We start from the raw sequence: 60172 nt of genomic DNA, 5'->3' as shown, positions 1-60172 counted from the left end.
TATTGATCAGGTATGCAGAGTACTCTGTATTCAAATTAAGTATAAAATGAAAAAAAAGGTGAGATAATGAACAGTGATCTAGCAAATAGAAACAAACATGTCCAACAATAGGTTGTATTTACAAACAAGGTCATTATAACGACCGTAGAATTTAAGAACAGCTAGAAGACACATTTTTATCTTTCATAGAAATTTTCAGAAAGTTCTTATAATCAAAGGTCATATCTCAAACAATATTTAAATGCCAACAACTGCTCTGAGTTGCGTGACATGGTGTTTAACGTGTCCGTCTTGGTGAGAAAACTAGAGCTTAGGATTTTCTTTTATCTTTTAGGCTCAATCCCCAAAGAAACCACACATGGATTATTTCTACCGTAGTGGAATTCATGCTTATAGAATTTTCAGCAGAAAAGTATTCGATTTGATTGTCATAATATCTTATCCATTAATAATGAAATCATTGACCTGAAACTAATTAGTTCAAAAACTGCATTTGATTTCTACACAAGAAGCATTTGGCATTTCCCACGCCTTATCCACCCATTTTCTTTGTCACGTAGTTACCAATTTATACTGAAACGCAAAAGAAACGCAACATCCTATTTTAGGGGGAAATATTATGTATAGGATATAATTTTCTATCTAAAAAGTAAGGACATCTTCAACTTTGTAAATATTGGTAATTTAACGGTTGAATGATTTTCATGCCATTACCGGAAGTTGGATTTGAGTCCGCTTAACAGAAATCAAAAATTGCATGTTTAACAAAATATTTGGCAATAATATGGGGTTTTAAGAATTTGTATCTGTTCATCATAAGTATAATGAAGCAATGTTACGAAAAATAAATTCTCCTTTCTTGTCCGTAAGCGATGCCAAGGCTTCCTAAAATTGACTTTGCTCTAGCTGGAAAATCTCAAAATAAAGGCGAAGGAGAGTTGTAGATGCAAATATGCAACACCTCACGCCTCAACAGGCGTTACGTATCATAAGCATGAATGACAGTCCTTGGACCGGATGTCCAAGGGTTACTACACTGCGCTTGGCTAGAGAAAATTCGACCTCATCATCTGAAAAACAGGCATTTGAAAATGGCAAAGAATATTTCTTTCGCTCAGATCTCGAGATTGATGAACCTACTGCATCGTAGAAATCAGGCTGCAACTGTTGTACATGGCAGTCTTGCACGCTGTAATTGAATGGCCGGGATGGGGGGTGTTTAAAATTCCTGTGTTACTTTCTAAAGTTAAAAGATTATAATTTAACATTTTTATCAAATCTCTGATGTTTGTAAATCGGGTTTTACCTTACTGTATTCATTTTTGAAAATCATTAGATAAAAAATTAAAATATTTGTAAATTACTGCTTGTTGCGTTTCTTGTGCGTTTCAGTATACTTTAAGGTTATTGTCTATAAATATAAAAATGTTTGACCTATTTAAGTCAGAGCAAAAAGTTGTTTTAATAAATTATATTCAGTGAACATTACCTGCATCTTAATGGCAATATGCCTTCTTTATAGATTGAATAAATAAATTAAGAAAACTGAGACACTCTTTTGTCCATTTGCCTTTTAAAGGAAGCTCTAAAGGCAATGAACACTGAAGAGTTCCGATTCCATGGTACATGTAGTTTCATGCTTTAAGAATGATCTGCCAATACATTAAACAGAAGTTTAAAATGCATGAAACAATTTGTAATAGATTTAAGTATTTTTAGCAAATATAATAGTCTAAAACCAAGATAAAGCAATATATTATTTGCATGTATTTTCCTAATGTAAGTAAGCAACAATGAATTCTGTTCACTAACATTTTTATTGTCATTGGACATTTTTTCCAGATGAAATATGTCAGGTATCTTATTTTGAAAAATGAACTTGATTTAACTCGACACATACATGTACATCTAAATTTGATATAATAAAATCAAACACACATTTGTTTTTATTATTTAGAGAATCCTTCTCTTATGAGATACAGCATAACTTAAGCTATGGTTGTTACTTCTGCAGGAGTACAAATTAGTTCCTCATTATCTAACTGAAAAAAAGCAGACTTCTATTAAAAAATATACTTTAAAAAAAAAAAATTTCAAAGCTTTTGTAGAATTTTTCTTTGAAAATAAAAATAAAAAGAAATTTCCGTACTTTAAAATGTCCTCAGAGTGCTTATTTTGTCTCTAAAATTACGAGTTTAAGTAAAAAATATAAATATTTTCATTAATTTCAACATTGGCCTGTGTTATACAGCACTGCTAAGAATGGGAAAGTAATCTGACAAGGTATGAAGTCTGACGCTTTTCAACAATTCACGTTTGGATGAACGGCTGACGTGTAGAACAAAACAAACGGTCCAGGCTTGGTTATAACCAATGTTAATACTCAACAAATTTGTTTTGTCAACTGATACGGTCCTACAGATAGTATTAATAGCAAACAACGCGTTATATCCTTAAGACTCTACACAATCATTCAATTGAAGATGAATTGTGAAACATACACAAGCTGTCAATCAAAGATCTCTCTCTCTCTCTCTCTCCGTGTGTGTGTGTGTGTAATAGATCATTCAGCATGTGTTAAAATCGAAATAACATTCATCAGGTTAAGCGTAAAAGAATGTATAGTGATGCTGAAAATGACAAATTCAGTTAACTCAAAATCAAAATAACGGGATTGTCGTGTAAAGATGATTTAGTGACAAAAGTATAATGCTTGAACATAAAAATATTTTTCAGGTTAAAAAATCTCTTTGCATACTTCACGTAATATTAATGCTGATGCTGCATCTACATTAGTAATCTTTCACTCGCTTTGCCCTCTTTTTCTCATATTATTAATCATTTTTTCCATCAAGCAAATCAGAATACATACAAGATAAATATGTGTATATGTACAAGAAATGTAAATGTTGAATACCCACAATATTAAACCACCTTTGTAAAACACAGTTTCATCAATTAGAATCATACATTTTTTTGAAAAAAAAAAAGCTAAATGTAAGAGAAAATAGAACTAACATTCATTATAATCATTTTACACAGGGTGCATTGTTCGGCAATTTGTCATGCGATTTACACCAAACTTCATTGCGAACAAACACCACATCCAAGGCAGTTCCATCTTTAGGAGAAGGCACGAGAGGTTCTAATTGGGAATGTTCGGTATATCCACCAAGGTTCTGAAAGTACTCCCGTAAAAATTTCAAATTTTTCACAGATTCTTCTATAACATTTCTACTTCCATCGTAAACTTTATATTCGATCGTCCACACATCAACAGTGAATGTTTTCTTTTTCAGACCGTCTTGTAGTGCTAGCAAGATGCTTTTTTCTGCGCCTTCAACGTCCAGGGAAAAATAGTCAATATAATTGACTTTTATATGATTAAGAATTTCTTCTAATTTAAAACATGGAATAGGTACGAATTCCTTTTTCTTAATCCATTTAACATGATGTTTATCTACTTCTTCCTGTACTGCACCAATAGCTTCTCCTTTGATAAATGTTACATTTTTAGTTGAACTTGCAAGACACGCACAGAGTCTCCAAGCTCGACGTTCAAATTTATCTATTCTTTTACAGAGATCCGGATTAGCTTCGATAAGAAGACCTGTCCAGTTGTGCTTTCGCTCTAGCCACACGGTATTGGAAAGACCCTCTCCATCATAAGCACCAATCTCCAAGTAAAATCCTCCTTCTTTATTAAGGATATCATAAACAACTTTATCCTGGCCTGCCTGGGAGTATCTTTTGTCCACATTGTCTCTTTTCTTGTAAGGAGACGGTTCCTTTATGTAATTTTTTATATCAAACGACATTGCTGTCGTCGCTTTCCCTGAACAGTCTTTTCCATTTGGCAATTTGTCATGCGATTTACACCAAACTTCATTGCGAACAAAAACCACATCTAATGCAGTCCCATCTTTAGGAGAAGGTACGAGAGGTTCTAATTGGGAATGTTCGGTATATCCACCAAGGTTCTGAAAGTACTCCCGTAAAAATTTCAAATTTTTCACAGATTCTTCTATAACATTTCTACTTCCATCGTAAACTTTATATTCAATCGTCCACACATCAACAGTGAATGTTTTCTTTTTCAGACTGTCCTGTAGTGCTAGCAAGATGCTTTTTTCTGCGCCTTCAACGTCCAGAGAAAAATAGTCAATATGATTGACTTTTATATATTTTAGAATATCTTCTAATCTAAAGCATGGAATAGGAACAAGGTCCTTTCCCTTAATCCATTTAACATGATGTTTGTCAACCTCTTCCTGTACTGCACCTATAGCTTCTCCTTTTATAAACGTAACGTTCTTGGTTGAACTTGCAAGACATGCACAGAGTCGCCAAGCTCGACGCTCAACTTTATCTATTCTTTTACAGAGTTCCGGATTAGCTTCGATAAGAAGACCTGTCCAGTTGTGCTTTCGCTCTAGCCACACGGTATTGGAAAGACCCTCTCCATCATAAGCACCAATCTCCAAGTAAAATCCTCCTTCTTTGTTAAGGATATCATAAACAACTTTATCCTGGCCTGCCTGGGAGTATCTTTTGTCCACATTGTCTCTTTTCTTGTAAGGAGACGGTTCCTTAATGTAATTTTTCATTTCAGCAGTCACTGTTTCTTTGCCTGGACAGCTTTTTCCGTCTGGCAAACTGTCATGCGACTTACACCAAACGGTATTACGAACAAACACCACATCTAAAGCAGTTCCATCTTTCGGGGAAGGAACGAGAGGTTCTAATTGAGAATGTTCGAAATATCCGCCAAGAGTCTGAAAGTACGCTCTCAAAAACTGAAGATTTTTTCTAGATTCTTCTATTACATTTCTACTTCCATCGTAAACTTTATACTCAATTGACCATACATCAACAGTAAATATTTGAGATTCAAGCCCTTTTCGTAGTGACTGCAAAACAACTTTTTCAGCTCCTTCTACATCCAGCGAAAAAAAGTCAATGTGCTTTCTTTTCACATGATTTAAAGCTTCCTCTAAACTAAAGCAAGGAACAGACACTGTATTATCTTTCTTTAAAAGTTTCACATGATGCTCATTTACGTATTCTTTCACACTACCAACTGCTTCTCCCTTAATAAAAGTTACCTGCTTAGTTGCACTGGAGAGACATGCGCACATTCTCCAAGCACGACGTTGAACTTTATCTATTCTCTGGCAGAGTTCCGGATTAGCCTCGATAAGAAGTCCTGTCCAGTTGTGCTTACGTTCCAGCCACAACGTATTGGAAAGAAACTGTCCATCAAACGCACCAATTTCCACAAAAAATCCACCATCTTTTTTCAAGATATCGTACACAACTTTATCCTGATTTGCTTGTGAATACATTTTGTCCACATTATCCACTTTTTTGTATGGATGTGGATCGCGTATGTGATCTTTGATGTTGTATGCTACTTTTGGGGTTGTAGTCTTGTATTGTTCGTACTTAACCGTCGGTATATAAAATTCATGTACAGGGTAGGTAGTGTCTTTTGTTTCTGGACTTAAATCACCCGGGTTGTAGCTCATATTCCAGATGAGTACGATGAAACCTATGGCGACAAGCCAGATAACAACACCACGGAACTGCACCTTCATCGTTCCCCTGTAAAAGAAAAACAATCTTTAATAACTCAAAGAAGATGATCGCCTGTACATTAGTTTGTTTTCGTCTAAAAAATATCAATATTTTGAGAGAAAAATAATCCTTGTTGAAGGAATTATGGATAACTTCTCATTTTCTTATTTATTCTTGAATCAGTGTGTTTTCCAATGTTTGAAAAAATCATTGAAAAGGACAAATATATAAATATGAATAAGGAAAAATATTTTATATGCCTTCGTTTAAACAAAGTGGCATGAATAATATTTTTTCCGAAAAATTCTAAATTGCCCTAACCTTGCCATTCACAAGGTAAAATCTTTAAAATAACAAGCGCTGTTCTATTATCATCAATACACTCAGGTCTTCATTTTTGCCTCCTATAAGAAGATGGGACGAGAAAATGCCTATTGGTCTACAAATAAAACGTAAAAGAAAATAAGTCTCAATTATAACACAATTTACTTAGATATTTCAGTTAACATTAAGGACAGATGAAACTAACAAACTTTTTTTTCAAAAGCCATGAAAATAACAATTTAAGTCATATTTATATAAGTAAAACGAATAAGTTTAGCCACACAGATTTTGATTTTTTTTTTCATTCAAAATTTAACAATAATGTCCTATAAAGTGATAAGAATTTGTATTGATTGCAGAAAGGTTGAACATCAAAGAAAGTTTACAATTACTTAATATTTTAGAAATTTGATATTTTATTCATTTACAATTAAAAAATAGGTAAAAAAAATATATGTATATATATATATATGCCAATCCAGTCATCATTTTTGTTAGGATCATCTGTTCTTAATGTTTACTTTAAAATTTGTATCTTACCGAGAAATATTTGAAGTCCAGTTAATCAATAGTTTATAACAAACAATATTTTTTAAACACCACTACGTTTTATAAGCTGTGTGGTGTAGTGGTTAGCGTGTCAGTCTCAAAGGAAAAACTAGTACTGATACTCAGTTATTTTTATGGTTTGGGTTCAAATCCCAAGAAATCCTATTTTCACTATAGAAATTTTTGCCGAGAATTTTTTCAAAAGACAAATTTTCATACTTTTCAATCATTTTCAATAATTAGAACTTTGGTCTAAATACTAAATATAAGTTCACAAATTGAATTTGACTTTTATACATTTGAAGTTATGGGAATTTTGCACGTCTTGTTCCTCCATCTTTATTACTTGCATGAAAGTAATCGATGAAGTCTTACAGAAAAATCAGCACCAGAGACACCTGTAGAAGCAGGTATTAGCTACCGGAGAAAACCAAGTCTGACCAAGCATGTAAAACTATTGATCATCATCGCAGAAATTTCACCCACGATGTCTTTTATCATTCTTTCAATAATTAAAAAAAAATGTGTGCGTGTATGTGTACGAGAGAGAGAGAGAGAGAGAGAGAGAGAGAGAGAGAGAGAGAGAAAACGTTGAGGTCTCTATTAAAAATCTTATGAATAAATCACAACGATCACTCTAACTCCAGATAATCAATAACTTTTTTTTTATATTTCCTCGTGTGGTTATTCTGTATTAATTACAAAAAAGCTTCGATTGTGTATTACATGTATATCTGTATTTAGAAATTTAAAATAATTGATTTTCACTTGCAGTTGTAAATACTACAAAGTGTTAGCACCATTAAACAAGAGGCCCATGAGCCACAACGCTCATTTGAGTCACCTCGGCTTTTAAAAGATATTTTTCTCTATATATACCAATGAAAAAAATTGACCCCATACTTTGTTGGGCTTACCCCGGCCTCAAGGGGGTCATGACTTGATCAAATTTGAATCCACAATACATGTCTATGGTGATTTTTAATTTAATTTTTCCTGCATATTTTGAGTGAATATTGAGTCCTTACTGTTGTCCCACCTAAACTCCAGGATAATGGATTCAATGAATTTGAATCTATGCTATATGGGAATGCTTGCAATAATAATATAAATTGTGTGATGACCCTTTTGTTCTTCATTTTGATATTTTCGCCTATACACTTCGATATTTTATTGTGGTCCCACCCTTCCTTAGGAGGGGGGGGGGGGCATGATTTGAACAAATTTGAATCTGCACTACCTGACAATGCTTGCATACTTTGATCCTTATTTTTGCCCCATCCTACCTCTGGAGGTCATGATATGAACAAGCTTGAATCTATCTTATATCATAAAGCGTTCACATTAGTTTCTGGCCCAGTGGTTCTTGAGAGGAAGATTTTTATGAATGTGCGTCCCCAACATATTTTTGCCATTTCTTGCTTATCTCCCCTAAATAGAGGGTTGGGCTCTTCATTTGAATTATTTTGAATCCGCTTTACCCTAGGACACTTTATGCCAAGTTTCGTTAATACTGGCACATTGATTAGAAAAGGTCACTTGAGTCAGGCAACCTAAAAATACACGAAAAGTATAGATATGGAATTATTCTGATATTGCTCCCTGAGTGAACTGTCCCACAGGTGGAAGAAATATATTTTCTGGGGACAATGAGAAAAAAATGAGAGCCCTACTCCGAAATGATATCACATCAAAAATTTATGTGCCTGATCTTTGAAACATCCCCCTTGAAATATACTTTCAGCACTGTAAAAAATTGTTAGTTTGGGTTGCAAAAAAGACACTTTTGAAAGACAATATTTGCTGTTAAATAAAATGTCCAATATAGATATCTAATAAAAAATGTTAATAAGAGTCAGGCAGATATAATTTTTTTTTAAAACTAAACAAAAATAAATAAATAAATTAATTAAATAAATAATAAATAAATACATGGGAAAATGAACAAAGTAGCACAAAGGTAGATAATTTGCCATAATTTGTAGAGAATGAAAAATTGCACTAATAAATCTTGTGTGAAGTGTACATTACGTGTATTAAAGATGGTGAAGGATAACCTAATATTCTGAAAACCCCCCTTTTTTTTAAAAAAAAGAAGAATATGTACTATCTTTAATCCACCATAAAGCCATTTCCCATAGTGCTGAAAGTATGTCTAACTGTTACATTTGCAGGTCTGTATATCATCATCAATTAAATATGCCACATAAACCCTTTATAACAGCAAAGGATATTTTGAGAAAATGATGCGGACTCAACCTTGAGTTCAACTGATTGATAATTTAGCCTTTCTACTGTGGTGCCTTTATTAAGCAACTATTATTTATCAACCGGGGGTATATAGTGATGCGGTGCCTGTCCGTCCGTCTTTTACGCTTAAGGGTACCCATCCCTTATCCGCATGTACCTACTCCTATATCACTGCATAAAATTTAATGAGACTTTCACGGAATCTTTATTAGAGAGTGCCATTGTGCACCTCCTATTTTACATTTTGGTGATACAAACGTCTAGCCACGGGGTTTCCTATAACAAAATATGGACGCTGCCATTCTTTCTATTAATATTGAGGGTACTAATCTCTTCCGCATCTCCTCCTAAATCATTTAATAAAATTTTATGAGACGTTCATAGAATCTTTATTACACAGTGCTATTGTGCACTTCTTATTTTACATTTAGATGAGACACGTATTTAAGATTTCTCATAGCAAAACATGAACATTACCATTCTTTCTATAATTCCTATACTACTGAATAAAACTTAAGGTCAACATCTAGTAAATGAGTGTATAGTGTCTTTTTGGTGTTAGATCAATTATGACATCATAATTGATTTAAGGACGTATGGTAGTGACGATTTTGAATCTACCGCGCAACTCCGAATGACGTAAATGAATCGTATGTCGTTCATCTCTTTAGTAGAGTTGGAAGTAAAATTTACAATGCAACTTATTTTAAAGATATACTTGATATAAAATCATATAAAATGTGACTAAAATTTCATTGGATTCAAACTAACAACAAGTCGAGGTAATTTTACGACTTATCTTACTTTTCGGTAATGTAAACAAAGCGGATGTTTCGAAAAGAATGAAATGCGGAGAAAACGAGGATTTTCGTCAACCAAATCTATTCAGCGGCACAGCAAGGCTTCGTTGACTCAAGAAAGGCGATGGTGAGCTGCGTCTGACTGAAAATTACTGTGCAAAGATTAAACCCATCATTCGAATCACAAACGCATGACAACTCTAGCCTAGCAAAAACGATCTGCCCAGGTTTGTCTCTAGTATTTGACACCATTTAACTAACATTACCTCAGAAATTCAGTAAAAGTGATTGTGGCTCAGCTAAATACCGGTATTAGATAAGATATATATATATTTATATATATATATATATATGAGTGAACTGGGTACTTTTTTCTGAATTGGGGGCATGAGTGAACTCACAACATTATACACTGCATGATAGATCATTTTTAGCAAAAATTAGGTTAAGTGCACATAATTTAGAAATTGAAAAAGGTAGATATGTTGAAATTAATAAAAATGATAGGTTGTGTAAAGTTTGTCAAAACCTTGATATTGAGGATGAAAAACATTTCATTTTGCTCTGTCCGAAATATGAAACACAGAGAAAAATATTCAAAACAAAATTATCTACTTTCCCTAATTTCAACCAAACAATCCATAATAATGACAATTTGTTAAAATCATTGATGAAAACCAGGTGTAAAAGGGTTCTTAAAATATTATCTTCATTTTTATGTCAAATATCTGATATTACAAAAAATGTTCTAGCTATAAATGAGTAACTACATTGTTATGAATCACCTAGTATCTGATGAGTACACTACATTATTTGCTACACCAATTGTTTGTATTCTAGTTGTGTTCTACTGTATTATTATACTTATTAATGTGTTCTGTATGGGCCTTTACCAATTACTGTAATTGTGTTTGTGCCAATAAAATATTTGTATTTGTATTTATAAATTAGTGACGATTCATGTTAAAGTTTTTTTCAAAAAAAAGCAGAGATTTTGTGATTAAAAATTGTTATATTCTTCCTTAGTTGTTGTTTACAATATAGATTCAAAAAAGTGATAAAGAGCACTACACTATATTATAATAAAAACAATACCACTGGTTACCAGTGCACACATGAGGGGGTAATTTACATGATTTATACACAATTCTGTTTTGCAATTTATTTTTATATTGTGTGACATGATTGCATTCCAGAATGTTGGTGAATCAATAAAAATTCAAAAATTTATAGATGTTATTCAGGTACGCTTGATTTTGGAAAAACGTTTCGAGTTTCATGTACTCTATCATGTCTACATGTATGTATTGATGCTTTTAAATTTAGCAAACATAGAAAATATATTAAAAGAAACAATAATTTATTATAAATGTTAAGTCATATGAGACACAGTTATAACTCAATGAAATTTGAAGGTAACCAGATGCAAGGTGTTGGACACTGTCTAGACAATTTTCTTCCAAAACATACTAGATAAAAAATTCACTACACTACAACACAAATAATACTTACCACTAAATTCTTTGGCCTAAAACAGGACTTTTCTTTTTATTAAGATTATTTCTTTCCTTATTAATTTCCAAGTTATGTTGATGGTAGAGTGTCTGAATTGCAATTTTGACTATAATCATTTTTTTTAATTGAATTTTCTTCTGAGTTCATGAAAGCTAAAAGCATCAATACATATTATAGAGTATGTGAAACTCAATCATAATCATGTAGACCACACAATATGAAAATAAAATAAAACACTCGTTTTGTTTATACTGCATCTACATTTACATATATGCAGTGATAGGGAAGAAATCTCAGCTATATAGATTTAGTAGTACATGTATATTATTTGAATAGGTATCCCTAATATTGTGGACATTGAACATGAAGTTGAGATGGAACAGGATCTGGAACCCTTAATATCTGCTATCTGGAAAGTTGGAAGGAGGGTTATGGAACTGGGGGTGATATGACAGATGCTCTAAAATGTCCATGCCATTTCAGCAGCTCTTTCATGCTGTGGATATCCTAACTTATGGATCATCAGCTACCATTAAGGTACATTTACATTTGTCAAAATGTTAGGCTGTGGTGTTGTTAGGCAAAATTGTTTCCACTTTCACAACCCAGTGAACCCACCCTATTTTGCAGCTGACCCCAATTTTTTTTAAAATGCTTTTTCAAGAAAAATATGAATATTCATTTTAAATTCCCCAATAATAGCATGTATAAAAAAATTTCCACCATAAATAAAACACTATTTCTTTGACTTCCAGTCTATGCAAAAGACATCGGACCGTCAGACCTGACCGATGTGTAGTGCCTCTGGTCCGATGCGTCATTTTTTACACCGGACCAGAATGTCCGATGTGTCTATGTCCAGTTTTGAGCATTATTATTTTGATGGGGAGTCATGTAAATGTTCGTTATAAGTAAAAAATTTCTCACAAATCCAAATACGTAAATGAAGGTGATTAAAACCGTATGGACCATCTACAGTACTATGCGGGAGCAATCCCTTGTAAAAGAAAAGGTGTTAGGCTTACTACTCTGCATTTTCATGTTTTTCACTTTTTTACATTAGGTTTTTTGGTCCAACAAAAATTGATTCGGTCCTGTGTGTTCATTGATTACACAGGACCCAATGTCCTGTGTGGTCCAAAAAACTTTCGCATAGACTGGACATCAGTGTTACTTGGTTGTTTTATTTAAAAAAGTCCACGCAAAAAAAAAAGAATTAAAAATATGCCTACCAGTACCTACCGGAACTCTAAATTTTTCAAGCATGAACATGATAAAAGTGGAAACAAAGCAGGTTTAACCAATCATTTTCCTTGGCTTTACTTACTAGATTATTTTCTTTGATAATTGGCTAGATTTCACAATTAGTAAGCAAGTAAATTGTATTTTATACATGTAGTGATATATTACAGTATGAAGAAAAACATAAAAATACATGTAATCAGTCAATCAGACCTATGTGTCACTTTTAGACAAATACATGTATATCATAGTTGATACCCATGACAAGTTTTAGATAAAGTTGAAAGTACCATATGTAGTGATGTAAAGATTAATCGATTAAATCAATTATCTAATCGAAATGGTCCCCGATTATAGATAATCGATTACTCAAAATATTAGTTAAATGCAAATTATTCCTTTAATTTTTGATTCATTCTTCTTTGAATTTAACTAAATCCTAAATAATAATCTAATAAATGAATCCAATGATACAAACTATTTCAAAAATGTATTTTGGAAATCACTCCAGAATTTCTAAACAATTTATTCTATATTTGAAATTGAAGAAATATAATATTTGAAATTAATCAATTTTTTTTTCGATTATAGTGCATCCCATTATTCCAATAATCAATTATGAAAAAAATCCCAATTTCCCATCACTAACCATATGCAAGAATTGTAACTGTTTGATGAATACTAACTGGTATATTAGGTTTGACATTAAATATTATGAATTATACATAAATACAAACATACTTAATTATTGTTTATTTATAGTATCATAGGGACATACAACTTGTATGTTTCATAGTTATTAACTTATTAAACATTTCATGTTTGAAATAAAGCCAACAGGTTTAGGTATGTGTAATCACTAACTGCCCATATACATGTAACAAGTTTATTGATGCAGACCTCTAGTAAAAAAAAAAGGGGGGGTGCAACTGACATCTTAATGAAAATTTACTCTATAGCCAAATACTATTCTCAGAAAAAAGTTAGGAGGACAGACCCCCCCCCCCCCCCCCCCAACACACACAACCATTCTGTAGGCCTGTATTGACTAGATCAGGTGGACAAGATCATTTGATTGTTATTAAAATGAAAATTATTTTATCACCTGCACTAATAACTAAAACAAAATTATTGTTTCTTACAGAGAGCGGGAACATCATGATCATATAAGCAATGAGACGAGAAAAGTTTTCAACTTTTTCCACAAAGAACAATCAATAAACAGGCAGACAAAATTCCAGGTCTAAAAATAAATGGAATGAAGGTGTACAATAACAAGTGAACATAGAAGTTTCTCTTGTAACAATCAGAATTAGACTAAAGTTTTGAGTAACGACAAGAAAAGTGTAGTCACTGGATACACTATCATTTCCTATGATGTCCCAGTATTAATCGAATGCAGTTTAAAACTGGCATTGCCAACAAATTCGATATGGAGTTATTGATGGAAGATGTGAATTGAAAACTGTGTGTGACTCGTTATAAAAAGTAAAGTGGATTCTATCTCAGAATGCAGACTTTTTCAGTTGAAAGACCCCAGAGTTTTATATGAAAAGAGTCATATATCTTCAGTCTGTTTGAAATGTCCATGACATCAGTTGTGGATACATTATTGGTGTTATCAGAATTTGCCATGTCTGTAGCATCATTTTTAGATACAATGTCAGTGTTTGGTACTAAATGTAATAAGTTTTCATTAATTCAAATTTGGTCAAATTACAAATTATTTTTCTTTTTTTTTAATTGTAGATAGAGCAAATAAGTTTTCAATATGTTAATATATTTTGATTCTCATGAAATTTGCAATATTAAATACATTTCATTATAAAAATTATTTCATTACCTTATCATTGTATGAACAGATGCTAAATACACTGCATGTTAAAAAAAAGAGTAGAACCTGGGAAATTCATGTTCCTTATTTTTAACAAGGTTTTCCATTGGAAAAATGATGAAAATGGCACACAAGGACTGCTAATGACCCAAATGCGTGCCATGACCTTGACTCAAGATCCTTTGATCAAGTTAAATGTCATTTTAAGAAAAACATTGAATTCCTGTATTTTGTATGGAGAACATGAGATGCTCATACTGATCGTAAATATTGCATATAACCTAAGGTTACATGTATATATTGAGTAACTGACCTTGACTCAAGGTCATTCCAGCAAGTTCAAGGCTTCTGGCAGAAAAGGTGTGTTATTTGTACCTGGTCTATCACTCTCAAATGGAGGCTAATTGGTAGTTGATACTTGACACAAAAATTGCTTATGACTCAAATCTGTGTCATAATCTGACCCAATGTCATGAATGTATAATCTCCTACAACTTTCTTGTATTAATAATCTCCCGTCCCTCATGCATATGGTTACATTGAGGAGGTAATAAGCTGCCTCACGTCATGTACTGTAAGTTTTTATCTTCATTTATAAGCTCCTGTCAGTGTGTGAGAGTTATGTCAGGTGCAGTATTACAAAGCTGCTCAAGCCCGTAGAATGCTGGGGGGACCTACTTTTTCCGAGTATAGTAGTTTGCTATAGTGATTGCCCCCCCCCCCCCCCCCCCCGTTGCTACAAGGTCAAGCACTGTCAATTTCCACAAAATGGACATTTAATAAGTTTGGTTTCTTTTTTTTTTTTTTGCCCATCAGATTATTTTGGGAAGTTGCCCCTCCCCTATTTTTGGTGAGTTTAGTTTTTTTTTTTTTTTTTTTTGCTTGACAGATTTTTTTGGGGGGAGGTGCCCCCCCCCCCACTTTTGAAACCGTTGCTACAAGCCTACTGCTTGACTTGTAAACTTATGATACTTATTATTAGAGAAACAAAGGTTATTTTAACCATAAAAAGAAAACTAGAAAAAGATATTTAAGATAAATAGTTTAAAACCCTTCAAATTATAAAACATAAGTTCATCTATTTTAGTGAAGGACTATTTTTGTACTTTGTGGTTTTAGCTCTTAAAATTTTATCTGATTTTGTTAAATATTGCTGTTACTCTACACCATATTGTACACATGCATAGCAAAGTACAGTGTAGTATATTGTGGTGGTGTCACTATTTTACCTAGCTTCAACAGCATGTATGATGGTTTAGTCAGACTTGTAGCAACAATTTCAAAAGGGGGGGGCAACTTCCCCAAAAAAATCTGATAAAGGAAAAAAAGACCAAAAAAGGGGGCAATATTTCTCAAAAATCTGACAAGCAAATATAAAAAAACACCTAATTTCACTATCCAAATCCTGGAATTTGCTAGTGCTCGACATTGGAGACTAGCATCTAAGGAAAAATTTACAACAATATACTTTACTCAGACCCCCCCCCCCCCCCGCATTCTACGGACCTCGGTTTAATAGCTGGTTAGTTAATAGTTACTGAATCATATCTAATCTTTCAATATTGCTCAAGATGGAAAATATTCATTCAAGACAAAGATTTATTATTAATTAAAATTAAACATGGAGACGTAGAACGAATTGTACAATAAGCCTCGAGCATTCTGTCTTCGTCAATTCACTTTATTTCATCCGTTCCACTAAAACGTTAGAAATTATAAGCCGGAGTTTCAAATTCTATTTTTGTTTTTGTTCAAAACAATTCATAGATAATTGTAAACAGCTCCTCCAAGTCTACTTTCAACTTTGATTCCGATTCGGCATTTTGTATACGAGTTGCAAACTGGAAGTGACATGTACACGATAATGTACAAAACCAAACCGGGAAATCGGAAGATTTTCGGATTGTTCGGCAAAAATCTGGTGAAAAGCATTGCCCGCCGTGTCACAAGAGAAAAATAATAACTATAATAAAAATTTGAGTTTAAAACGACAAAATCAGGAGAGTTAGAAACTATAAGCAAGTAAATAAATTGCAATCTCATTATTTTAACATTTTATAACAGCTTTTTGAGCAGAGGAAATTCGGGTCAGGAAATTCGGGAGCACATTACTCCAAAACTACACACTAACATTATAATTTTTTATTAGCAATTTGTAAAGCAAGCAAATCACTATAAATATAGCATAAGATATCAAACTTTTAATTATTCTTTCATTATTAAAAAATACATTGTACATATACATGAACCCATTTTCCCAATAAATTGTCATGATATAAATGAATCAAAATTAATTTGTCTTTTTGGCTTTTTTCTTGCACTATTTTGTTTTGAAATTAAAATTTCAATATTGTGGATGACATCGTTTTCAAAAAAATATTTTTATGTTGTTTTTATTGTTGTTCTCAATTTTTTAAAAATTGGTTATAAAAATATCACTTTATCATACAGAGTTACCCCCCTTATTTTAGTGCGTCATAATTTTTGATATACTCACTAGAACCTTCTCTTATAATATTTTATGAAATATATAAAGGTACTTCTTTCATTTTATGTGGATGTTTTAGAGTTTTAATTACTCTGAAATTAGGACTTGTCAGTACCATACTCCCTTAAACTTACTTTTTCCCGTATTTTACAGCTATAACAGATTTATGTAGAAAATGACACATTTTCATGGAATTCTATTTAAAATCATGTCAAAAGGAACCCCGATACCTATATTCAATTTAATATCATTTTAAAGAGGAGGTCAAGAAAATATGAAAAGTCGTTTCCTGTGAGACTGTGGGTAATATTGATACATTTCCTTTGTCTGAGATGGAGAAAAGTCCCATTTTTATACCCACTTTTCTTCGTTTTTCATTGAAAAAGGCAGTTTTAGATATGATTTTTCGTTGAGTTTATCTAAAAATCATGTCCCGATACACCTTAATTTATTTAGCTATAATTGTAATAGATTATAAAAGGGATTTGTTTCTCAAATTTGAGAAATCTGTAGGCACTCTTCATTTACAAGATCTTGACCTTAAGGAGACTTTCCCAGAATCTTTATTTCATAGTGCCATTGTGCATCTTCTATTTAACGTTTTATTGGTCACATACCGAGTATTTGGGATTGTCACCTTCTCCTATGGGGAATCACAAAATGTTGATATCAACCAAAAATTTTTTTTTCATTTACAAAAGCTGATTATAGAGATTCTAGTTGATTTACGTGATTTTTACTGCTTAGTACCAGAATTCAAATAACATACTCTCAAATGTGTTGAAGGTATGTAATAAAACAAACTTGCTTGTATATCAATGCTTTTATAAGGTTAGAACCTCGCAACTTGTAAGAACTTGTATTCGAACCTTCTCTAGGGCATTTATACATTAAATATGGTCAATGATCAATTTAATGCTATTTTTGGAATGATCAATTTACGTATAGTAGACATTATTATGGGGGGATGATTCAATCAGTATTTTCGAAAATGAAAGTTTATTTTAAAATGTGCAATTGTTTATTAAGAGTTTGGTCGTTTTTAAATTTATATATTTAGATTTATTTGTACATACTACATCAAGCCATATTTTTTGTACATGCATAGTAAATTGAAGCAGATAATCATATTGACCTTTGGTCCCAGTGTATTTCATTTTTTAAACATTAGTTTGTGTCATTCATTGTCATTAAGGAGAGGACGTCTAAGTTTTTAGAACTTATGTCAGATTCCTTTAACATCTTAACAATAAAATATATTCAAACCAAATATGTTCAAATCAAGACTTGGCAGATTTTCTTTTTCATTTCTTTAAAAATATTTTCACCATTGCTTTGAACATATTTATACAGATTAACGACTTTTGGCATAAAATTTTGGAATACTGGTAATCTTAAGGGGCAGGAAACGGCTCCTTGCTGAAATCTCCTCCTCAGGGTCAACCACAGACATCCTGTTCATAATGGCTAAATCCGGGATATTACATGTAAATCTGACAAGACAAAAGTAATACTGGAATCCTCCTTAAATAAAACGTGGCTTAAATGAAACTTGTAGAAATTATTCATTTAAACTACCTGAGAGGCTTTTAGCCAACTTTAGGCATGTGCTTAAAAATGATTTTTTTTCTCCGATAAAAAGATTTACAGTATATAAAAAGTGCTCGTTTTACTTCTGACTGAATTTTGATATTACTGTAATAAATTAATTGGCATTTCGAAATTAGATAATTGTCAAGAAGATGCCAGACACTGTACACGAAGATATGGAAATTTAAAAAAAAAAAACAGCTATTAAATTATATCTCAAGAAATCCCAGTATTCGTAGTGCTTGACCGGTCAAAATTTATCGAAGCGTGGGACCGGTGCAAAACTGGTAAATTTGTTTTTAAAAAAATCTTAAGACCCCGTGGTATCATGTTGGGTAAAAATCATTGGTCCCATGCTTTCTATCTTGCAAAAAAGTTGGTGTCCCCTGCCAGTTACACGTATAATGTATAAACTTCAACTTCTACCACACAGTTTATGCAATCCATTCTAATTGACAATTTACAACTGTCAAACTTTTAAAAGCTTCAAAGAGCATTAATGATCTCATAAAGTCTCATATATGTTCGTATATGCATTAAAAATATACATGTATGTAGATTATAGATATATACTGTATAATAAATAGATACATGTAATTACAATATTCATTATCCAACACAAATATGGTCCTATATAAAGGGGATCTTGAAAATAATCTCTAAGTAGTACATTACATAAACATGAAAGACATGGGGTCAAGCATGTAAACAAAGATAAATTGCCTAATAATAACTAGCTATAGTATATGTATTAAACAAAGACAATTTTATTCTTTATTTCGTTTTGAATTATCAAGGGAGTGCAATATACAGTCATATGCAATAGAAGATGCCAATGATAGTTTTATATACTGATAATATTAAATAGATAAATTGTGAATTTTTTTGTGTTAGTTTCTTTTCAAGATTGTAGTAGTTTTGAATATTTTTCTTTTCTTACATTCACTTTTTTTTCATTAAGAAAAGATGATGCCCCATGCTAATTTAAAATGTAAAAAATTTTTTTTTTAAAAATTAAAAAAAAAAAATGCCCATTACTTGAAGACATGAAAAAAGTCCTTACCCCCATGCATTTTGTACCGGTTCCATGCTTCTATAAATTTTGACTAGTCCCTAAATACTGTCGTTTACTGATTTTTATTTGAAAATTAAAATAAGTACACGACTATATATAGTCGTGTACTTATTTTAATTTTCAAATAAAAATCAGTAAACGACAATACTGCCCAATCCAAAACAGATTTTGTAGAATAAATGTTGTTCAAATTATTGTGAGGACAAATAAAGCATTTTTTAATCGCAAGCCATAAACCCACAGTAAGAATTGTTTCGTCAAAAATAATTACATTGGCAACAAAAGAAGGATTTAAACATATTTTCTAAAAATAAATGGCTAGATTTTTAAAAGTCCGAAAAGATCAAACGATGTTATTTTAGTGCCTTAGTCTATACTTCTGGAAAGGTCAGACGAAATGTTTTTTACTGCTGTAGTCTACATGTCATCAAATTTTACTATTTGACTAATTTTGACAAATTTTATTATCAAAGACTCAAATAGTAAAAGATGACCCGTATGTGTAGAAAACTATACAAGCTCAATGAGATCTCGTTGTGCACAACATCAGATAAAAATAAAATATCCATATTTTGTTTGATTTGAACTAAAAAAATGATCAGATTTCACATACAGCAGCAAATAACATACATATTTACCACCTATATTTCCTACAACTGTAAATTAATCCAGGTTAAAGCTGGCGTGTGACCTTTGTTAGGTATCACATAAGTTTTGCTAATATTATCATATCGATTCAGCTTTCTTGTTTTTCTTTGAACAAGATATTTCTATAGTTCTTGATCATAAACAAATCACTGACTAGCTAGGCTTTTAGGATTTTATGGTTTATGGTTAACAGTTAATGGAAGAATTGTTTTTTTTTCTACACACAGGTACATAACTCTTTAGAACATGTACTTAGGTTATGGTACTTAGTGTACTCTAGCAAACGAAATAGATTTTTCCATAACTGCATGATTAACCTTCATCATGAATCTCTAACTTCATTTCATAAAAAGACGCCTTGCAGTCACACAAGGTGCCCAACGATATAGTCACAAAAAATAAACAATTTTCGCTGTTACGCTTGAATCTATTTACATTATCCCGTCTACTGAAAATGATCAGGCTACACACAAGGAAATTTTAAACTTCAGTTATAAAAATAAAAATATATTTATATAAATATACATAAAAATTAAAACCAGTGAAATGTTCTATCGAAAACATAATCAGCTATCAAATACCTATCAGACAGCGTTACCTGTTTTGAAAAAAAGTGAATTTAGAATAAGTGTGATGTGTTGCTGATAATATTGATTGGGAAAATAACATTGTATTCAAATTATGTGGGAAATAAAGACTGGTATATGACGTACGTGTATACACAAAAAAAATGTCATATCTACTGTTAATGAAATAGCTAGAGTTAACATGACACCAGTTCTCCCTGGTAAATACCAAATGCATTCCATGTCCTTCATCATAATAAATAAGCATCACGATGCGATGTAAGAGAAATTATCGTCTTAGCATTATTGTAAAATATGTTCAGCAATGAAACAAAGGATTATAATATTTTAATACTAACCAGATGATTTGTGAACAATCCGGAAAGGCGTTAAGGCTTTGCAGCCAATGATCTAAAATGGCTACTATTTCCCAATGCACTCTTTCCGACTGTGTAGTCACGCGTGACTATTTGTCTTTGTACCCATTTAAAGGACCTGGTGGTTTTATATACATAGTTTGTTAACGAATGTAAATTTACTTCGTTAAAAGAATTACTGTCTGTTCGAAATATTTCTGTAGATCAGAGGTTGATTGCGAATAGAAAAAAAATCTCATACTATATAAGAAATAAAGGAAAATATATGACATAGAGCAATACGTGGCAAATAAATTTTGTTTTATATCAGGTTAAGTGCTCTATTCCTAAAATAAATATAGAATTTAATAAAAACAAAACATTATTACTATACAAAAAAATTTATAAAAATAAATAGTTTACAATGAAATCAACCGCATGAATATTTTTTTAAATTTCAAACCGATGTCATCTTTTTTATTCTGTTTTATAAATGTGATTTTTGTGTCTTTTAAACAGAGATTAATATTTATAGGCGTTGTTGTTGTAAAATCCATGCATTTATTATTATTATTATTAGTAGTAGTATTAGTATTATTTTTTCTGTGAACTATGTGAAGATTTAATTTTTGTTCTTTTTTCGCGGATCAGATGTCCAAGCAGAAAATAAACCGGGTGGTATGGGTTAATCTGAATGATAACGACAATCCTGAAGCCTTGCTATATAATAAATGCAAGCTCCAAATTTCCTCTTATGCATATGCACTTTAATTAGTAGATAAAAATATTTCTACTATAGTTACGCATATAGTATCATAATGTTAGTAATATTTATATCCACCAGTTAAGATGTAGAATGTCTATTGTACAAGCTTATAGAGGATGAAAATTGAATAGGGGAATGGTTCTAGAAACAAGTTGTCCAGATTCCAAAAAAGTTCATATCTATTATGGAACCCTCTTAATTTTAAGGCTACATTACAGTTATAGATACCAATATTAACATATAATATTAGGACCATGTCATTATTTGTTATTACAGTTTATATTAGTAAGAAGACGTCATGATGAAAGTTTTAAATTTCAAAATAAATGAGATATATTTAATTAAACCTATTTTCAATAGTCCTAGAAACTTTTCTTAAGGTTTTTGTCAGAAACACGTGCATAGGTCCACGTCGTGCAGATGTAAATAGTACAGTATTTTGGAATTATACCTTATACAAAATATTTTATTATAATAAAAAAATTTGAATAATGAAATTAACCAATTTTTTTTTCAAAACGCTCATAAATATCGTTATCTATAAAATCAATGTACGAATCTTTTCCGAGCATACATGATAATGAAAGTAAAAATTCAAGTGAGAATTAAGATACCGCATCGATTTGTAAACTTTTGCAAATATTGTATATTTTAAAACTTCATGTTTAACTGTGACGATTTAAATGTGTAATTTACATGTAGGGAGAGGGCGTAATAAGTTTTCAGAACTTGTGCCCAATCCCATTGTATTTATAAATTACAATAAAATATGTTCAAACCAAGATACCTCTCACAAAAATCTGAATAAGAACCGGTTCAATAAATATCATAGATATTCAAGATCTTAAACATGGAATGCACTGTAGATAGAACTGAAATAAGCTTAATGACAGCTGAAAGACCACATTCAGACAATATCGATTTCCATCCACGTGGTGTAATTTAATTCACGTCGCTTGTTACCTGAAGCCTAGAGCTCATAAACCCGTTAACAAAGGTTGCCAGGAGTAACTAAGGTAGACTCCATACAAGTGGGTAGTGTGTGTGTGTGTGTGTGTGTTTTCATTGACCGTAACAATTTCTCTAAATTATTCAAATGAATGGTTGTTACGCCTGATTGATTTGCCAGGTGAACAAGATCAAGACGTCAAAAAATCGACACGTCTGGGTAACATCAGATATATCTTTATCTCTGCTTGAAATCGACTTAAAATCGTCTGGTCAAATATTGTGTTTCAAGGATTTCAACATTGAAATAGACATGGATGTTCTCTGGTGAAATATTTAGCGGTACAGAGTTGTTTTAAATCAACTTGTCTGAAAGTCAAAACGTCCCAAATGCGCTTGTGGGCTACGATTGTAGAATTAAAGTTAAGAGTTCTTAATTTGCATTTCTTGTGAAAATGAAATTAACGAGAAAAACCCATAATTTTATTGGGTTTGTAGAAAAAAAATCTCCATAAATTGTGAAATCATTTCACCCCACCTTTTTTTGGAATTTTCAAACTGAAAGAACAGTTACGTTTTAAGCTCTATGAAATTGTTGTTATGACTGCAGACTGCTCCACTAGATACATTGTACAGACTCCATATACCTCATACAAGATACTAATTAATGCCTTACATATCCCATGAAATTAAGTTCCCTTTACACGAAGATGTTCTTTGTCTTCTTGCAACATATATATATTTTTTTGTTTGAACATATTTTATTGTATAATATATACAAAAGGATTGGATATAAGTTCTTTCAACTTAATAGAACGGATCCTTTCCTTGTTATACAAGCACAATGAAAACTATATGATTGTCATAACAAATAAATTGAAATTATTTACAATTACGTTATACATGTACGTGTAATGTAATATATGTAAGAATTATAGAGACAAATGCTCTGAGCAATCTACTAGAGCTCTAATGTTACACATATACTGATTACAATGTTTGTTGAACAAGAGAATTACACATGTTTGTTAAGGATTTTTAAGCTTTCATTCTGTATGTACATATTGAAATCAAAGACACATGTTTTGAATTAAAATCCACATGTATCTGATTCTCAAATAATTTTTTTAACACAGCAGAAAATTTGAATTTGAATATTGTTTATTAAGTCATTTCTTGAGCGTTCATAATTTTTGCATGCAAAGAAAAAAAAAGATGTATGTCTTCAGTTTGGTCACAAGTACATTTAGGGAGAAGATATTATATTTTCTCCGATATAGGTCGTTATTTTGAATATAATTATGTCTTTATTTAGTGTGAATTACATTTCCATATGAAAAAAAATAAGAAGGTGGTTTAGAAGAAGGTATAGATATTTATTTTTAATTGATTGATGAACTTTAATTCTCTTACTCTTAGATTGAGAAAATTCCAGTTAGTAGGATTTTTTTTTAAAGATTTCAAGTCTACATTTTGAAATTGTGTAGTTTTTTAGCTGTATTATGAATATGTTATGATGAAATATTCCCTCGAGTATTTGGGGAAAATCTGTTTTAAGTCATCAGGGACATTGTCTTTATGTATTTGAAACATTGTAGTTAATATTGCTTTCTTTCTTCTCTCTAGTAACATCTATGTCTTTATACTGGTACAAAATTTGAATCAATTGTAAATGACAGCTGGTAAAATTTCACAACAAATCAGATGGACAATTATCAATGCATCAATAAACATTGTAAAATATTTCATAAATAAATCGGAAGAAAGTCTTATCTCTCTCTCTCTCTCTCTCTCTCTCTCTCTCACATTATAACAATTTTACATTTTGTGACGTACCAGAAAATTTGTTACCTGGGACAATCTTAACCCTTTTATGCTGCAAATAATGATTGCTATATTTCACTACGTTAGTTATGTCCATCTTTTTTTTTTTTATATACATAATGACTGAACTGATTCCTAAATTTGAAATACCGGTATAAGGCGCTTTCATATAGACTTAATTTTCCTGTTTGTGGTTGTGTCAAACAATTGTCAATGGACAGGATGTAAAACCACAACATCCTTAAAGATGAAATTGCCACTGGACACGAACAAACACAAGTCAAGTTGAACTTTGAATCGCATTACTTTTAAAACTCTATAGAAATCCAAGTCTCCAAAATTTCGTTAAATGTTAAGAATCTAAAAATCACTGCTGCAATTTTTTTTTGTTTTATAATTTTTTTTTTTTTTTATATTTTCTGGAGATTGGAATGAAAAAAAAGAGATAGTTTCGGCTGTAGTATTTTCACTTTTATTGATGAATTAATTCAATCTAACAAATACTTAGTATTTAAAAAGTTAATTATTCTTTCAAACAAGCATATAGCCGTATCATTCAATATGTCTCAAAATACATGCTATATACTCTTTAAAAGACCACAAGCGTTATTGGTATTATGCATAAAATATCCATGGTAACCAGTCATTCTACAAAATTGTGATCAATTAACATTTTTGTGTCGTTTAAAAATTTATCGCTGTAATATCATATTTATAATTCTAAGACTTAACCATCGTCGCAAACCACGGCCAAAATGTACGATTCTCTCCCATGCGGACTCCGGACCGTGGCTTGAGACGATGAGACTTAACATGCATATAAAGTTTTGTGAATTATATATATTGTTTAAGCTCTTGAACATAATATATAGTGTTTAAAAACTTGTTCCATCTCAAATCTTAATGTCTCTTCACTCATTTACACATTTCAAGACGAAATTTTCAATTGTATTGGTGTGCCGAAGGAATTGAATGGAATATTAAAGAAGTGTTTTTCCCCTATAAAAAAAAAGAAATCAATCTCGCAAAGAAATGCATAGATCTTGTTTCATATAAAATCATAACTAATTGATTTCCTAACGTTTTTGTTTTAAATTGCACACAAACCTTGTTGATCTATGGACATTTTCACAAAATATCTTAACGACTAGGACTAAAATTTTCATTTCTCCAATAAATATCTTAGATATACATGTAGTATGTAAAAAGACGTCTTTATTGCGTAAAAATATGTTGTGTATAATCCTGTACAGAAAAAAAAATATTTATAAAAAAAAAAAAAAAAACAGTCAAATTTTTATATTAGTCGATTTTTTGTGTGAAAAGGACCACTACTGATGAACTGGAACTTACCTGAAAGTGACTTGGAACCTAATATAATCGATTTTAATTCAGGAATGTTTTTGCATTTATGTATAAAACGGTTTTATTATTTTGGGAGCGAAAAACTGAACACATTTGATTACGATCTTAAATAAAACCTAAATTATATATTTCAGAGAACTTCAACTTTTATTGTTGAAAATTAACTTCTGTAAAGATTAACTTTCGTGATACTTTCCCCGAAGTTTTACTTGATACCAGGTTTGTGCAAGACTAAAAAAATGTTATTTCCTTCTATACTCAACATCCGAAAAATCGAAAAATAGCTCAAATTCAGGTTTGTTAAAAAAAATAACGAGTCCTGTTTAAGCATTAACTTCCGTAACATTGCCTTATGACCGTGGGTATATCGAAATTAGTGTAAAAAGATAACGATTTAAGATTTGTGGCTATTTTTTATAAGTGCATAGGTATGTCTAAAATTGTCTTTTAGAGATTTATTTTGTTCAAGTGGCCATTTGGGACATTTTATATTATTTATCATATATTATATATATTATGTTATGTTATATACCCCGAAATGGTCCTTTTATCGTAGAATGACTGAATGTATGGGAAAATCTCATGAAATAAAACTTATATCACTTTTGCCAAACATTCAGCAAGTCGTCCATATTTTTTTTTAATGCTTATAAAAATATTAAATATCAACTTTAATGTATTTGAGATTCTGAGTTTACTACATGTATCCTCAACAGTCAGTGGCCTTATTTTGCACATGGACTACCGTCTGGTAATTTTTCATGGGACTTGCACCACATTTCGTTACGTACAAAGACAACATCTAACGCATATCCATCTTTAAAATTCCCATCGTTAGAGAGCTGAGAATGTTCACTGTAACCACCAATATTTTGGAAATATTTTCTTAATGCATTCAAATTTTCTAAAGCTTTGTCCACAACAACTTTTTGTCCGTCCCACACTCTATACTCAATCGCCCAAACATCAACAGTAAAACGCTTTGATTTTAGTCCTTCTTTTAAAGACTCCAGAATCGCCATTTCTGCGCCTTCAACGTCTAGTGAATAAAAATCAATATGGTTGACTTTAATTGTATTCAACGCATCTTCCAGGCTAAAACAGGGGACAGTAATTTTATTTTGTTTGTTCAACATTTTGATATGATGTTGGTCAATGTGCTCCTCCACACCACCTACCCCGTCACCTTTAATAAAGGACACCGTCTTCTGTGTGTTAGACAGACACGCGCACATTCTCCAGGCATGGCGCTTCAGCTGATCTATACGTCGACAGAGATCCGGATTAGCTTCAATAAGAAGACCCGTCCAGCTGTGTTTTCTCTCCAGCCACAGCGTATTGGATAAGAACTGTCCATCGTGCGCACCAATGTCAACGAAAAATCCTCCATCTTTTTTAACAATGTCATACACAAGTTTGTCTTGTTGAGCCTGAGAGTACATTTTGTCTACATTCTCTACTATTTTGTAAGGGTGTGGGGCCATGAGATAGTCGTTTATGTGATACACTTTCTCCTTTCCTGGACAGCTTGTCCCGTTTGGAAAACTTTCTCGGGTTTTACACCACGTTGCTGTGCGAACAAATACTACATCCAAAGCATACCCATCCTTATTATTTTCATCCGTTGATAACTGTGAATGTTCAAAATATCCTCCAATGTCTTTAAAGTAGTTTCTTAAGGCCATCAAATTCTTCACAGATTCCTCAACTACTATCTTTTGACCATCCCATACTCTATATTCAATGGACCAAACGTCCACTGTAAAGGCACCAGACTTTAGCCCAGTCTTCAAGGATTCTAGAACAGCCATTTCTGCTCCTTCAACATCTAGTGAATAAAAATCAATATGATGGATTCCAATAGCATCCAAAATCTGCTCCAAACTGAAGCAAGGTACTGTTATTTTGTTTTTCTGGTCTAGCATTTTCATGTGGTGCTCATCGATGTGGCTTACGATACCACCTACACCACCTCCTTTGATGAATGAAACACTTTTCTGAGTTTTTGATAAACAGGCACACAGTCTCCACGCGTTTCGTTTTAATTTATCTATTTTTTCACAGAGTTCAGGATTAGCCTCTATCAGAAGTCCTGTCCAGTCATGTCGTCTCTCCAACCAAAGAGTGTTCGACAAAAACTCTCCATCGTGAGCACCAATATCGAGGAAAAATCCTCCCTCTTTTTTAAGAATTTCGTAAACTACTTCATCTTGTTTAACCTGTGAGTAGCGTTTGTCCTTGTTTTCTACATTATCCACCCCTCCTTGCGGATGTAACAAAAACTGTTTGGCCACTTTTCTTGGCACTTCAAATTCAACAACAGACTTCTTTGAAACGTTCGAATTGAAAACGTGGCTAGTGAAAATCCATGTGATTAAACCAATAAAAGCCAAGACAAGGCATATTGTGTTTGATCGCCAATGCCTCCTCATTCTAAATCTGAAAGAAAAAAAAAATACATGTAGTCAAGTCACTTGATGCAAATTTACGAATATTTAGATCTTTCTCGCATGTTTCAACTTGTGTTCGAGGTGTGCTTGTATTTCCATTTTTAACAATTTTTTTTATTCTGAATTGGAATAATCCCTTTGGGCTCTAGAAAATGATGGTATAGAAGTAAGGCGTATGAAGAGGCTGTAATAATGTCATTTTTTTTTTTACATGCTAGTAAGTGCTTTAACTGTACAATATTTCTGTCCAACAAAAACATTTTACTTGGCTAACCCCCCCCCTTTCCCCTTAATGTTTACATGTTTATAAATCCATTGTAACATTTAATTCTCGGGACATAGCTATAGGAGGGTCATCGTGAATTAATAAGGAGGAATTACAAAGTATGCACGCGCCATTTTTACTCTGAAAGGAGAAATCTATTACTAGTATATCTATTTAAAGAATTTAAACGGCAACTGGATTTAAGATCTCTATGCACTTTTAAATGTAAATATATTTGTATGCGTATAAATACTTTCAATTTCATCAGACCGTGTCAAAACAATAAAGATATAATCTTTTCTACATTTTAAGGAGGTCACCAACAGTACTCTGTAATCGGGTGATATGGTGCGTAACAGCGTATATTTCGTTAAAAAAACCCCCAAAAACTGGCAGATAGATGTACTTTGCCACCGTAGCTAATAAATATTAGTATGATTATATAAATTGAAAAGAAAAAAAAAACCCCAAAAAACTCTGATCTCATCGAGACAAAGAGTAAATATGCAGTTTGGCAAACCTGTAAGATCTAGTCGTAAACCGAAGCTTTAATGTTTAAGTATAAGAGGACAACACCCCTTACAGAAATTCATTCAGGTACTTAATATCATTTAAAGAAAGATTTCACCCCACATGAAAGCATAGTCGTCTAACAAGTTTCACTTATTTGTCGAAGCGGTATTACACAGGAACCCTTGACCAGGGGTTTCACCCCCCAATTTAGGCTCATTTAGAGTCTTAATTTTTGTAATATATGTTTTTTTTATGTGCTTTTTTGTGAACTGATGGGCTGTATTACCCAAAGTTATATTCTGAATAAACTTGACTACATTGACATGTGTGTCGTTAACAGCGGGTTGCCACAAACTTGAAAGAGGGGAGTCAACCAAGAAGATGGGTCTCCCACATTCCGGTTTGGCGGTAAAGCGAAATTTTTCAACCAGATATATATATGGTTAAAAGGTTTTTAACAATCCTAAAGATCACAACTTTGACCAAAAAGTGGCGGGGGAAGGGGGGCAGATAGTTGACAATAGTATCTTCCAGCTTAGTGGCAAAGACCTCTGACAAGCAAAGCCAAGCTAAAAAGCCATTTTATGCAAATTTCCTACATTTCAGGATGTATTTACTATAAAAAAAAAAAAAAAAAGGTACGAGAATACTCTTGCACACCTTCTATCCTCCCGTAACTACGTCTATGGATACCAAAAAAAAAATTGTAATGCGTCCATCCTTTGTTGTAAATGTAAGCTGTCTTTGGTCGATTTTAGAAAAAACAAGACAGATTTCCAGGAGCTCATTGTAACAAAAATAACCTGGGAACATATCAGAATCTTAATTATGTAGACAATTTTTGCAAACTTCTTCATGGCTTCAAGTTTGCATTTGCACGCACTATTTTTTTTTAGGATTTTACTAATACTGCACGCATTTTTTTAGCTGCAGTCTTTAAAAGTTCTTTCTCTCTCTCTCTTCATGATATTTTTTCTCTTCATTTATCCTTCCTCCATCCCGATTTTTTTTCCAAGATCGCATGCATAAGCTGATATATAATTATTTTTTCTTCCATTTATAGATTTTCCCTTGATATTTATTTAGTTTTCCATAAACCATTTTCTTTAAAACTTTTAGCATTATAAATGTCTTATATAAAATTAAGTCTAGAATCTTATTTGAAATTTATTAATTTTGTGACACCGTACAGGTACGGTTTAGAAAACCATACCGGTTTTGTAAACGCGAAACTGATTGTGAATTGTCATGTACTCATAAAAATTTATTATTTCACTTGCCCATAAAACTTTATAACTGGTAAAATAAAGATTTCTTTAAATGATTTATGATTCGCAAATTTAGGAGAACATCTTTAAGTGGAAATGTGTACGAGTTGTAAAACAACCTGGAAAACTGGGAAAGGAGATGGGCGAACATGCAAGACGTGCAAAACGCCTATGATGCGACTAATAAGTGAAAATTTGAATCTCAATTATAACATAAATTTGTGAAGAATTGAATTTCATTTAAAAGTTTATAAAACAATTGTTTTGTTATTTCATTTAACATTTATGTACACTTTATGTAGAATCTCCGTCATATGCAACAGTTTCCCAATGATTAACATTATTTGTATATGAAATAGCACACACACACTAAAGAGGGCAAAAATGATATTTTCTTCATACTATTACACATTTTCCCCATTTGATTAGATCTCCATTTTTTTTTTCTAAACTTTCTATTCTAAGTATGAGTAAAAATACACATTTTTCGGTTAAAAGAAACATGAAGCAAAGATCAACTATACCTTCGAAATACTACATGCGTATCTTTCAGAGACATATGTCACAAATATGACTTAAGGATAGATGATACAAAAAAAGGATGAATGGACTGATGTCTAAATTTGGACCTATTTTGGTTGAAAATAATGAAAATATAAAATTTCTAAAATATTAAGAATTGAAAACTTTCTATTTCAGATGTTTAAAATTATACTAGTACTTTTCTGCAATCATCATTATAAATCTACACAACTTTTTAACACTCGTCTTATCATCTGTCCTTAAATGCCGCTATTTGTTATAAGCGATATAGCGCTAGCATGTTAATCTCAAAGAAAAAATATGATACTCAGGGTTTTTATTGCTTGCAATTGGGTTCGAATCCTAAGAATACCACAATTGTTTTAATCGTAAAATGATTTTTGCCGCAAGAATTTTCCACAGAAAAGGTTTGTTTGTTATAATTTCATACTTTCAATAACAAGAGCTTTAGTTTAAATACAGTCAAACCTCGTTATCTCATACTCTATCGGACCGAAAAAAAACCTCGAGATATCAAGGGTAACATACTAAAGGTTTATGTGGTTGGGACTTCCAAATCACTTTGACATATCCATGGTATTCGAGATATTGGTGTTCGAGATACCGAAGTTCAATCGTACTAAATTCATGAATTGAATATGATTTTTATACTTTTGAAGCTAAAAGCATTTTTCATGCCTTGTTCGCCCATCTATTTTAGGATTTTAAGAAAATGTTAAAGGTTCTAATCCAGGAATTCCCCTTCAAATGGGGGAAAGATGCATAGTATAAATAGGGTACATGTAGACAATGCATTAGCAATTCATGTAGTGATATGCTATATTTGAGTTGAAATTTGGTTAAAATATACGAGTTATTGATGCTTTAGATGTGGGGAAAACTCTCGGCTCTCCTTGGTACAGGTACATGTATTGCTAACGGTCCGAGAAAAAAAATAATTATAACATAATATTTGTTTTTTTTATTACGCTAAAAGAACTTAATGTAAATGCATAACCTCACCTTGACTGGATATAGATATATTTCCTTAAATTAATATACTCGGTCATCCTCCAAAATAGGAATGGTAAAATTCCAAACAGAAAAAAATAGGTCTAAGGGGTAGGTGCTTAGGGTTTCTATATTACGTGTTCGTACTCCATTGTATGTTAGTACTCTATTAAACCTCTTTGTAAATATTGTTATGAGGATCTAGTATTTTTTGTGGTTTGACGCTAAGTTTAGTACAACCAATAGGAAAAAAAATATAAATTCTATTATCAGAGCATTTAACAGTAAAAATAACAAAACGAAATAAAGGATATTCGAATAAATTCCAGTACGAATCTCATCTAATCCAAATTTCATCTCTATACTATCAAAACGCACTAAATTCGAAGTTACTTTAAATCATTTTATCTTTATTTCCCCCAGTGATCTTGTGCAAATGTAGTCACTTGGGCTTTATATTATCCAAAAATTGAAGGTTCAAACGGAAAAAAAATAAGACTTCTAGCTGTGTTACTGTACGGTGTTAAAGCCTCCTTATTGTCTTGTTTCAATGTATGGGGAAACTATCAGGTATCCTTCATTATAACTGCATGTAAATCTGCTTCATTTCAGGTATTAAAAAAGTCTGGTTTATATGATGATATAATTTAAACGTTTAGAATATATATGACTTATCAAACCATACACAATTGTTAAATTTAAGGAGAGGAACCAGTAAGTTGTAAGAACTTGTTTCCGATCCATTTGCTTATGTCAATAAAATATGTTCAAAACAAAACAAACCATACACGTATAGTTTATGAGTTAAACAGGAAAATTACCTACTATCACGGCAATACATCCCTTCACTTTAAATTGTACGTAGTCATTATATACCGGACCGGTTATTGAAGTTTGGCTGTTCCGATTTACTCCCTAGCTATGTTCCATGTGTTTCCTGTTAGAACAACATGTTTTCTTTAACCGTACTTTTTAAAACCAATATTTAGATTTTTCTCAGAATAAAAAAAAGAATTGCATGTTCTTTTTGTCCATTCTCATTCATTCAAAGCATTTATAAGATTAGTATATTGATTGATTAGTATAATGATGTTCATTGCTATAAGATTATGGTATAGAGACACTTAGCATATAAACAATCGTAGTTAAGAAATCATGGACACTTGTTAAGTTTTCCTGACCATTCACGTTTGCATTCGTCCTGACTAGCGAGTTAAAAATGCCAGCATGTCGGGTGGGAGTGGGGGCGGGGCATGTGCTGGGATTTTATAAACCAAGGCAGCCATGAACATATTTTCTCTCTCATTTCTTATGTTTCTGCTACTAGTCCAGCCTGTGAAATCATCTCCCAGTGTTTCAATACAGGTGTCCACTCCAATATGCATTTCAACAATACTGAAGTTTAATTTGCATGTAATAATGCGTTCACTTTCGATACTTCGGTCATGATACAGTTGTTCAATTTACAATATTTTACTGTCCACTTCGACATTTCTATTAATCAATTGATGATTTACAAGCACAGTGACACATGTAATTTACTATGGCGTGAAACCACTAGGTAGTACAGATTTGACATTTTATTACACTTGGCCACCATTGTGCAATAATACGTAACTATGTCCAAGGTCGTTATACATGGAAGAAACTTAAGAACCGGTGGTGAAGGCAATGTCTCACATATGTACCTTATACATTTACACGATACCTTTAAATCTAACAATATAGTTTCAATGGACGTTCTGAACCGTGAATTTGAACTTAAACAAAGTGCAATAAAAAATTCTGAAGTTCTATTCATACCTTTGTTCACGATAATAATTAAAAAAACATCTAAAATTGTCATACATATTTATAGCATTCTCCTGCTCAATGCCTTTACAAAAACACATTGTCTTTACAAAGGAATATCTGCAATTTGCAATAAATACTTTTTCACAAAACGGTGACTCTACTTGACAGAGAAAAAACACTGGGAAATCTGCAAAATGTTGCAGCGTAGGATCATCTTACACGCCTATTCCCTTTACCCTACGTTCCGCGACAGATTGCAATATCAAAATTTTGAGAAGAATCGCTAGAAATATAAGCGACAACTTGGAGATTCTCTTAAGTACATTTTTACATTTTACTATTATTCTTAGTCTTTTTGCATACATCTACTTGATATGACATTAAAATGGAGTTAATTCACAATAATAAATATAAAGAGATACTGACCAGATCGTTACATCCGGGTAGGACTGATATACCTTGATCTATATCATATTGATTTGTTCATACACCGGCGAGTCACGGATGAGTGAAGCCAGCGGCCATTATAAGATTTTACCTTACAAAGCAGAGGAATTATGAAACATTAATCAATACAAGATGTTCTCAGCATGATCTCTACTTATTAATTTCAATGCACTAATTATGATATTATTCAAAATAATTTGAGTGATATATCTTTGATGAATTATGCTAATTAGAAAGAGACTCGGGAAGCTGCGTGGTTCAATTTATTTTGCAATACATATATACATGTATATTCTTGACATGAAAACCTGGAAAATCAATGCTTGTGCCACATGAAATAACTGTAAAGCTATCTCTGCATTTATTATTTTCTTTTAAATATATATGCATGTCAAAGCAGATCTAGCAGGAAGTCGGGTGGGTGTTAAATTCAATTACACATACCGAAAACCCGTAAGGGTTTCCGGTGTAATTATATTTAAATCATAGAACAGGTGTAAATAACAAAGAAAATGACCTCCTTATAAAATTTAATTTAAAATATGTACATCCCCTATAAACCGTTTTTCTGTCTAAAAAGAAATAAAACACTGATTTGAGTTAAATTTAGGGTAAATGAACAAGATACTCATATGCGTAGGCAATGCTCAGCAAAGAACGATAACTCAAAAGACATGATAAGCAGTTTTGTTAAAATTTTAAAGTTATGAACAGGACGAATTAATGTTTTTTATTTTTTTATTTTTTTTTTTAAATTTATCATTGGCATATTGGCAATAATAGTTCATTCAAAGGTATTGTGTATAAACTTTTAAAATCAAATTTTGAATATGAAAAGTATTTTGCCCCTAAAACTTAATAGTTTTACAAAATTTATGAAAGTCCAACTTCAAATTTACGTCTACCAGTTGAGCTGGGAGATGGTCGGGTATACCGTTATCCACACTTTGTAAATCTCGGCATATAGCTGACGAAATTCATTATATACTGTAGAATTAATGCAGTGCATTGTCAAATATTATGTCGGAATATTTTAACGAACATTATTTTGTTAGGCCAAATTTAAAGTCATATATGACGTATCTGAGCTAAAAAGTAAGAATACGAGATTGAGTATAGGCATGCATGATATATGTTATGTATTCATATTATAATTTTCACCGATTTTGAACTCGAACAACCTCTTGTTTCCAGGGTTCTCCACAAAGAGTTTTACCATGGCGGCCCGCCATGGTTAAATTTATATGCGCCATGGTTAAACGAGCTGCGCCGTGGTTAAAATCGCCGACCGCCATGATTAAATTTTTATTGCATTTCAGTATTGACACTTAATTTTTAATGACCTGAGTAGTTAATTGTGTTTTTACGACTGGCATGCACATCGACAGAAAGCGGACTGTGCTAAACAAACACGGTCGTTGATCAGCGAATATACCGTGAAGCGTGGCGATTGAGAGTCAATCAGCTGATGATCAATATCTTGAGAGTTAATTTTAATTTCCTGTACACATGTAATTTCGTAGAACTCCAATGTGTTCATTATATAATAACAGATTTACAAAAGATAAGACATAGCAATCAGTAACGCAACGATGTCTAATTTAATCGACAGGCATTCGAATCAAGTTCCTGTGGCAAAAAAAAAAAAAAAAAAAAAAAAAAAAAAAAAAAAAAAAAAATCACCTTTTCAAAATTTCCTATCCCTTTGTATTTAATTAATTCCTCTTGCTCTGCATTTAATTAATTCCTCATGCTCAATTCTTTAATATTAATTACACAATCTGTATGAAAAAAAGGACATGAACGCCAATCATTCTTTTTTAGAGTTACCTCCCGTTTTTATGAAAAGTCGCGTGGCGCTATTTTTAGCACTGGAGCACATGGAGAAGTAAACAATGGAGGAATATCGACGGAAAGTGCAGTGTAGACAAAAAGTTCAGAAAGAGCAGAACAGAAAAAGCAATATTATAGTTTCAATGTATGTCAAATTTATGCTCCTGGTTATATGAAGTTTTGATACTTATAACATCAGAAAGTTTTCAGAGACCATGCAGTTAAAAGCTAAGGCAATGTTAAGATGTTGGTGTTCGTACGTGTGTTCGTTTATGTGTCTGTAAACCTTTTCCCTTCTTCAAAATACTACTCCCTAATCAGTTTTGGTCCTATTTAAATAAAACTTGTCATGTAACAGGCAGGATCAATTCTATATACATGTGTATTAGTCTTTGAATAAAATTCGACGGACATTGTTGCAATGGTTTATATATTAAAATAAAATCAAGATGTGTTTGTGAAACACTGATGCCCCCGCTTGGCAACTTTTAGCAAAGGTCAAACTTTCTCAAATTCAAAACAAATATGTTGGTACCCAAAGTAAGGTCTTGTCTCGAGGAATATACACGTGAAATATGAAAGCCCTTGAAGCAACCATTGAAAAGATATGGAAAAAGCTTTTAGTTTTTCAAAAGGAAGTCAATATCAAGGTCAAGGTCAAATGGTCAAAGTTAAAGGTGACAAAGGAAAGGCTTTCTCACAAGAAGTACACATGTAAATAGAAAAGCCCTAGCAACAACCGTTCAAAAGTTATGGCCAAGGTTAAAGTTTTTCAAAAGTAGGTCAAACTCCAAGGTCAAGGTCAAAGGGTCAAAGTTGTTGGTATCCAAAGTAAGGTCTTGTCACAAGGATTACATATGTGAAGTATGAATTCCTTAGCACCAACTGTTCAAAAGTAATAGCCAAGGTAAAAGTTTTCAAAACGTAGACCCTGTTAAACTCAATGGTCAAAGTTTTTGGGCTATAATTGTTGGTATCCAAAGGAAGGTCTTGTCACAAGGAATACACATCTGAAGCATGAAAGCCCTAGTACCAACTGTTCAGAAATTATGGCCAAGGATGAAGTTTTCCAGAAGAAGGTCAAACTCCAAAGTCAAGGTCAAAGTTGTTGGTATCCGAAGGAAGGTCTTGTCACAAGGATTACACGTGAAGTATGAAAGCTCTAGCACCAACCGTTCAAAGGTTATAGCCAATGTTAACGTTTTTTAAAAGTGGAATAAACGAAAAGGTAAAGGTCAAAAGGTCAAAAATATTTATACCCATGGAAAGGTCTCGTCCCGATAAATACACATGTGAAATAAGAATGCCCTAGCATTAAGTCTTCAAAAGTTATGACCAAGGTTAAAGTTGAGAACATTTTTGCAAAAGTCGGTCAAACCCCAAAGTCAAAGTCAAAAAGTCAAATATGATGGTATCCAAATAAAGATCTTGTCACAAGGAATACACATGTGAAATACGACAGCCATAGCTTCAACTAGTCGAAAGTTATGGGCAAGGTTAAAGTTTTTGAATTACACGAAAAATTAGAGAGGTCAGAAACCGTGTTCTTTCTAGACTTTCCGTGTAATTCCAGGATGCCTCTACATTTTACATAGTAAAAAATCGTCACTTCCGTTGCTTTCTGTTTCAGTGCTAGGTATCGAGGATGTTTCAGTTAACTGCATGTTTTATACGGCAACTTCAAATCGGCAGACAATTGAAAAGCATCATTCAATCATTTTTTTAAGCTAGATCTCACCAAACAACGGTAGGAAAAGTGTAGATATTGATAAAAATCAAGTGTGAACTGAGGCACGCCCCTGAAATCCAAGATAGCAGCTGTCGTACCTTAAATCATTTTATATACAGTAATATGATATTTTAAAACGTGTTAATTTAAGCGATTTTTGATTTTTATTTTGATAAGTGTATTCAGACACACCTAGAAAAACGCATAATGCACATAATACACCATCCTGAAACCAAGTGCCTATTTGTCTACCCAGTATATTCATTTCTTTCTCTTTTTTTTGTAGAATTTAGTATTTAAATTCCCATGGGTACCAATTGCGACCCGTTATAAGCAGACCTATTTTTGTATTCATATGAAGCAGAATTTATTCAAAATCTTATACATGATTAAAAAATCTCCTGTGGCCTTCAACTCGACATTTAGATATATCGACGACGTATTATCAATTGCATGTAACAATAGTTATTTCCATTCATATGTCGATATTATATATCCCAGTGAGCTTAAAATAAAAGATACCACAGAGTCTGACACATCTGTTTCATATTGGGATATTTTACTAGAAAAAGACGTTAATGGTAATCTAACAACAAAGCTTTATGATAAACGTTATGATTTTAACATTTCAATCGTCAACCTACCCTTATCACCTGCATATGGTGTATATATCTCTCAATTGATTCGATACGCAAGAGCATGCTCTACGTATGAACAACTTCTTAAACGTGGTAAGTTATTGACAAACAAGTTGATGAAACAAGAAAATCAACAGTCTCGTTTAATGTTTATTTGACAGATTCAGCGTTTAAATTCAAATATTTACATTTCCAACTGTTTCTCTCTTTGATAATTCTTTGAAAGTGAATGCGTTAATTTCTTGATATTTACAACTGAATGTAGATTTCATACAAAATGAAAGATCAAGTGCCTAATATGCTTGTCAATTTCTGGTTATCACTGTGTCTGAAGTAGTTGGCCGAACTATGGAAATTAAAATGGAATGCGTCGTGTATTCAATTCTATACCCATCTATCTATCTCTCGGTACTATTCGTCCTCTGAATATAGTACCTTTAATAGGATGCACAGCTGGTTAAAAGATAAAAGTAGGAGATAGTTGAAAATTTCAATAGAATAAAAAGGAAAACAATTTTCTAATATTAGTGATTACGGAAGTTTAGGAAAACAGTATTCACAATTAAAAGAGGTAAAAGGACTCTTATGTAACGATTCAGTTTGCCCACCTCCAGTTTGAATTGTTCAATATCAGGAGGTAAGACAACACTGTCTGGCGATCTCTTCCATTGAACTATAGTAAGTGAAAAAAAATTACATGTAAACATTTTGGTTTGAATCTGACGAAAGGTGAGGAAATGATATAATGACCGAGTAGTCCTGCTGGGGGAAATAAGTTGAACTGAAGGGATGGCTCCTAGACCATGTACGTTCTTGTACTTCAATACAAGCCTGGCACCAGTCCTCTTTAATTGCAAACTGCGCCAACCATGCAAAGGTAGCTAGGTAGCAAACTTGATATTCTACTGTAGTCTGATCTTGCAGTTCTGCCCTGTACTGCCTCAAATTGGTTGGTATATGTACCTACGTAGGGTCTCAAACGCTGAAAGCTGTAGATGCACCTCAGCCTTGTATGCTGCTAATCGAAGCTGGCGGCTCCTAGTTGGAATGTTTCTTTGTAGTAAGCCAAATGAGCTATAATTATTGGCTTTGCTTGTAACCCGGCTGATGTGCTGACTCCAACTCAAGCTATCCGATATATCGACACCCAGATACCGAGCTGATGTGTAGTCTCTAATATCTTATCATGCAATATTTAGTCGATCTGGATGTTGATACATGGATAACCTGACACTTACCTTTTTTCAGCTCTTCCATGTCTTTTTTATTTAAATATTTTGAATTTCCAACGTTTCGGTTTGAGCATCACTGAAGAGACATAATTTGTCGAGATGCGCATCTGGTGCATCAAAATTGGTACCGTATATGATTTACATTATGACTCCTGAGTAGAGGCCTCTGCTGGTGGACTGTTAGTCCCCGAGGGTCTCTACAGCTCAGTTACCTAGTACTTCGATACTAGCTTGAAAATACGGGATATATATTTAATTGCTGTCGTAAAATTCAGAAATTTATTTCAAAATTATGATTTATCTCCCTCATGAAAAGCTCTGATCCGACGTATTTGGCTCCAGTCTTTGGCACCTTTTTTCATCTCTTCCAAGTCTTTTTTATTGAAGTATTTTGGATTTCCAACGTTTCTGCTTGAGCATCACTGAAGAGACATAATTTGTCGAAATGCGCATCTGGTGCATCAAAATTGGTTCCGTATATAATTTACTTAAGTGAATTGAATTCCATATCCCACAGGGTCTCCTAATCTCTAGTTGCTTGAGATCTTCTTGGAGCATTGATTTCTATAATGATGTAGATGACAGTATCGTCTGCGAAGAGCCTAACTTAAAACTTTACATGCTCCGGCAAATCATTAATTAATATATGCAAGGAATAGAATAGGACCAAGGACTGAACCCCGGGTGTAACATGGATTTTTGCAGAAAACTTGCTCTGGCAGGATCAAGTCGGTTTGTTTACCGTGCTGGATGTTCCTGGCAAGTTCATCTACTAGCATTACCAGTTGGGTCTCACAACTACATCGCTCCCTAAATCCATGTTGGAGATCTTATAAAATGTTGTTCTATATAAATGCCTTGCCAGGTTGGATGCAATAATGTGCTACATAGTACTTATATAATACTTTAAATGTTATCTTTCATTTTATTTCACATTTGAATGTGAATATACAGAGGATATTCAATGTTATGTAGTTGGATATGGAATTTATTTCACGAGTGGGACAGGATTATATGATATTTTCACGAGTGCGAAGCACGAGTGAAAATATCAGAAAATCCTGTCTCACGAGTGAAATAAATTTCATATCCAACTACAAAACATTGAATTTTCTATTTATTACATTTTCTTTGATTTTCCTTTTGCCTCTGTCTTTTCTTAACGCAATGTAATAGGCTGTGACGTCATAGTTGAGCAATTGAGACGTCATGGCTTAGCAGTTGTGAGATGAAAACATTGTTACATGGATTTTAGCAACAATTTGAGAAGAAATTGGCAGTTTTAGTCAATGTCAAGATGGTTTAGTTACCATCTCAATCTTATTACAGGCCAGAAATTATATTTTACTTACTTTGATATCCTTTCACACTGTGAGAGAATATCACTTTGGTATCCTTTCACACTGTGGGAGAATATCACTTTTATTCATTGAATAAATCACAGTATTTCATTGTTGAAAATGTAATAAAATGGGATCACTGTTTAGTTTGTTGGGTATGCCACGGACATTAAGGACAGTTGGAAACGTGGGTTACTTTATGCATATCGGGTTTCGCCGTAAGGAAAACTGCCAGCATTTTAAATCTATTGTTATGATTTGTTAATGAAAGGTTTAGAATTAATCTTTTGTTTAGAAATAAATAATGGCAACAAAGTATTTTTGCTAACTTTGCACATGTAATGTAGACCTATATCGGGCTGTCACAATTATTGTAACATATGTCTTTTCAAAGTTAAACAAAGTGCTTGAAAGAAACCTTTGATACATGTATCTAGGTGACTTTGTCTAATTTTTTGTCAAATCAAAATAGAGGCTTGAAATTAATAACCAAAAAAACTAAGCTTAAATAAATATAGTTAGTTTTCAACCATTCTTATAACAACAAAGGTCATATGTATTGATTTATTAATTAATGGTGCCCTAGGTTTTGTTGTTAGTTCAATTATTTCTCCCCCGTTTCGTAGTATATATTTACTTTTCTGGCTGGACGTTTAAATACATATTTTATATACACAATACATTGTATACATAAAAGACAAAAAGTTATTGACTGTAATACGGCTGATTTCATTAAACTCGACCATGAGTAACAGGGGAAAAATGAGTTAGGAAATGTAAATCTGTATGTGACGTCCTTAATAATACAGATATACTAGAAGATGAAACGTATTCAAAATTGATACACATACTTATTTTATGCTTTCTTTTTTCTGATTTGATTTAATTAAGCACATTTTATTGAAACATAATGAATTGGATTGAACACAAGTTTTACCAACTTAGATTGTCCTCTCAAACACAAAGAAAATTTTATATATATATATATATATATATATATATATATATATATATATATATATATATATATATATATATATATATATATATATATATATATATATATATATATATATATATATATATATATATAAGGAAGCGAAATCGAAGTCAGCTGTCAAAACACCCAGCAAAGTATAAATAAAGTTATTGAGATTACAGCAAACGCAATTTTTCACCATACATGTTCCTATCCGTAATATTACGGTACTTATCTTACGACCAACCACGCGTTTCATTGAACAAACTTGCAAATATGATATGAGAACCCACGTCTCGAACACAACCCGCAATATCTTGGACCCAGTTCTCGCATCTGTGGATTTAAATGCATGTGCAAGCCGATTCACGGAATATTGCATTTCCTCTTAGAGATAATCCAACTCCCCCCCCCCCCCCCCCCGAAAAAAAAGAGAGCCAGAAACACAAAGGTTAGCGGAAACTTAGATTGGTATAAAAATTATATTCCTAGTTGCGAATTTAAGGGGAAACCAGGTGTCCACGGCGGGGGGGGGGGGGGGCGGGGGGATTCAATGTTCTACATAGGAGAGCAATTTTTTAAAGTCTTCTCGAGAACTATAGGACTAGAAGCTGCAAGATCTTCACAGAGTGTTTTCAGTTTGTTACAACCATGGACCCTAGGGCATAGAGGATGCCTCTGTTTTTTGGTTTTATGTTTGTTATTTTTTAATGTAATGCAGGCTTCCCCTCTTTTGTGATTACTTTTCAGCTCCTCTAGCTGAGCCAAAGGTTTAAGTCAGCTACTATGATCAAAGTTTTATTCCGTTTTCCCTCCGTCCGTCTGTTGTTTGCTATATTTTGTACATTTTCTACTTCTTCTACAGATCCATGGCGCCAGTTTGAATCAAACTCTTTGGAAAGAGTGATTACAAATTTGTTAAAATTAAGCATGTTTTCTATGGTACACAATAATTACTAGTATAATAATTATTTAATAATAATAAATGTTGTGTTGTGGTCATTAAAATTTTTTTATGAACCACTGAACCAGAAATGACAAACCTTAACTATATGTTAAAGTTTCTGAAGACCATCCAACGTACCTTTGCTACCATTCTGGAGTTGGTTGCTTCTTCACGCAGTAGCTAATGTACTGTTTTCCTCATTGTCTAGACAGCTCGGCATCTGGGTTCGAAACCTCATTTGAAAAAAAAAATTTATGCAGTCTCAAAGCTCTCTGTTCATTTCAAATACATCTTAATCTGAAAGCCAAGTTTTAAATCTTTCAGTGTCATTTTTCATTATGCTAGTTTATATCGAAGCATCATTATTTCTTTCATGAGATGTGAAGATAACGAAAAGTAATCGAGCTCAAATTCAAGTTCATTGAAATAATACAAATTTTGAGCCGAGCAAATACGGACCTCTAAAAACATCAGAGGTAGGATCAGATGCCATGGAGGAGTGAGCCTACCCTGTCGAATGACCATACCCACCGTATGCTCATTGTCATGATCGGGAAAACAGAAAAATCCGTAGACAATTAAGTGTAAAAATAATAGCCTAACAATATGTATGAAAAACGTCAGTCAACATTCGACTTTAAGATAGTTTTTTGCTGACAAGGTTGTTGTATCGAACATAGAATTTGCGAAATGTTGACTTTAAACGAGACTGTTGATGTTCTTGTTTTATCAACGTATTTGTCAATAGCTTTTATCATTAAGTTTTGTTACCATGGGTTACCATAAACGTCTTTTTATAGTAAGGTATCCATTAATGAACAGATGTATCAGATTCTGTGGTATCTTTAATTTCGAGTTCAAAGGGATATATCGAATTAACGTAGGAATGAAAGTGAATATTATTAATTGATAAAACGTCGTCAATATTGTTTATTTGAAGGCCGCCGCAAGAGACTTCTTTTCATGTAGAAGTTTTTGAATAATTTCTGCTTTATATGAGTACATATTAAACCGGTCTGCTAATATGGGAATTCCGAAATACTGTTGAAGCCTTGATAACCATAAACTACAAAAATATTCAGAAACGCGAGCATCTTTCCATATCAACTTCAGAGTACCTGTGTGCACAATCAGAATATTTTTTAACAAAATAATTTTGCAAATGACCAATGACAAGGTACGTAAATTTATGAGTTCCATTTTTATTGAAAAGGCAGCTGCCTATGATGTCAAAAAACCTGGACTTTAAATTTATTATGGGAAATGGTTGTATAAAATATTGAAAAGTCGCACGTTTTGATTTTATCGATTTTGGTAAAATTTTGTGATTTCAAATTTTCTAAAAGTTCCTCGGAGTTTTTAAGTATCCACATCTGATTTACACTAGTTCTTAAATAAACTGTTGTTGTACAGTACTCCTGAAGTTTCTCCGTCACTGCTGTTAATATTTTAGAGAGTAGTAAGGAAAGTAGTTGTTGGTAGAACATTTACTGGAACCAACTATTTTTTTTTTATAAGAATTTTTTATGTAATTGCGGAATCCAGTATAAATAATTCAAATTCAATCTGGTTGTTGGGAATATTAAAAGCATTTAAAACTAACATAATTTCGAACAATTTCCTCCTTTGAAAGGGAGCCACATTGTATAAGTTCGTTCGTCTATTACCTTTTCAAAATTTCGACTTCTCTGGAACCTCAGAGCCAATTTCAACCAAACTTGCCAAAAGCATCCTTTGATGAAGGGGATTCATATTTGCTCAAATGAAGGGCCAGGCTCTCTTTCAAGGGGAAATAATTAAGAAATAGTGAAAATTTTGTGTATCTTTTAATAGTCTTCCCCAGCAGCACTGTGCCAAAACTTCTGTAAAATCTTCCTTACATAGTGTAAATTCAACTTTCCTCAAGTCATGACCCCCGAAGGTTAGGTAGGGCCTCAATGGAGGATCAAACTTTTACATAGGAATTTATAGGAAAAAATCTTCAAAAATCTTCTTAAGAAAAGCAAAGCCGTGATTAGTCATATTGATATGGAAGCATCCTCAGGCGGTGTAGATTAAAATTTGTTATAATCATGACCCAACTGAGTAGGGTTTGGGCACAATAGGCGATCATACTTTTACCTAGGAATATATAGAAAAATATCATCAAAAATCTTCTATTCAAGAACAGCAAAGCGATGTTTAGTCATATTAATCATCCTCATGTAGTGTAGATTAAAGTTTGTTCAAAACATTACCCCCGGAGGTTGGGTAGGACCTCAATGTGGATAAAAGTTTTACATAGGAATATATAGGAAAACATCTTCAAAAATATTCTTCTGAGGAAAAGTAAAGCCACGTTTAGGCATATTGATATGGAAGCATCCTCAGGTAGTGTACATTGTTCAAATTTTGACCCCCGGCGATAGGGTTGGGCCACAATAGGCGATCTGTCCTACGTCGTCTTTTATTTCTAATATATGTGAATGATGTTGACGAAAATATGACATCTGTTTGCAGATTATTTGCAGACGATAACTCTTTACAAGAAAGCTCAAGTGACATGTGCCTCATTGAACATAATCTTAACCATGATTTAAAAATCATGGATGAGTGGTCCAAAAATTGGCTATTCAAATTTAATCCAAGTAAAACAAAGGTAGTATTTTTCAGCTTAAAAAATACAAACCTCTTACCTGTATTATTATTTGGGAACCTGTCAGCTAGAATATGTAACACAACATAAACATCTTGAAGTTATTTTTTCATCTAAATTAGACTGGACTGAATAGATTAATAGTATTGTCAGTAAAGGCTACAAAAAGCTTGGACTTCTCAAGAAACTTAAATTTTCAGTGTCTAGAGATACTTTATCCAAAATTTACATTTCCTTTGTAAGACCTCAACTTGAGTATACATCTGAAAGTTTGGTCGGGCTGTTCATTTGCAGATATTGAAAAACTTGAAAAGGTTCAATTGACCGCTGCAAGAATTGTGACAGGTCTGTCAGTATTAGCGTCAAGAAACTCGTTGTATGTTGAAACAGGATGGGAACCTCTTATAATAATAAGGGACAAAACATAACTTTTAACAATGTTTAAAATCCACAATAACCTAGCTCCTGATCATTTAAAAAATATTGTACCAGTAGTTAGAAGCAATGTTTCAAATTATAGTACTCGTAATTCAAGTAATTATTTCTTACCAAAATGTAGGCTTAAATTACTCAATAAGTCATTTGTTCCCGATGCTATTCGCAAATGGAATTCATTGTGTAACGAAACTAGAGAAATAGCTGCAATAGGAATTTTCAAAAGAAAATTGAATAATAATAATGACAAGCCTCCCAAGTATCTATCATATGGCAAAAGGTATCTGAACTTTTTACATTATACAATTAATTACCCCTTATGAGGTCAACATGGTGAAATAAGGACCCGAGACCTGGCCCACGAGGTGACCTGACCAGGTCAGGTCAGCGAGTGGGCAAGGTCGAGGGTCCTTATTTCACCATGTTGAACTCATAAGGGGTAATCAATTGTTTTATTATACCAATATAAATTAAGACAATTTTTGTAGACTTAATTACTAAAATAATCAATTGTGTATTAGACCTACGAACTGTTATTATCAGTGTTTCATCGGGATAGGGATTCGCTAGTGAAGTTGTTTACTTTTCGCCTGCAAGTCTTGTAAGTTTTTGCACCGCCGTTTTATCAAAACACTCTGTGATTGTCAGTAACTTGCATTTTTATAAATTCAAGGAAGTTTCAATGAAAACAATAAATTTTATGACGCGCATCTAAAGGACAATCGTATTCCGTATCATAAAAAGACTATACATATTTTAACAACGGCATTTTTTGTAATGAACAGTCATTACTGTTTGCATTAAATTTTAAATTTGAATGGAATTTAGATTAACAGGTCATTTTAGCAGTCATCATAATTTATAATGACAGGGTCATTTTACCCCACGTGCAATGATTCCTAGGTAATTATTGCTGTAAATGGTACTTTTTGGAGTCATTATTGAGTTTAAAAGCCTTCTAACAAGCCAATCAAATTTGAGTATTCTTAATAGAGGTATAATAAACAAAAATAAGGCACACTTGTATTCTAAATCATGACTTATATAAATGTAACATTATAACGAATCTAAATCATTCTCGTGGATATAAGGAGGATAGTCATCAATATTTCCTTGTGAAAATATCTAGAAGCTAAATGTTTAATGTTAAATGCATTACTTGTAATTAATAATGTAAAAATATTAAATGTGCATAAACTGCTATTGGGAGATAAATCATTATCTTTGCAGGAAAAATGAAAAAAAAGGTATTCACCGTATTGTTCAAAAATTTATTCAGGATACTGGTCGTTTCAATTAACACTTATTTGTATTTACCACCTCTTTTATAACTATATTTCATATGGTTATTGTCGTCATTATATTTATCACTATATCATTCCTTAGCAATAATAACTATTGTTTTTGTTCTTCTATGTTCATGTATATTATTGTAAAATTGTAAATCTTTGTAAATATTGTATGGCTATTCAGATTTTATGTATGACAGAGGACGATCTAAATTTTTGGAACTTGTGTCCAATCCCTTTGACATATTGTCAATAAAATATGTTCAAAAGAAAAACAATGGGCCATCATAGTTTTACATAGGAACATATAGGAAAAAAAATCTTTAAAAAATATTTTTCTCCATATTGATATGGAGCATCCTCGGGTAGTGTAGATTTAAGTTTGTTCAAATCATCCCCCCCTGGGGTGGAGTTGGGGCACAATGTGCTATCAGAGTTTAACATACGGATAAATAGGATAGGAAAAAAAATATTTTAAAATCTTTCTTTTTTTCAATATCACCGGGTTCATAGGTGTGTGTATGAAAGTGGGTCAATACATCGTTTCACAGCCCTTGTTTCATCGCACATGGTTAAAAAATCTTAAAGTGTTCTACTGGACGAATCCTGTCTTTGAACGGTTGGAACGATGCTTTAAGAGCTTTATTTTATAGATACGATTTTGCTTCTTTGAAGAAACCACAGGAAGCTAATATTACAACTAGGTATTTATTTTTGTTCGCACAATAAATGTATACACTAACAAATGTGAAGTTTTCTTTAATTAGGTGAACACTTTTATTTAAAATAACTACTTTTGTCTTATTGATATTTTTAATATCTAAGCTCACCTACATGTAAAAGTTAAGTCAGATTGAGTTTCTTTCCAGAAAGATTAATGTAGTAATTATTTTCTTACAGAAGGCGTTCGAGAAAAATTTAAAAATACTTGGGCTTAGAACTCCTAGGTCTGGTGTATGTAAAAGAGGTAACGTTCTCTATTTTAATGAAAATATTGTCATGTCTGCATTATGTAGAATAAGCCTATAGCTTAGTAACAAAGAAATATTGATTTATTGATGGGAGTAAACTAAATGTATTTATAATTGTTTTCTTTAGACCATACTGTTAAACTCATAATATTATTTTAACGGATTTAAAGTCTATTATAAAATTTTAGTGATTAATAGTTTTTCACGACAATTACAGTCTGTCCTTTTGTTGGGCAAATTGATATAGTTTGGTGAATAAGACCTTCATGTAACAGCAATTGTTTAATTGTCTGTCAACTAAAACATCATCGCTAAACCTTTTCAATTTGCCCTGCAAAATAAACAGTGTAGCAGTTATCATAAAAGGGCTTATTGATGAATAAATTAAGAATCTTATTTGGAAACTGAAATGATGACACAAAATACTCATGAAACAAAAACAACAAAGCACAGAATACACTCACGATGTGATTTCATTGCAAGAAGACATTTCAAGCAGGAATTTGAAAGAGCTCACATCGTTTATATCTAATACTGCTCTTGTCCTAAATAAATGACTACGTCTCTGTATAAACTATAAGACTGAATCGTCACATAGCAACCAGAAACTTGTATTTAAATAGTTTCACAGATTCAATTGCACGATTGTAATTCTGTATCTATCTCCTTTTAATCCACTTTACCTGTTGTTAAAATGTAGGCAGCTAAATCATATTTGAAATCTAGCCAGATTTTACAGCAATTAGTCAAATCATCCTTATCAGAGTCATGGGTGAATTCAATTCTCAGTTTTGAGCATTTTGAAGGGAATGAGATATGTTACCCACTAATACGCAAGAAAGAAATTCGCACTTTAAGTCAATCGTCTGTGTAATAATAATTTTGATATAGTGTAAAAGTGAAAGAAATTTGAAATATGATAATCAATATGCAAATCAGAAAAAAAGGATGTGCACTGAAAGTTGTATAATCAGTATGTTGTGTTTACCAAAAATTTGCCTAATACGATGTAAACTTTCAGTAAATTCAATTGTTCAAAATGTCTAATCCGGCCAACTTCTGTGGAACAAGTAATGTTCCTACTAGAAAGTTTTACTGTACATGTCTGTTTTATTTTTTTTTTCTCAAAATGCAGGAGAAAATTAATCTATAACATGGTTTTCAAACATAATTTTATATTATTTAACGATAAACAAAAAGATCTCATAATAGACTGTAAGTTTTTGTTTATTACTCTTTCCTTTGTTCATGTTTTATTATAAAATTCAAATTTTGCTTAAGTTCAATGAATTTAGGGGAAAAACTACTGATGTTCCCTGAATAAAAAGCAGAATATAATTACATTAAAAAAATATCAAAGTTTGGACATGGCAAAGATACGCATGGATATTTAAAAAGTGACTGCATTAACCACTATCGATGTGGCATTTATCAATGCGTTTAGTTTATATCTGTAACTGTACACAAAACATGTACATTTTTTATCATTGTTGGACCAATTAGCTTCTCACAACTAATTCTTTATCAGTAATGATTGACAAAACTATCCATATACGATATACATGTAGTAAATAAACGTTTGGTTCATGAATGATGATGATTTTAATCAAGGTTATACCTAATTTTCCGGACACAAAGGCTATTCAACTTTTCTTTCCGATAAAAGTATTATAGGGATTAATACTTTATTTTCGCCCACTTTTATACATGTTCTTTAGGTCAGACGACACGTTCCTAAAAAATATATATAAAATTTTCCAAGAATTTATCATTGAAGCATTACTTCTTAAACAAATTTCCTCACAAAAAATTAAGGTACCTTACCAGGCATTTGTGCAAGATACCAAAGGATGTTATTTACTATATATTCCTATTGAAAATCACTAACATTGCAATATCACAATTTTTTGGTGTCTTTGTCCACTTAGACATTTCGAAAACAGTTTGAAAATCACAAGAGAATGATAATTATGATAAAATTGTTGCATAATACGAGGAGATTCAAAACAGATATCGAGGAACGTGTCGTCAGACCTTAAAGTCAAAGACTGTTGACAGTCCGATAAAAAATATTAATGCGATTATTATTTTAACTTTTTCACACTTTTATACATGCCCTAAAAGTCAAAGACTTTTGACAGCGCTAAGGGAAAATCCACTGTCCTATATTTGTATCAATGCATTTGTTATCAGCAAGGTTTTAATCTTGGTTTTGAATTGCATATTGTAAATTCGTCCTGTTCATCTAAGGGACAAGTTTTGTCTTTGCGACGTTTCCTAAGAGATGCTACAACTAGTTGTTTTTGGAGTGTTAGCGGTTGTATTGTGGTATAATGTTTGTGTCTTCAGAACTCGGAAGATTACAGTCAATGGTCAAGGAGTTTTGATAACTGGATGTGATACTGGTAGGTTCAATTTAGTAATTTATCTTGACGTAAACATGTTATAAAATGCTTTTTTATGGATTGAAAAAATGTATCTAAATTCTAAGTGAAGAAAATAATTTTTTAATCCAATTTATCCTGAAATAAAACTTTAGTTTCAAGTGCTTCGTAATCTGATTTTACTCCACCATAGTGATTTCAAGTAAAATTTTACCATAATGTCCTTTATACTTGTCTGAATGTTTAACGTGGTATTTAACTACAAAGACTGTAGACACACACTTATTTCTAATGCTGATAGCTTGTTAAAAATGATAACACATTATAGAATTTTAACAGAAAACTTAGGAAAAAAGAATCTTAAAACTATGAACATTACTATTGCATAATTATGTCATCCCACACTGACCCCACATGGTGCAATATTAGGATTGAAGTACTAAATTTTAAAAATTGATTTCAATAAAATTACCATTTTTGTTATTTCGGCAACGACAGCCATTTTGAAAGTTTTAAATGCTGCATGCATGATTCTAGTCTGTATCATTACTGTGGATTCATTAAGATTGTTCAGGCCATCTGCAAGAATGCAGGACTGCGGAAAAAAATTAGAAGTAATACTAACAATATGTCACCCAACTTTGATCGAGATAACAGGAGGATACACATGAAACAAGTTCCAAACCTTAGATAGTCTGTTTAATTACGATGTAATTTTACTTTTTTCCAGGATTTGGACACGATCTGGCAAAGCGTCTGGATAAGATGGGGTTTCATGTGTTTGCTGGATGTTTGGTGGAAGATGGGCCCGGTCCAGAAGAATTAGCGAAATTATGTTCTAAACGTCTTCACGTTGTCCAACTAGACATCACCAAAGATGATCAAATCAGAGCTGCCAAAAGTTATGTGGAGTCAGTACACGAACTGACCGGATGTGGTAAGTAAGATATTTTATGAAAAGGGTATAATTTGTTATTTTTCCTTTGGTTAAAGCATATTAACAAATCATGAAAAACATCTACTTATAATTACCTATAACCATAGATTTTTACTACATGAGATTTAATTTTTACCTTGTCAGCATAAATTTTAATCAAATATAATTCGTTTCATTCTTTTTTACTTTATCAAGTTAATTTTTATTATTACTTTATACTTCAAATTTTGACATTATCAAGTGTACCTTTAACTTTTTTTTTTTAGGTCTCTGGGCTGTTGTCAACAACGCTGGAATTGACTTCTATGGAGATATAGAATTTTGCACAATAGATATGTACAGACGTGTGGCGGAAGTGAATCTTTTTGGCATGATAAACGTCACAAAAGCATTTCTACCCATGATTAGAAAATCTAAAGGTATAAAGCAACATCATAAATTCTGAGTATATTTACTTTTTTGTCAAAGACATTTATATTTTTAGACAATATGTATGCTTACATTTGTTTTAATTATAATAAGATAGAAAGAAAAAAAGTGCAAAATATATCTGAAGTTGGGTATTTTCACCATCTTCAAAAATCGCTTAGCAGAGTACTTTTTCACTTTTCACACACACGAATCTTTAGAATGTTGATTCTCTCTCTCTCTCTCTTTCTCTCTCTCTCTCTCTCAGTGTGTGTGTGTGTGTGTGTTTGATTGAGTCATAGTTTCCTTGGTCATATCTATTTTGTATGCATAACATAGAGGATATTTTCTTTTCGGAGAACGTCTTAAAAAAGAAAAATTATTTCATACATGAAATTACTTTATTCATGCATAGATTTGCTGACTCAGGGAAGTTTCAGAAGAGTAAGAGAAGATTAAATTATGTAGGATTATAAAATAGTCAACTACTAGTACATAATTTTCTTAGCCCTTAGATTATACAAAAATTAAAGCAAACACCAGAAAACAATCAAAGGGAAGGAATGGTAAGGTCATAAACTGTGAGTGACATTTTGAAGCATCTGCACGAAACTACATGGTAATCTTAATTTTGACAGTGTAATCACACCTGCAGATGAAAATTCTTCTCACAAAAGAAAAAAAACTTCAGTTTTTAGGTAAAGTGTGTTTTTAAAGATAAGATCTGTTTAGTGGATGTTATAAACATTATCCTTCATAATAGGTCGAATTGTGAACAATACAAGTGTCAAAGGCCTTGTATCTCTTCCAAGAATATCGGTCTATGGAATCACTAAGTTTGGCTGTGAAAATTTTTCTGACTGCCTGAGGCTTGAAATGAGGAAGTTTGGAGTAAAAGTTTCTATTGTTGAACCAGGGAATTTTGGAGGGGTAACAGGAATTCGTATAGGTAGCAATGTATGTTTCTTTATTCTCTTTTTTCTTAACGGAGAACATTACACAAGTAAACTGATCTGATTAATTGTTTGTATGCTGTTTGTCTAATTTACAATTAAACCTTGTCATTTTGACATTTTTTTCTTATTTCTCTTTAAGTTATGATATGAATTACTTAAAGTTGTGCAGGTATTCTTCTAATGGTCAAATTACTTTAATTTAAAGAAATAAGTATTATACCATCTCAGTGTTGATTAAGATCGTTTTAAAAGATCTGCAAAGGAGCTCTGCATTCCAAAGGGAAAAAATCCATGTGCAGCCAATGTTGTATATTTCAGAGCCATCATATTATTAAGATATTTCAGACTGAAACTATATCAAATTCTTTTTATGTCTGTTGCATGCTTGATCGTTGAATAAGGCTTACTTAAATTTCCTGATGGTCGTAGCGCATTTGAAATGCTTTACAAAACAAGAAATAATAATAATTAAAAAAGCACATTTAAGTCTTCATTTCATGAGCTAAAAGGCTATAAATTCTTTGAAAATTGTAAATTTACTCAAATTTGGTATATAAGAAAAACATTTCCCTTAGCCATTACTATTTGGTGTTGCATGTTTCCTTGATAAACACGAGTTTATTAGTAAGTAAATGATTTATTATAGTGATATATGTTATACGATACAACGTACTATAACAAGTTAATTCAAATTTATTACAGTTTGAACGTTTGAAAAGAGATAAAGAGGAAATGTGGAGCAATGCTGACGCAGAAGTGAGACAAGTTTATGGCCGGAAGTATCTGGAATCCCAGTTTTCTGGACAAGTAGAAGCACTTGACTCTTCCTTCCCCTCGACTGATCCGGTCATTGATGCGTTTGTTGACGCTTTGACGCTTGAAAATCCGAAAAGTAGATATTTAGTAGATGGTGGATCAGGACTGATTGATTTCTGTAATGTACGTTAAGCTTATGTTCTTCCAAAGAGGGTTTGTCTTGGGCTAGGGTTTCATTGCAAGCTTAGGTTAAATGCATACACTTGACTGATATACTGTTTATTAAAGAGCGCTTCATCATCTAGAAGATATTTGATAAAATATCTTTTCTCTCCTGGGAGAGAGCAGAGTGCTTTGACTTTTAATTGTATGCACTAAAAAAGTAAAATATATTATGGATGACTCCATTTCACATAGTTAATTAAAAAAAAATTCAATCTGGCTTAAAATCTAGAGTATATGTTAAATGTGAAAATAAGGCATAGTCCAATTAAGCATTAACATAAGATATGAATACTTGGATGACACAACAAAACTGAAAAATAATATCTTGACTGATAATACTGTACGTGTAAACAAATTGGCGTATTTTGAATTTAGCGCAATCACTGGGTTTGGAGGAGTTGGCGTAATCAAGAATTAGCGCTACACATGTACGTGCCGTTTATTGTATATATAAATGATTTCTTTGCGATATTCATAATTTAGTGCATCGTTGACTGCGCCAAAGTCGCTAAAAAGAAGCCCTCTTTTTTAATGTTGACTGATAATACTGTACGTGTAAACAAATTGGCGTATTTTGAATTTAGCGCAATCACTGGGTTAGGAGGAGTTGGCGTAATCAAGAATTAGCGCTACACATGTACGTGCCGTTCATTGTATATATAAATGATTTCTTTGCGATATTCATAAATTAGTGCATCGTTGACTGCGCCAAAGTCGCTAAAAAGAAGCCCGCTTTTTAAAGTACACATACAGTATATAAAATACACTGTTATGTACTTGAATGTTCTGAAGTAAGAAATTCCACATATTATTATTTTATTATCTATTTATTTTCAGTATTTGGCCCGGCTGAAAAACTATATACCGACCGTTTGGATGGATTTCATAGTTGACCGATGGCTCAACTCCTTCGGGGTATCAAATTTCGGAACCTGACAAAGAGAATTATATAGTCATTTTTTAAGTTTCTGGTGATATTTTTAATGCTGCATTAAAAAAAATGAATGATTTAATTTTTTTCAAAATAAAGGAAAAGAATTTCTCCAGGAAAGAGGTATTGAAAATAATGCTGTTTTCTTAATAAGCACAAATATAGTTTACGCTTATAGATGTATTTTTAAATTAGCTATAGTAAACCCCTATTATAAACCTTTTTCTTAAAAGAAGACAATAAAATCAACAACAAAGAATATCGATTCTTTTTCTGTTTGTTGTGAAAGGGGGAATCAGGTCTTTCTATTCAAAGATGACTAGTGATGTCCCTTCTCCCGAAGTGAAAAGAATATCAAATTTGACGAAATTCCATGCAAATGGAAGAAATTCCATAAAATGTCCTACTTTAGCACCTTATTGTGACCTCTATGTATGCTTTGAATCGAAAGTAATGCTGGTTTTAAAACAAGCAACGTTGAAAGTGTTTAATTACAAAATTAACTCTCTTAACTGTTTTGAATTTTATGAAAAAGGTACAGAATTCGGAAATATCCTGTTCGTTTTCTTTATAGCGTGACCGTCACGGTAGCTCAGTCGGTAGAGCGCTCGCTCCATGATCGGAAGGTCGTGTGTTCGAATCACGGCCGCGACTGACCAAGTCGATAGAAAAAGGTAGCAACTGTTCCTTCGCCATACGCTAGGCACTTTGAAGTGAAAATTGCGGGTCCTTCGGATGAGACCTTAAAAACCGAGGCCCTGTGTCACGGTAGGTGTTGGCACAATAAAGACCCCTCTCTGCTCAATGGCCCTGAGTGCCGAGTAAAGGTCTAAATTTGAAGCCCTTAGGGGTATATGATGACGTCTCGAGTGAAAAATTCTCGTAAAACAACATACAATCTATCAATCAACCTTTATAGCGTGATCGAATATCTCTCTCTACATGTACAATGATTGTAATAGTAGATATATCAGAAAGAGAGCGATGTAGCGGAAAGCCCCCACCCCCGAAAAAAGGATCCGAACATCGGAAAAATTCGTAGACAATCAGTGTGTAAATGATGGCCTAAAATTAGTATGAAAAACGTCAGTCAGCATTTGACTTATTGATAGATTGTATTTGCTGATAAGGTCATTGTATCAACAATAGAACTTGCAAAATGATGACTTTAAACGATAGTGTTGATATTTTTGTTTCATCAACTTGTTTGTCAATAGCTTGCCTTGTGTTAGAAATTGTTCGTACGTAGAGCATGTTCTAGCGTATCGAATCAACTGGGAGACGTAAACCCCTTCTGCAAGTGATAAAGATATTTTGCTACATAATGAAGGGAAGTTCACGACTGAAAAGTTGAAGTCATCACGCTTATCATAAAGCTTGGTTATTAGGTGACCATTAATACCTTTTTGTAGTAAAATATCCAAATATGAAACAGATGTGTGAGATTCTGCGATATCTTTTATTTCAAGCTCACTTGGATATATCGAGTCGACTTATTAATGGGAGTAACTATATATTATCAATATTACGACATCAATTTATCTAAATGTCGAGTTGAAGTCCACAGCAAGTGTCTTCTTCTTGTCATGTAGAAATATTTGAATAAATTCTCCTTCATATGAATACAAAAATAGGTCGGCTAATATTGGGGAACAATTGGTACCCATGGGAATTCCGATAGATTGTTGGAAGACCTGATCTAAAAAAACTAAATAGGTATTGTCAATCAGAAACTCAAGCATCTTTTTAATATCAACTTCAGAGTACTTGTGTGTACAATTAGAATGTATTTTAACAAAATTATGCTGCAAATGAACAATGACAAGGTAAGTAAATTTCATTTTTATTGAAAAAGCAGCTGTCAATGATATCAAAAAGTCTTAACTTTAATTTATCGTAAGGAATTGTTTTATAAAGTGTTGAAAAGTCGTACGTTTTCATGTTTATGATTTTGGTAAAATCTTGTGATTTCAAATTTTTTAAAAGTTCCTTGGAACTTTTAAGTATGATTTACACCATTTCTCAAATATATTGTTGTACTCCTGAAGTCTCTCCTTCACGGCTTTTGAAATTTTAGATAGACGTAAAGAAGAGACTTTGTGGAACATTTACTGGAATCCGCCATGTATCTTTGTTTGTAAGGACTTTTTTGAAGTTTCGGAATCCATTATAGGTATGGTAATTCAAATTTATTTTGATTGTTGGGAATGTTAAAAATATTTAAAACTGACATATGATTTTGAAGAATTTCCTGCTAAGAAAGAGAGCTTTGGATATAAGTTAGACTAAACTTGCAGAATTAAATCCAAGTTCATCCTAAATACATGTACAATTTAGATAATGAACCTTACAAACAAAGACAATGTTGTTACCTACTTTGTCAGCTGAATTCAGTACAAACTGGTCGTATAATCTATCTAATTATTTTTTCACTTCTGAATTATTGAACAGAGAAGGAGAGATGGTTTTCATATTGCCCCTTAATTGCTGAATGAGAGATTTTAACATTCATCTGATACTTTAGTCCATTCTGACAAAGTGTTTTATGTCTGGCCTATCGCCTTGCGTAATCTTCCACAGAATGCATAATATTTATGGAATTATGACGCCAGTTGAAAAATTGAGGTTCCCTAAATTTTGGCTTTTTTAAGTAAGTTATTTAGGGTCCTCTTTATTTACTATATTTACCTCACCAGTAATGACGTGTCCAGCAGGACTATAGATGTAGGGTGAACAAGAACATGAAACGTTGGAGGATTAAGTTTCAAATGTTCGATATTTAGGCCCTTTCGAGTTGTAATTAAAAAGACTTGAAGCAATTGTCGATGTATAATTGTAAGAAATACAAGGTGCTGACTTCAACTTCAAAAGACTGGAACCTTTGTGACTCAGAATATTCCTTACATGTATGCTAACGGCGTCAATTCCTATGTTGGTATATTGAAGTTTAAAGGGAAAAACGTGTTATTTTAGCAGAATTTTCTTCCGTACAACGTGGCGATTTAAAAAACATATGGTTTGCAATATCCATAATCACAGATCCGAGTCTGTTTTCTGGTGTCGAAGAATCCAAATATGGACTTCACTCGACTTAATCATAGAGGCTGTTAAAAAATTTCAAGGGACGGAGTAAAGTTTGGTTTGAATGTAATAAAGACCTAACTGTTTATTTACATAAGGCAGTAGTGAATCAAAGGAGTCATCGTGTATAATAGGTTTATTGTAAGACTGATGTCCATGACTACGCATACGTCTCTGAGTATTGTTAAAAATCCCATCACATTCATATTGCTACACTGTGGACTGGAAAGATTCCCATCACTATCGACATTGTCATTGCATCGATATGGAAAGGCCGTGCTTAGTTTTGTAATCCAATATTCTTCTCTTTGTCTCTGAAAGCTGTACTCAATGATGAGCTATAAGTATGATGGTGAATCTTTTCTAAAATTCTAACTTTCATTGATAAAATAGAATGACTAGGTTAATCAAAGTGCTTGGATAGAAGATGCTTGCCCGCATTGTTAATTTGAAATCTATGCCCGATATTCATTTATTAAGCGAACCTTTGGTTTCACGCACATTAACAATTTCTGAACAATTTTTGTCATCGCCTTCGGCTGATCACAGTTAATTCCATGTAAGGCATTCAGCAAATGTAACAATTTGCGCACACATATCGCGATGGCCTTCTATGTTACTATGATTTGATAACTTCAGGTGATTTTTTGCAACCTGTTAAGTACTGAAGGACCATTTTAGTGCATTTTTAGGGATCTAAATTTTGTAACAGTTACATGGTGAATTTCTCTATGTGCGCAAGAGTTTCATTTACTTCCGAAAACGTACACTCTTTCCCTTCAGAGTAGTTTATTCATTCAATGATGTTTCGAGTAATTCTAATTCGTACATTAGTTTATTCGTTTATTAGCTAATTGACTGTTCTGCACATTCTAATTCCATTACGTAGGCCACAACTTTGACATCTGAATATTACACGATTACTTTATTTTAAAGAAAAACTTGTTTTTAGCCCTTTTTCCTTTCACGATATATTAACAAAAAACTTCCCCAATAATCAGGAAAGTCATGGTGAGTAAATATTTTGCTATATATTTAGTGTGAACTGCATTTTATTCCTTTCACTATATTTAAAGGAAAAAGCTAGCTGTGTATTTTGTGAAAGTGTCCATGAAAATGTTCAAAATACATATTTTCAATTTTCTTCAAACATGACAATCGTTCAAACGTGTATACGTGTGTACAAAATTAAGATCTCGTGACCTTGATTTTCAGACTCTATAGGTATGCATTTAGGAATCCAGTGTCCTACATTTCTACTAATCTTTGTTATCAATTGTTCAACAGAGAGTGCCATAAACAGGTAGGAAACGTTGATAATATGTAAATAGATTGTACCCATACATCAGGATGTTGTCTTGTGCCTGAACTGCATATCGCAATTTGTAATTTGCATTTCATGAATTGTTATTTCTCGTTTTTGTGTTTTAGATATGTGGCAGGTGGTTCTTTTGGTGGTGTTGATTATTGTGTGGTATCTGTATAATGCCCGTATCTCCAAAACACAGAGAATTACAGTCAATGGTCAAGGTGTTTTGATTACCGGATGTGACACCGGTAGGTATACAAATTAAGATGCCCTGTACCGTCTAACCATTGAGCTGAACGTTTAACACAGAAAATTTTATTTCCATTTACAGATGTACACTGGGATTGTTCTGTAAATTATTTGTAGCTGGATAGGTTAATGTTATTAGTACATAAATCTATGTATTTTAGAGTTGTAACCTGTATGGCTGGTTTGGAAATACCGTAGGCTTGATTTCTTGAGTAGCTTTATAGAATTACTTTTCTGCTACACATGTACGTGTAACAGCGGCTTTTGAAAATGCCTTAAGCTGAGCTTTCGATAATTTTGTACCAATGTTGTTGGACGAAGCATGTATTAAAGGACTGTCGTATGCAGATTTGTTTTCTTGCGACAGATTTATGAGAATAATGAACAGTCCCTTTACTTGTAGCCGCTCAACATTATAACTTATAATGTTGTATGTGAAATGGGCTGAAAATGCTATATTGTAAAAATTGTGACACTATAACTTCCTGGAGTACTTAGAAAGGATTGAAAATTTTTGTTCATAATTCAAAGTTAAGTAAATATATGATCAAGTAAGTTGCACATATACTTGAGATTTGTTCTAAGTTAAAAACCCTATTTCACTATGCTTCATAAATATCTTGACTGCACACTATACATAGTCTTAATCATAAAGAAGCTGATAACAATTGCCAATCAGTACCGGCATACTTTCTATTCCTAAATATCTTCATCTTGGCATCACTTCAAGTGGATTTCCTCTCCTTTCAGGTATAGGACACGACCTGGCGAAGCGCCTGGATAAGATGGGGTTTCATGTGTTTGCTGGGTGTCTGGTGGGAGATGGACCTGGAGCAGCAGAATTAGCGAGATCATGTTCTAAACGTCTTCACGTTGTCCAACTAGACGTTACCAAAGATGACCAAATTAGAAGTGCCAAAAG

The 60172-nt window shown here is 32.5% G+C and overlaps 4 protein-coding genes and 1 long non-coding RNA gene across 5 annotated transcripts in view; 3 read left to right on the top strand and 2 right to left on the bottom strand.

The window, feature by feature from the left end:
- Positions 1-1928: 1928 nt before the first annotated feature.
- On the bottom strand, positions 1929-5965 carry LOC133185517 (uncharacterized). The gene is made up of 2 exons (XM_061320794.1): positions 5899-5965; positions 1929-5604 (listed from the first exon to the last, which is right to left on the bottom strand). The coding sequence occupies exons 1-2, from the start codon at positions 5904-5906 to the stop codon at positions 3030-3032; spliced, it is 2583 nt and encodes an 860-aa protein (XP_061176778.1). The 5' UTR covers positions 5907-5965; the 3' UTR covers positions 1929-3029.
- A 3482-nt stretch (positions 5966-9447) lies between these two features.
- LOC133186104 (uncharacterized) lies at positions 9448-14007 on the top strand. The gene is made up of 3 exons (XR_009721004.1): positions 9448-9727; positions 11352-11552; positions 13402-14007. It is a non-coding gene; the product is annotated as an uncharacterized LOC133186104 (long non-coding RNA).
- A 12243-nt stretch (positions 14008-26250) lies between these two features.
- Positions 26251-28149, bottom strand: LOC133185516 (uncharacterized). The gene has a single exon (XM_061320793.1). It carries the CDS (start codon positions 28147-28149, stop codon positions 26443-26445), a length of 1707 nt encoding a protein of 568 aa, XP_061176777.1. The 3' UTR covers positions 26251-26442.
- A 22149-nt stretch (positions 28150-50298) lies between these two features.
- On the top strand, positions 50299-54616 carry LOC133185117 (D-beta-hydroxybutyrate dehydrogenase, mitochondrial-like). The gene is made up of 6 exons (XM_061320175.1): positions 50299-50419; positions 51129-51335; positions 51602-51754; positions 52507-52700; positions 53402-53638; positions 54518-54616. The coding sequence occupies exons 1-6, from the start codon at positions 50299-50301 to the stop codon at positions 54614-54616; spliced, it is 1011 nt and encodes a 336-aa protein (XP_061176159.1).
- A 4447-nt stretch (positions 54617-59063) lies between these two features.
- Positions 59064-60172, top strand: part of LOC133186102 (D-beta-hydroxybutyrate dehydrogenase, mitochondrial-like) — a 4188-nt gene continuing 3079 nt past the window's right edge. Inside the window, exons 1-2 of the mRNA XM_061321379.1 lie at positions 59064-59249; positions 60001-60172. The exon at positions 60001-60172 is cut by the window's right edge and continues 35 nt beyond it. Coding sequence (XP_061177363.1) covers positions 59126-59249; positions 60001-60172 — 296 coding nt within the window. The 5' untranslated portion in view covers positions 59064-59125. The remainder of the gene's footprint in view (positions 59250-60000) is intronic.

This window comes from Saccostrea echinata, unplaced genomic scaffold (assembly GCF_033153115.1).
Source record: "Saccostrea echinata isolate AGI-Se365-2 ecotype Australia unplaced genomic scaffold, CSIRO_AGI_Sech_v1 ptg000012l, whole genome shotgun sequence".
Lineage (NCBI taxonomy): Eukaryota > Metazoa > Mollusca > Bivalvia > Ostreida > Ostreidae > Saccostrea > Saccostrea echinata.
This window is presented reverse-complemented; position numbering and strand designations above follow the sequence as displayed.

What these genes read in the sequence shown, in the direction of transcription:
- LOC133185117 (XM_061320175.1), top strand. Translation starts at nt 50,299, where the DNA reads ATGCTACAACTAGTTGTTTTTGGAGTGTTAGCGGTTGTATTGTGGTAT. An exon ending in CATGATTAGAAAATCTAAAG is followed by an intron (nt 51,755 to 52,506) that starts GTATAAAGCAAC and finishes CCTTCATAATAG; the next exon opens with GTCGAATTGTGAACAATACA. An exon ending in GAATTCGTATAGGTAGCAAT is followed by an intron (nt 52,701 to 53,401) that starts GTATGTTTCTTT and finishes AATTTATTACAG; the next exon opens with TTTGAACGTTTGAAAAGAGA.
- LOC133185516 (XM_061320793.1), bottom strand. Translation starts at nt 28,149, where the DNA reads ATGAGGAGGCATTGGCGATCAAACACAATATGCCTTGTCTTGGCTTTT.